Genomic DNA, 62,709 nt, shown 5'->3' with positions numbered 1-62,709 from the left:
GATCCCCTCTGGATTTTGCCTTGGGTGTTGCAACTTTGGGAACAAGTCTATGGCTCCTCGATGAGTGAGAATCATCCAGGACTTCTTAAGGCTTCTCCTAAGACTTGGAAGGTTTAACAGCACTTCCAATCTGGGTCAGTCTCCAGCTGGCAAAAGTTAATGCTGATATCTTCTACAATCTTCCCATGGAGGCTTCCCTGACTTCTCTTCAAAGTGTCAATAACTGCTTGATGGAAAAATACACTTTGCTGCTAAAACCACCAAAAAAATATTATCTACATTGAATAAAATGAAATGCATCAGATTGGGGCGCTTCTGCTGTATGTAACCCAAGATAATTGTACAAGAAAACAATCAATTACTCTGTGCATGTTGTCACTGAGACTGTCCCTGAAAATCGGACTGTTCTGTAACACCGTGTGCAGCTTTAAGGCGTCCCCCAAGCCTGGAGTCTAAAGGATTTGTGTATATTCAATGTTGTCCTCAAAGCCACATGAGAAGGACCCCGGACCTACTAGACGTGTGTAAGCCGTTTTGTTCCCAATCAAAATTCAGACTAAATTTTCATTACTGGGAGATTCAGATGTATCAGAATTTCCAAATGACAATAGTAACAAATTTAGGTTGAAGATATATTTAATTGGGGAAAAAAAAAATCGGGGGTTCAGGCCACAGAAAGAAAAATTAGGGAGTGAAAAAGTGGGGGATAAAAGATAAAGAGAAATTCTTTACAACAACTGCAACAAATCTATTGTTTTGTGTAGGTATGGAGGGCAGCTATAGCAATCCAGCACCAAGATCACAGTTCTCACAAGTAACTTCTGCCTATCAGACAAAGCAACTGTCCCCTACTCTCGAGGAGAGGGTAGACAATACAACCGGAAGTGTCAAAGTAGATACTCGTAAGAGAAAGGGATAGAATAGATAGAGAGAAGAAGAAAGATGAATGAGGAAGGAAGAAGAAAGAAGAGAGAAGAAGAAAGAAGAGAGAAGAAGAAAGAAGAGAGAAGAAGAAAGAAGAGAGAAGAAGAAAGAAGAGAGAAGAAGGAAGGAAGAAGAAGAAGAAGAAGAAGAAGAAAGAAGAAGAAAGAAGAGAGAAGAAGAAAGAAGAGAGAAGAAGAAAGAAGAGAGAAGAAGAAAGAAGAGAGAAGAAGAAAGAAGAGAGAAGAAGGAAGAAGAGAGAAGAAGAAAGAAGAGAGAAGAAGAGAGAAGAAGAAAGAAGAGAGAAGAAGGAAGAAAGAAGAGAGAAGAAGGAAGGAAGAAGAGAGAAGAAGGAAGGAAGAAGAGAGAAGAAGGAAGGAAGAAGAGAGAAGAAGGAAGGAAGAAGAGAGAAGAAGGAAGGAAGAAGAGAGAAGTAGAAGTAAGAAAAAAGAAGAGAGAAGAAAGAAGGAAGCAGAAGAAGAGAGAGAGAGAGAGAAAAAATGGGGTGGATTGACAGTATTAGACCCGAGGACTCCCAAATGCAAATGAACGGGCCAGTAAAACCAGTAATGAAATGTCTCAGTAACTAAAGGAGGTATGGAGCAAACCTAAATGGAGAGATAAGGATGGAGCAAAGCACCTCCTGGAGGACCAGTATTCAGCTCAGTCCCCATCAACGAGGAATTGGGGTGCGGAGTTTTTCGGATGAGGAGTCATGTAACCGGACAGACTATCATTTATTATGTTTTTCCCAGTTGTCTGTTTCCTTAGCCTAGCCTAAATCTCCATCTATCATTGTAATCAGGATGTCAAGGTTTTCCTGCGGTTTCCTGTTTGTGAAATTCTTTTACAAAGAATTTTATTATAGAATAGATAGGAACAGAGAATCAGCCAAAAAACAGATGGATTGACCAACAGGAAAAAGACATACAAGGTATTCGATAAATATTACAGAATATGCACTGATGGAGAGACATAGAAATAAACTGCTTATTTAAGTGCCATGTACAGAAAAAGAGAAAAAAAAGGGAGAAAACAATAAGTTGCAAAAATGGTAAACATTTAGAGGCCAATGACAATATAAACTCTAAGGACAAATTGTCACTATATCAGCATACAGAAAGTGGAGAAGATATGAGATGGAGCCTCTCTGAATGCAGATAGGTATTCCACACGCAGGGCTCTCGATGGAGTCCAGCATAAGGATATAGTATTGCTGGTGCGGCACTCAAAACAATAATCACAATCAGTACAAATAGCATAAAAACAGACTATACAAAAGGAAAGAAAGGAACGAAGAGTAAGGAGATGAAAACAAAAACAAAAAGGGCTCCAGGGGCATTGCAACAGAAAAAAAAAAAAAACTAAATTGTAAATTTTATATCAACAAAAGGGACTGGTCGAATCTCGATGGTTGGGCTATATTCAGACAGGGATGCCATGTCTGCAGGAATTTTGTGTGGGTGTCTAACAGTATAGCCGTCAGTTTTTTGTTAACCATTATGAAGTTCATCTGGTTTTTGACAGCCTCGAAGCTGAGGAGGGGAGTCTTCCAAGCCCTCGCGATCGTCAGCTTGGTAGTCATGAATAGGTGCGATGCCAGCTGCCGTTCGGGACGAAGTAGGCCCACTAATGGTTTAAATAAAAGCGCTTCATACGGGTTGCGCTTAATGTCTGTGTGAAACATAGTGCGGAGGAGGGCATAAACTCTGATCCACGATCTGCAAACCTTGAGGCAAGTCCACCAAATATGACCATAGTACTTATCTGTTGACAGCCCCGAAAGCAAGTCGGGAAATATGTAGGGATAAAATGAGCCAGACGATCAGGCATGTAATACCATCTATAAAGAACCTTATAGGCATTTTCTAGAATAACATTCCTAGAGCATTTAGATAATGCTTGGGTCATGGTCCGCCAATCCTGTTGATCCAGAATGCCCCGGAGTTCCGACTGCCAATGCTGATAAGAACAGACTGGAGGAGTTCTATAAGAAATAATGGAAGAGTAAACCAGAGAGATTAAGCCCGGAGCATGGGGTCTATGTCTACATTGACTTTCAAAGGGGGACAACCTGTAGGGTCCCGAGTGCATCCGCATTAAGGTATTGATAAAGTGGTGGAGTTGAAGGTAGCCAAAATGTTCCCGCAATGGGATATCATAAGAGGAGCGCAGAGTTTCAAAGGTGAGTATTCGAGTGGGAGATAGCATCGAATGTACATCATGGAAGCCATTTGCTTGCCACCAAGCAAACTGTCCAGGATTATCATGACCTGGAGGGAATAATGGGTTATGTAGCAAACATAGCAACGGTAGGTGGGCAGAGATGAGGCCAGCAGAATATTTAATAGAATCCCAAAGACAAAGTGTTTAGCATCAGCGTCGGACTAAGGGATGAAGGTTGATAAGTAGAAGGAAGCCACTGCAAAGAAGAGAGTGGTATTGGGTGGGAGTCCATCAAGTCTATAGTAGCCCACAAGGGAAAATGGTGAGATGCATGGAGATGGGCTAAGGGGGCAATATTGGCCGCCAGATAGTAAAACTGAAGATTTGGGACAGATAACCCACCCACGCTCTTATGAGCAAATAAAATTTGTTTACTAATTCTGGGTCGAGAAGAACCCCAAATGAAAGACAGGAGTTTTCGCTTATGAATACGCAATATATGCAAGGGAACCGAAGAAGAGACAGAACCCAAGTTTAGCTGAAAATATGCTTGGGATTTGCGCTGTAGTTCCACCTGAATCTCCTTTAGCAAAAGTAGGGAGTCATTCATAATCCAAGAGGAGTAGGCTGGCTTACAGAGGAGAGATCGACAAACCACCAAAATGGGGTCATGATCAGACCATGAAACTGTGAGAATAGAGACGGAGCGAACCAAAGGGAGATGTTTGCGCAACACAAAAGTGTGGTCAATTCTAGAATGAGAATGATGAGGGTGAGAGTAGTAAGTATAGTCTTTCCCCCGGGGGTGGAATTCACGCCATAGATCTACCAGGTCATGGGTACCTAACGTACAGGAGAAGGATTTTGCCAACGTGGAATAATTAGAATTCTCTGCAGGGTATTTATCTAGAGAGGGATTTAATTCTAAGTTGGAATCTCCTGCCATCAAAAGGGTACCCCGTTGATGTATAGCAGATGAGGGAGCAGATATGTGATAGAAAGGGTCCAGGTTTGACATTGGGAGCGTAGTAGGACATTATTGTGACATCTATACCCTGAATCGTGCCCTGTAATAAAAGATACCTGCCACTGGGGTCAGCAATACGCTTCACACAAACAAATGGGGTTTTGCTGTGAAAAGCAACAAGAACTCTCCTTTGTTTAGTAGGGCTAGTAGCCTGAAATACCTGAGGGTAGCGTGCATCAAAATATTTTGGGGCGGAGGTAGTTGAGAAATGAGTTCCCTGCAGACAAGCAATATCTACATGGCGAGCCCGGGGAAACTTAAATATCTTTACCCGTTTTTGCGGAGAGTTCGTTCCCTGAACATTCAAAGATAACCAGTTCAACGACATGGCGATCGGAAGGGAAAAAGATCAGATCCGCTATGATCCCCGAGAGCCCTGAAAAAAACATTATAAAAACACAAAACAAACAAGACAAGGGACAAAGAAAAGAAGGAAGAAAACAAGAAACCATCTGGTACATGAGTAATATTCATGTGAAACAGTAAGATTAGTACAAACATCATAATAATCAACTGTGGGTGATATACCCACAAAGAGGCTGGGTAGCTGGCAGGACACCAATCCAGACCACTAGCCAGTTCGGAGGGGGACACAATAGTCCACCGGAACAACTCGACTTAGTGAAGACAAGAAAATACTAAGCAAACAACTTAGGCTAATATACCCACGAATAAGTGGTCTATAAGTGACTCATAAGGCAACAGGAATCTCAGTCGGCTAGAACCTCAAAAATGAGGAAACTCCAAAATAACTGGAGGAGTGAGACCGCTCACGGGCCTGCCCAGTGAACAGAGTCACACCCGCGGCCTGAGATCCACCGCTAGTTCTGCCTATCAACAATAACATATATAGAAGCATCTATACAGAACTAACATGGTTATTTAGGCATTGGCTGCAGCTAAAAAAGTGCTACATGGCATAGCTGCATAGGAACACCTGCGGGCAGTGTCGCCCGCATCTCAAGAAGTAAAAAAAAAAACAAATGTGAATACCCAACCGGACACAGAATGTCATCTCGCAGAAACTTCCTGGAAACGCTGGGCCTGTAAAGATCGAAGAGCCTGAGAGATACTCTGGCTTGGAGGAGATGATTTACTTGAAGACTGGGAGCCCCGCGGGCCCGTGGAAACTGTAGCCTCCTCAGTCTGGGAGCGTGGTAATTCCAGTTTCAGTTTCTGAAAGTGGCGGCGAAGATCCGCAGGTGAAGAAGCTTGGAACTGATGACTTTGAAAGGAGAAAGAGAGCTTGAAAGGAAAGCCCCATCTGTATTTGATATCAGCAGATTGTAGAATCTGAAGGTAGGGTCACAGGGTACGACGTTTTGCAATCGTGACTGGAGACAAATCCGCAAACAGCTGAATGGAGTTACCCTGAAATTCCAGAGCTGGATGATTCTGAGCCGCCTGTAGTAGACGCTCTTTGGTGCGGTAAAAGTGGAATTTAATGATTATGTCCCTGGGAGGGCCCTCTGAGGGTTTAGGAGCTAAAGCTCTATGGATACGGTCAAATTCCAGTCGCTCCAAGGGGATCTCAGGAGTCAGTTCCTGGAAGAAAACGATAGCTGTACCCTGTAGATCAGTGATTACCTCAGGAACCCCGCGGATCCAGAGGGTGTCTCTGCGGACCCTATTCTCAGCATCTTCCAATTTATCTTTTAAAGTGTCCAGCTCAGCATGCAGATCATCCACCTCCTGTTCATGACCCTCCAAGACTGTAGTCGCCAGATCCATACGTTGTTCTAATTGATGGGCACGGTGTCCCAATTCTTTTAGCCCTCTTACCAGATCAGAAGATAATTTATGAGAGGCAACTGTGATCCCTTCCCGCACTATGGTGCGGAATTTGTGTAGCAAGGCTTCAGGGTTTTGTTCAAGGGGGCCGGGCAGTCCCGAGGGGAATTGCTGCTGACTATCGCCATCCGACTCTGGATCCCCAGTAAGCTGCGTGACATCATCAGGCTCTGGGGGGCTGGGCATTATCTTGGCAGTGTGGCTATACAGAGGAGATTGCTGCTGGGCCTGGTGTTTGGGTTTGGTGTGTGGGGTACGATGCATTTTTAGGCGAAGCCCAGGTATTTCACAAGCACCTACAACTGGTTGAAATTATACGCAGGGGTGTAGAAGCCCTATTGCCGAGGTAGATGTTCCGGTGGTGCGGCGCAGGGAGATCAAATGGTCATCTTCCCTGGCTAAGCGTGCGTGTCCCCCAGCGGGGTTGTGTTTACATAAGAACTATTGCTGCGGAGCACCTCATGCAACCCGCCATAGACTTTAAATTGTAGAACAGATTGTCACAATGGAGGGGGAGGGGTAGGTATAGGCTGAAATCGTAACTGTAACAATACCTTCCTTAGGGTGATGAAGTCCCAGGCATAGAGAGCGTAGGCCCCAGGATCACAGCATCTGGTGGGGAGTGTGGATCTGCGACAGCCAGGCCAGGTGGACGGCAGCAATGAAGGCCCACCAGAGGGCCAGTTCACCCCCTAAAGAAAGGGGGCAGATGGGATAGGCCTCCAGGCCTGTCGGGGGCCGCTCATCCACAACGGTGGGCCTCCAGGCCCTATTACAGAATGCACAGTCCTGGCATGATCCCCGGAGCCAATGTAGAGGCTAGGGGGCCCCACACAGACTGCCCCAGGAGCAGGCCCGATAGCAGGGGGCCGGGGGGTGGGGATGTGGCGTCTCGCTCCTGCCGCAACAGCGGGAAAGACCGCGGCCTGTCGCAAACAATCGGAGTTCCGCGGGAGGGACAAAAGCACCCAGCACCCCTCCTCGAGTGTCAGGCAGGGGCCGCAGGACCTCTGGTGGCCTTTTAGAGCCCGCTACCGCCCAGATGGCGGCGGATTATACTGTAGGGCGCCAGAGCTCTCGATCAACCAGCCGCCCCAGTCGCCATCTTGGACACTCCCCCCCCATTTGTGAAATTCTATCATCCTTACAACAGTAGTTCTGCTATCAGAAAAAAACAAAACAGGGTGCGCTCTCCTCGTGCATTAACACAATAACCAAAAATTAATTAAAAAGATGCAAAAACATACTCACAAGCCATAAAAGGTCATAAAAATAGAGACAAGAAGTCAAAGGTGCCAATCGTGGACAGCATGCGTCCTTGGGTAAAGTGCTAACGTGTTTCGGGAGTCAAACTCCCTTCCCGAGGACGAATGCTGTCCACGATTGGCACCTTTGACTTCTTGTCTCTATTTTTATGACCGTTTATGGCTTGCGAGTATGTTTTTGAATCTTTTTAATACATTTTTGGTTTTTGCGTTAATGCACAAGGAGAATGCGCCCTGTTTTGTTTTTTTCTGCTAGTATCAAGATTCCCCAATCTATCAAGGGCGGCACCTCTGCAATTGTACGATTCCATGCAGCAAGAGAGATTTGAGCACTGGATTCTGGTTACTGTTAGTGGTTCTGCTAGACCTGTGATTCCATTCACATGTGCTGCTGGCTTCTGTGTTCTCCAATGGGCGTCATCCGCTCTGCTGTAGATTTCTATCCATTTCCCTTCCATCACTTCCTGGCCCGCTTCCCAGTCTGCTTCCCTGTGTAGAGGACATGCTCATTGCAGCCCACATTGCCTGAGTAAGTTCCTAGTTTCTCCGTGCTCCTGCTTTCCTAGGTATTACCTGTATCCCATGTCCGACTTCCTGTGTACACACCCCGGTTTCATCTACCGCAGTGGTCTCCAAACTACAGCCCGGGGACTGATGCGGCCCTTTGCTTGCTCTTATCCTTGGGGCACTTTTTCTCCCACTGATACAAGACCCTATTCCTCTCACTGACACCAACAAGGGGGCATAATTCCTGCTACTGATATCAACAACAGACACTATTCCTCCCATTGACACCTACGATGGCGCAGTATTCCTCCTATTGACACCTACGATGGCGCAGTATTCCTCCTATTGACACCTACGATGGCGCAGTATTCCTCCTATTGACACCTACGATGGTGCAGTATTCCTCCCATTGACACCTACGATGGCGCAGTATTCCTCCTATTGACACCAATGATGGGGCACTATTCCTCTAATTGAAACAAACTATGAGGCACTATTCCTCCCACTGACACCAACAATGGGGCTCTATTCTTCCCACTGACCCCAACGATGAGGAAACTATTTCTCCAACTTACACCAAGAATAGGGCACTATTACTCCCATTGACACCTACGATGGGGTACTATTCCTCCCATTGACACCAATGATGGAGCACTACTCCTCCTATTGACACCAATGATGGAGCACTACTCCTCCCATTGACACCTACGATGGGGCATTATTCCTCCCATTGACACTTATGATGGGGCACTTATCCTTCCACTGACTCCTATGATGGGGCACTATTCCTCCCACTGACATCTATGATGGGGCACTATTCCTCCCACTGATACCAATGATGGGGCACTATTTCTCCCACTGATACCAATGATGGGGCACTATTCCTCCCACTGACACCAATGATGGGGCACTATTCCTCCCACTGATACCAATGATGGGGCACTATTTCTCCCACTGATACCAATGATGGAGCACTATTCCTCCCACTGACACCATTGATGGGGCACTAACCCTCCCATTGACACCTATGATGGGGCACTATTCCTCCCATTTACAACAACAATTGGGCACTATTCCTCTCACTGAAACAAACCATGAGGTACTATTCCTTCGACTGACACTAACAATGGGGCTCAATTCTTCCCACTGACACCAACGATGAGGACACTATTTCTCCAACTTACACCAAGAATAGGGCACTATTCCTCCCTCTAATGCCAAAGATGCATTGTTTACTCCCAATAGCGCAGGATAATTTCTACTCCCAATGGCTACAGTCCAGCCCCCCTTAAGTCTGAAAGCCAGTAAACCGGCCCTTTTTTATAAAGTTTGGAGACCCCTGGTCTACTGGTTTTACTTGCCTGTTGTGTGCCCATACCTCGGCTCGTTTCCTGCCATCTGTACTCTGCACATATGAGTGGTCTCTGCATCTGGGCATGCCTGGGAACCATGGCTGGATCTAGGGGGGTTCAAGGGTGTGCTATGCCCCCCAGATTTCAGTCACGCCCCCCCCCAAAGCCAACATTCGCCCTCCTCCACACTGGAGATTGTGCCTTGCTGCTGAACCATTGCTTCAGACAGGTGGATTTCCCCTGTCTGTGCCGCTTTGTATATACAACGAGGTGGGGAGGTGACCTATAACACTCCCCAGTCATCTAATCTTCTTAGGTTGTCCCACGAGGATCTACAATGACTCCCAAGGCAGCCAGAGTTGGTGGGCGGAGCTGGAGGTGTGGCTGCCTCCACTCCCCCTCGCAGACCCCTTTACTGAGGTTAATCTAGCAGCTGAAGAAGAGCAAAGTGGAGGAGAAAACAGCAGCCTGCAAGTCTTTGATTGCAAATCATGAGGTAACACCATGACAACACATACTGCCCTAGCCTAATACTCTACTACCCTAACCTGCCACTATACTGACCCCTATCCTCTGCCCTGCAGATCCCTGTACACTGCCTTACAAGCTAATGGTCTCTGTGCATTGCCCTATAATCTTATGGCTCTATCTCTGCCCTGGTTACCCTCTGTACACTGCCTTGCTGACCTAATATCCTCTTCCCCCCTGACATTTTTTACTGCACCCCCACATCAGACAGGCTAGATGCAGCCCTGCTGGGAACTATGACCTGGTTCCAGTCTTCTGCAAGTTCCACTAACCTGCCACTATACTGCGCTAACCTGCCTCTGTACTACCCTAACCTTCCACTATACTGCCACTTTATCACCCACTCTGACCTGCCACTACACTGCCATAACCTGCCACTACGCTTCCCTAACCCGCCACTACACTGCACTAACCTGCCACAACACTGCTGTCAAGGCCTGGACTTGAACCTGGGACTTCTACTGTGTCAGGCAGTAACTCTTCTCACTGAGCTACCTGAGATGCTGGACAACACTCTGCCTGATCTATTGGACAATCCTGCCTTGTTCCTTGTTTTCTGTTGAACCTTGAACTTCTTGATCCTCCCATGAACTTCCTGATAAAAGCCATGTCTCTGCACTTCCTGGTTGCCAGATTATTGTGCTTTCCAGCCAATATCCCGCTTGTCTCTCCTGCTGCCGTCTACACCTTCGCTACCGACCTTTGGCTTGTTCCTGGACTACGATTTTGCCTCATCCTCATCTACTACCGTTTGTGACCGACCCTTGGCTTGTTGACTGACTCCGCTTCTGCTTGATCCTTAACTTGTTCGATCTGCTACTGGTTTCCGGTTTGTTCATTCCCTGATGGGGTGATCCTGAGATCTGCGACCTGGTACCAACATGCAGCCAAATCCATCTCCACCATTAGGAGCACTGGTGAAAACCGGTTAGTGCTTAGACCTCTTACCTCAGGTGAGCCTGCGTCATTCCCAGGGTGACCTGCCTGTGTACCTATCCTGCTGGTTTCAGGTAAGCCTTAGCACTGCTACAGCAACTGGTCTCTGAACCTGACCCAGACCGTGACAACTGTACTAACCTGCCACTATACTGCCCTAACCTTCCACTATACTGCCCTAACCTGTCACTGTACTGCCCTAACCTGCCACTGTACTGCCCTAACCTGCCACTGTACTGCCCTAACGTGCCACTGTACTCCCCTAACCTGTCACTGTACTGCCCTAACCTGCCACTGTACTGCCCTAACCTGCCACTGTACTGCCCTAACGTGCCACTGTACTGCCCTAACCTGTCACTGTACTACCCTAACCTGTCACTGTACTGCCCTAACCTGCCACTGTAATGCCCTAACGTGCCACTGTACTGCCCTAACCTGTCACTGTACTACCCTAACCTGTCACTGTACTGCCCTAACCTGCCACTGTACTACCCTAACCTGTCACTGTACTACCCTAACCTGCCACTATACTGCCCTAACCTGCCACTATACTGCCCTAACCTGCCACTGTGCTACCCTAACCTGCCACTATACTACCCTAACCTGCCACTATACTGCCCTAACCTGCCACTGTACTGCCCTAACCTGCCACTATACTGTCCTAACCTGCCACTGTACTGCCCTAACCTGCCACTGTACTGCCCTAACCTGCCACTATACTGCCCTAACCTGCCACTATACTGCCCTAACCTGCCACTATACTGCCCTAACCTGCCACTGTAATGCCCTAACCTGCCACTGTACTGCCCTAACCTGCCACTATACTGCCCTAACCTGCCACTGTAATACCCTAACCTGCCACTGTAATACCCTAACCTGCCACTGTACTGCCCTAACCTTCCACTGTACTGCCCTAACCTGCCACTGTAATACCCTAACCTTCCACTGTAATACCCTAACCTGCCACTGTACTGCCCTAACCTGCCACTATACTGCCCTAACCTGCCACTATACTGCCCTAACCTGCCACTGTAATACCCTAACCTGCCACTGTAATACCCTAACCTGCCACTGTAATACCCTAACCTTCCACTGTACTGCCCTAGCCTTCCACTGTACTGCCCTAACCTGCCACTGTACTGCCCTAACCTGCCACTGTACTGCCCTAACCTGCCACTGTACTGCCTTAACCGTCCTCTATACTGTCTTAACCGTCCTCTATACTGCACTAACCTGCCACTATGCTGCACTAACCTGCCACTGTACTGCCTTAACCGTCCTCTATACTGTCTTAACCGTCCTCTATACTGCACTAACCTGCCACTATACTGCCCTAACCTGCAGTATAGGTTGGTTAGGTTAAATTGCAGCAAAGAAAACTGGGAAAATAAGGAGAAACACTCAGTCTATATCATCTTCAAAACAAATAAAATTATATTTCAATGATAGTCTGACACCTGATGGAAATATAAATAAAATGTTCACTTCAATAACCTACATGTCACAGCAGGGGGCAGGTCATGGCACCCCACAATATCGGGACTCCTCCATAATCTGCTCTATACTGATGGCTTCCTGATGGATTGTCTAGTAATTGTCTTCATAGAATACTGCAGACAGATCCCAGGAACCTCCCATAATGAGGAGGTCAGACCATGGTCTATAGGCCACTGAAAAGTCCCATCAAAGGATCCATCCCATCACACACAATCACTTTACTCCTCACACTGTATATCATGTACAATGATATGGTTTTATCTTGTTTTATAGGTTACTGTAGAAAGCCAACCATTGGAAATATGTCCAGTTTCTATGTAAACAAGAAGAATTATGTTAAGGGAGAATCGATAGTAGTACATTGTAAATCTGGATATCATCCAACATCTGAAACAATGAAATGTGAAAACCCCCACACCTCCCAGGAGTGGACTCCACCCACTATTACCTGTATAGGTGAGTACAACAACACAGGACACTGCCATTATATATGCGGTATGAGAACTGAACTATGAACAATATATTCAGAACAAATTGACTTCCTTAAAGTCATATAAAGCCTAACTTTTTTTTATTTAATTTAAGAAAAATGTGTACTTATCCTGCTGGTCGGTGAGAGGCTCTCTACTGCTATAAAAATGGTCTTTCTATAGTTTGACTCCTCCTCCAACACACCCATTAGCCTTTCTCCAGTGAGATCCCACTTTAAAATATGCATTTGTCATCTTCCAATGGGATCCCATCCCCAAAATATACATTAGTCTTCCTCCAGTGAGATCCCACCTACAGCACAAACACTGGCCTTTCTCCAGTGAGATCCCACTTCCAGAACACACATTGGTCTTTCCCCAGAGAAATCCTACCTCTAGTATACACATTGGTCTTTTCCCAGTAAGAGCCAATCCCAGCACACACAGTTAGGTCTTTTCCCAGTGAGATACCACCTGCAGCATACACATAGGTCTTTCCCCCATGATATCCCACCTCCAGCACACACGTGTGTTTGTCTAGTGAGATCCTAACACCAGAGTACATGTTGGTCTTTCCACAGTGAGATCACATCTACAGCACACACATTGGTTATTCTCAATTAGTGAGATCCTACCTCCAGTGCACACATAGGCCATTCTCCAGTGAGATCCCACCTCCAGCATACACATGGGTCTTTCCCAATTGAGATCCTACCTCCAGTACACACATTGGTCTTCCCCCAGTGAGAGCCCACCTCCACCACACACACTGGTCTTTCCCCACTGAGATCCTACCTCCAGTACACACACTGGTCTTCCCCCAGTGAGAGCCCACCTCCACCACACACACTGGTCTTTCCCCACTGAGATCCTACCTCCAGTACACACACTGGTCTTCCCCCACTGAGATCCCACCTCCAGAACTCACAAATATGTCTTTCCTCAGAGAGATACCACCTCCAGTACACACATTGGTTTTTCTCCAGTGAGGTCCCTAACTTCATAGCAGAATTTGCCCTCCATAGACTTTACAGAGTTCACAGAAAAGTTTGGGTTTATCAGGTTTTCAGCATGGGTCACAACACAGCCCCTGAATCAAACCCGGGCCTCTATGATCATCAATACTCTTCATACCATACCCCAGAGTGACGTCACTGAAAATACAGTTACACTCTGACAATGAACACTGAGAAACTAAGGTAAAATGCTCAGTCTGAATAATCTCTAATGGAAATAAAATTGTATTTCAAGGATTTTCTAAGATACCTGATGGATATATAAATAAAATGTTCACTTCAATAACCCACATGTCATAGGAGGGGGCAGGTGATGGGTTCCCGCAGTATCAGGATTCCTCCATAATCTTCTCCATACTGATGGCTTCCTGATGAATGTTCTAGTAATTGTCTTCATAAAATACTGCAGACAGATCCCAGGAACATCCTATAATGATGAGGTCAGACCATGGTCCATACACCACTGAAAGGTCACATCAATGGATCCGTCCCATCACACACAATCACTTTACTCCTCACACTGTATATAATGTATAATCATCTGCTTTTATCTCCTTCTTCCACAGCTCAGTGTAAGAAGCCCACCATAGACCATGTGGACAGTCTCTTTATGAACTTGGAGTATATTGAGAAGGGAGACAGGATAACAATACGGTGTAAATCTGGATATTATCCAACATTTAGCTCAATGAGTTGTAACAACCCCCATGCCTCCCCGGAATGGACTCCTCCCACTGCTGCCTGTATAGGTGAGTACAAGAACACATAACACGTCCATCATATACACAGTGTGAAAAGTGAACTCTGTACTGTAAATTGAGAACAAATGTACATATCCTTCCATAAAGTCCTACTAAATCCTACCTTTCTTGTAAATGTAATTCAAGAAAATCCATTATGTATAGTCTGCTTCCTTGAATTTTTGTATTTTTCCTTAGGTGGCTGGTCCCACAGCCACTGCACCCTGCTCGTGTTTGCAGGTGTCTCCCTTAAGTAGCTACTGCTAAAGAGACACCTGTGCATACGGTCTCCAAGCTGGGGCTGTGTGTTTCCATTGAACACACAACACCTGACAAGCCAAGCCCCTGCTCCTCCACCCAGGTCTTGACAGTCAGCTGCAAGAGCCAATCACCTCTCTTCCATCTGCATCCAAGACTTTTGGGGAGCAGCGAGTCTCTTGGAGGACCCAACAGGTATAAGAGAGACACCAGGTATGTATATGGGGAAGACTGGTATCACTAGTACTGGGACTTTTTACACCAATTCTAATAATTCAGGAAAGGTAGAAATGTTTAGCATTTAGTACTACTTTACTTTTTTTTACCGTATATAAAATGTATGTTCTATTACTTTGTGTGTCCCTGGTGGATTCTGCCCCAGTCTTGAATTTAGCTAAACAGAACATGCTGCAGAAGTGAGATCCCACCTCCAGCCCACACAATGGTCTTTCCCCAGTGAGATCCCACCTCCAGCCCACACAATGGTCTTTCCCCAGTGAGATCCTACCTCCAGCACACACATTGGTCTTTCCCCAGTGAGATCCCACCTCCAGCACACACAATGGTCTTTCCCCAGTGAGATCCCACCTCCAGCACACACAATGGTCTTTCCCCAGTGAGATCCCACCTCCAGCACACATAATGGTCTTTCCCCAGTGAAATCCCACCTCCAGCACACATAATGGTCTTTCCCCAGTGAGCTCCCAACCCCAGCACACACATTGATCTTTCCCCGGAGAAATCCCACTCCCAGCACATGCATTAGTCTTTCCACAGTGAAATCCCACCTCTAGAAAACACATGGCTTTTCAGCAGTGAAATCCCACTTCCAGTACACATGGATCTTTTCCCAGTGAGATTCCAACCCCAAACACAGATAGGTCTTTCCCCAGTGAGATTCCGTCTCCATCAAACATATAAGTCTTTCCCCAGTTATATCCCACCTCCAGCACACAGAAACTGACTTTTTCCCAGTGAGATCCCACCCCCAGCAAAGAGATAGGTCTTTCCACATTGAGATCCCACCTCCAGCACACACATTGGCTTTTCCCTAGTGGGATCTCAGCTGCAGCACACACATTGGTCTTTCCTCATTGAGATCTCACTTCCAGCACACAGAAAAGTTTTTCCCAGTGAGACCCCATCCCCAGAAAAGAGATAGTTCTTTCTCCATTGATGTCCCACTTCCAGCACACATATTGGCTTTTACCCATTGATATTCCACCTTCAGCACACTGCTGATGCATTGGTTTTTCTCACGTGAGACCTCACAACCAGCACGCAGATAGGGATTTTCCCTGTGAGATCCCACCTCCAGTACACAAATTGGCTTTTTCAAAGTGGGACCCAACTCCAATACACACATTGACTTTTTCCTAGTGGTATCCCACCCCCTCAAACAGATAAGTCTTTCCCCAGTTAGATCCCACCCCCTAGAACACATATTGATCTTTCCCCAGTGAGATTCCACCACCAGCACACACATTGGTCTTTTCCCAGTGAAATCCCACACCTAGCAAACACATTGGTCTTTCCCCAATGAAATCCCACCTCCAGCAAACTCGTTGGCTTTTCACCAGTGAGATCCACCCCCAGGACATACACTGGTCTTTCCCCAGTGAAATCCCACTTCCAGCACACATTGATCTTTTCCCAGTGAGATTTCCACCCCTCCCCAAACACAGATAGTTCTTTCCCCAGTGACATTCCATCTCCCGCAAACAGATAAGTCTTTCCCCAGTTATATCCCACCCCCAGCACACAAATAAGTCTTTCCCAGTAAGATCCCACCTCCTTCAAACACATTGACTTTTCACCAGTGAAATCCCACCTCCAGTACAGAAACTGGCTTTTTCCAGGTGAGATCCTGCCTCCAGTACACAGATTGGCTTTTTCCCAGTGAGATCCCACCTCCAGCACACAGAAAGGTCTTTCTCCAGTAAGATCCCACATCTAGCAGATGCATTTTTTTTCTCCCATGAGATCTCACAACCAGTACACAGATAGGGCTTTTCCAAGTGAGATCCTACCTCCAGTACACAAATTGGCTTTTTCCAAGTGAGATCCCACCCCCAGAAAATAGATAGGTTTTTCCCTATTGAGATCCCACCTCCAGCACACACATTGCTGGATGTAGAATCTCACTGGGGAAAGGCCAAACAGTTAAGTCATTCCCCAGTGATATCCCACCTCCAGTACACACACTGGTATTTCCCAGTGAGATCCCACTTCCAACAAACACATTGGCTTTTCACCAGTCAGATCCCACCTCCAGCACACAGAAAGTATTTCCCCAGTGAAATCCCACCTCTGGCAGATGCATTGGTTTTTCTCCAGTGAGATCTCACAACCAGTACACAGATAGGGCTTTTCACCAGTGAGATCACACTCCAGCACACAAATAAGTCTTTCCTCAGTTAAATCCCACTTCCAGCACACACATTAGCTTTTCACCAGGGAGATCCCGCCTCCAGTACACAAACTGGCTTTTCCAAGTGAGATCATACCTTTAGTTCACAAATTGGCTTTTTCCAAGTGCGACCCCACCTCCAGTGCACAAATTGGCTTTTTTCCAAGTGGGGGCCCACCTCCAGTACACAAATTGGCTTTTTCCAAGTGAAATCCCACCTCCAGTAAACACATTGGATTTTTCCCAGTGAGATCCCACCCCCAGCACACACATTGGCTTTTTCCCTGTGAGATCCCACCCCCAGAAAACTGATGTCTTTCCTAGGTGAGAACCCACCTCCAGCAAACACATTAGCTTTTCACCAGGGAGATCCCACCTCCAGTACACAAATTGGCTTTTCCAAGTGAGATCCTACCTCTAGTTCTCAAACTGACTTTTTCCCAGAGAGATCCCACCTCCAGTACACAAATTTCCTTTTTCCAAGTGAGATACCACCCCCAACAAAGAGATAGGGCTTTCCCAATTGAGATCTTCCCTCCAGGATACACATTGGCTTTTCTCCAGTGAGATCCCACCTCCAGAAAACAGATACGTCTTTCCCCAGTGAGATCCCACCTCCAGCACACACATTGGTCTTTCTCCAGGGAGATCTCAGCTCCAGCAGACAAATCTTTGCTCATTGAGATCCAATATCTAGCACACACATTGGCTTTTCCCCAGTGAGATCTCACCCCCAGCACACATAAAAGTCTTTCCCCATGAGATCCCACTTCCGGCAGACACATTGGCTTTTCTCTAGTGAGAAATCACCACCAACACAGAAAGGTCTTTCCCCAATGACTCCTCACTGTGTAGTACCCACAATGCACTATGCAAATAACGTATTGAACAGTGTTCATGTCTTTCCATAGAAATTGCTATATACAGTACCATAGCCTTTGCTATATACAGTAATATATCCTGTGCTATATATACAGTATCGGTGCCATATACAGTATCACTATGTCTTGTATTGTATATGATACTGATGCTTTACAGTGAATCACAGTTTGTGTGTCTATGGAGAGTGAAGTGGAAGCTCACCTGAATTCATTATGATTTGCTGGGACCGTGTGTGTGTGTGCGTGCGTGTATGTGTGTGTGTGTCAGCAGGTTCTGTTGCTGCATTGTTTCTATCCCCCTTTTTTTTATTTGAGTTTTTCTTTTATATATTAGCAGTTTTCTTTTATTTTATTAAAAAAGGGTGTTGTTTTGCCTGTAGTGTTTTTGGGAGGATGTTTGGGGGGTTTTTTTCTTCATGTATTTTGCGTTTCTTTGTGTTCTTTGTGTATGTGCACAGGTTGGTTCTGCTTACAAAAGTTTATATCCTGTGCTCAGGATTAATGAAAATTATGTTATAAATACCTGTGATAAAGTGTTCAAAAAATGTATTAAAATAAGATAAATACCAAATACATATGCAGTAAATAAATATTGGCTGCTGCTTCTACATTGGGTGCTGTCCCTCAAGGTTACAGTATATCTACACAGGTAGATAAGCACTGCCTTATATATGCACAATACAATCCCAATCTCAATATTTCAATATGGTGACACCATCAATAGTCCATAGAATTGGTGCACTGGCGGGGAGCACAGTTTACAAATTGGCACTTTAATAAGAATAAGCACAGGCACTGTTAAGGGTCTGCACAATTTGCACTAATTCTATGGACTACTGATGGTGTCACCATATTGATTTATTGAGATTATGATTGTATTCTGGATATATAAAGCAGCACTTATCTATTTATGGTTCTCCTTACAGCCACACTCCTCTACTTCCTCCTTTCAGCTCTTCCCTTTCCCCCTCTGTCCCCATTATACACGATTTTTTCTCAGCAGTCTCTACCAAGATGGATGACAGTATATCAATGGGTTTTAGAGATCTACCATATGGCTCATCTGGTCAGGAAAAAGCATCAGCATTGGACCAGGGCTGCAATCTGTTCCCCAGCTGAAACATGCAGCCCCAGCTGCTGGAGTGCAAAAAAAAATACATCCCTCATGCCCAGCGCCTAAATACCACTTTAGCCAGTTGTTGCTTTACAAGTCTTTCTAGCTGGGGGATTCTGCCCCCTTTCAGGAATCTGTGGCCTGTGCTGCACTGTAGAGGCAGGTTCCCAGCTGCCATCACTTTCTCCTTCACCTGCACATGGAGGGCAAGGTTTCCATGTCACTAGATCACATGGTCAGTAGTAAAGTTCACATGACCACAGACACATGGTCCAGTAAATTGGGCTTGAGAGGTGTATATATAGTTCCCAGCCCACTGGGTGACTGATGGCAGCCGGGAAGGATACAGGACAGGGCACACTGATGGAACTGTTCAGATGTTCTTTTTTTTACATGTACTCTGCCTGCTCACTCCCTTTGGAGTAATGGAACAGCAAAAAGGCTTCAAGGCATCTGTATCAAATTGTTATATTTGCTTAGGTATACAGCATGAGAAAAAAAGACATAGTGATTTGCTTATCCCAAATCAGGTCTGGCAGATATCCCTCTGTATATATATATATATATATATATCAAGTGCATACTGTCCAATTGCTAACCAAAAAAGTTTTTCTGGTTTCTTACTCTAACAAAGCCCACTCTACATGATGTGCTGTGTGTCTGTGTAAAATTTCTGGTGTGCTACTGAATAGAAGATCACAACAAGCCATGCTCTGGGGCTTGTTTTGCCCATGTTTGGCAATTTATATGATGTTGTTAGTTTTAGAATTCTAGCTTTAGCAACTGGGCTGCAGTTTGGAGACCACTGGTTTAAACTATCAAACAATAATTGAGATTATACATCCGAAAATGAAATTTTACCAATCATAATCTGAAATAATCAAATATAAGTGAAAATAAAACTGTGTACTGTATATCTTAAAAAAGAATCCCCTCTAAAACAATTCCTAATCTTCCAAGACCCATATGGAATGTGCTTGGTAAAAAATATGTTTAGACAAGTTTCCAATGACTCCTCTGTGTCTTCCACCAATTTTGTGAATAGCTCAGCATTGTGTACATCCTAAGGAATAAGCACTCAGCAGATGGTAATGACTCCATTCAACATGTTTCATCAAAACTAACTTCCTCAGGAGAGGACCTTGAATGGTGTGAATGACAGCACTGAAAATGCATATATATATACATTCAGAAATGTCCTCTAAATACATATAAAGGCAGGTTCGACAATGTCAATGTGAATGAGGCCTGAGGATCTGTGTTGATCAGCTTTTGTTCATGTCAGAAACCGCTTCTCCCCCCATACAAGTCTATGGGAATGCAAAGATCAGGCGGAAGTCAACTGCCACTCAAATTCATTAAATGTATCTGACAGCATTTTCCCATCTAGCACTCACCCCCATAAGGCCTGCTGATTTTCCTTAGGTTCTTTGCCCAGTGTAGTGCAATGACAGCCAGGCACACACAGCAATAGTCACTCTTTCTGGCTCAATGAACAGTTCAAGGCAGTGGTCTCCAAACTCTGGCTCAAGGGCCGGATGTGGCCCTTTGCTTGCCTTCATCCGTCCCTTGGGGCACTATTTCTCCCACTGACACCAACGATGGGGCACTCTTGATCCCACTGACACACCAACTATGAAGCACTATTCCTTCTACTGATACAAGTCCCTATTACTCCCCCTGAAAGCAAAAACGGGTCATTATTGCCTCCACTGACATCAATGATGGTGCACTATTGCTCCCACTGATACCAATGATGGGGCACTATCCCTACCAATGATGGGGCCCTATTCCTCCCACTGACACTAATGATGGGGCACTATCCTTCCCACTGATACCAATGATGGGGCACTATTCCTCCCACTGATACCAATGATGGGGCACTATTCCTCCCACTGATACCAATGATGGGGCTCTATTCCTCCCACTGAAACCAATGATGGGGCACTATTCTTCCCCCTGACACCAATGATGGGGCACTATTCCTCCCACTGACACCAATGATGTGGCACTATTCCTCCCACTGACACCAATGATGGGACACTATTACTCCCACTGACATCAATGATGGGACACTATTCCTTCCACTGACACCAATGATGGGGCACTATTCCTCCCATTGACACCAATGATGGGGCACTATTCCTCCCACTGACACCAATGATGGGACACTATTCCTCCCACTGACACTAATGATGGGGCACTATCCTTCCCACTGATGCCAATGTTTGGGCACTATTCCTCCCACTGATACCAATGAAGAGGAACTTTTCCTCTCACTGATACCAATGATGGGACACTATTCCTCCCACTGACACTAATGATGGGGCACTATCCTTCCCACTGATGCCAATGTTTGGGCACTATTCCTCCCAATGATAACAATAAAGAGGAACTTTTCCTGTCAATGATACCAATGGTAGGGCATTGGTTATATCCACTACTACCAAAACATTTTCTACTTCCATCGAGCAAAGTCTGCCCCCCATAATCAAGACAGCAAATTGGCCCTTTGTTTGTAAAGATTAGAGACCCCTGGTCTAGGGGTTACCTTTTTTTATTTATTGCTAAATAAATTTGAATAGGACATTGGAAGCCGTGTAATACTCCAGTAAAATGGAACAGTAATAAGAGAATTCTCTTCACTTTGGCACAACTCCTTAGAACAGTTGCTTTAGTATTTGCCCAGAAATTGGACAGCACTGAGACACCATCAGAAATATCCCAGGCAAGGCAAACTCTTCCACTGATGTACAGGGGATAGCATCCCAGATACTTGGATGCCTCCTTCCAATATCAGTCAGACATTTCCCCAATGAATTCTTCAGACCAAAGCCTCAGTAAGATTCCTAGATTAGTTCCAGAGATCTGTCAGCAAATAGGATCCTTAGCATAGCTGGGACCTTGATGAGCACAGATAGAATTTCAGCTGGGCTGCCTGGAAGGGCAGCAGCCTTTCAGGTTGGGAACTTCTCCTCCTAGACAAGAACTGGACTGCCCCAGACTTCCACCTATTTATGCACTCCCCAGCCACCCACTGGGCATCCTTCCCCAGGGATTGGCCGAGACAACATAAATATTCAGGTTGTTGATTTTCCACCTCCCAGCCCACTATGTTCTGGAATCCTCCAGAAGACAGGGGAAAGCAATCAAACTCTCAGCCCGTGAAACCCAGAACAGCCCAAAACATTCACAAACTGCTCCACTGATTACAGGGGAGCTCCAAAAAAGCTAAATTTACCTAACCTATCCATCAACATGTCCGGTACGGTGTTACATATACAAAGCCTTGGAAAGTGCTCCATTGAACAGCAGGCAATCTCCCTGTGTGTCCTCACACTTTCCTACAAATTGCCCATACACAGACAAATCTCCATAGGGCACGTATGTGTTCAGCAAGCACACGAGCAGGATAAGGGCATTTGACAGACTGTTTGCCTGGCACGCCCCACACGCCCACACACCTCTCTATCCTTCTCCTCATTTGAGGCCCACTGCATCCGACTCTTCTCTCCCACCCCTCTGAGGATTGCAGTAATCTATCGGCCTCCTGGACCCGTATCCCGCTTCCTTGACGACTTTTCCGCCTGGCTGCCCTTCTTCCTCTCCTCTGAGCCACCCACCATCATCCTTGGAGACTTCAATATCCCTATCAATGTCAACAACCCGGCCACATCCCAACTCCTCCACTTAACCTCTGCTTTTGCACTCACACAGTCCTCCACCCACACCGACGGGAACACTCTGGACCTTGTTTTCTCCCATCTCTGCACCCCCCACAACCTCACAAACTCCCCTTTCCCTCTCTCTGACCACAACCTCATTATGTTCTCCATCTCCCCGTCCTCTAACATCTCCCCCCCAAACGTCAAACCATCACCAGCCGTAACCTCCGCAACCTGTACCCGGCCCCTCTCCACTCTGCAGCTGACCGTCTGTACGACAGTATCCTTCCACTGTCATGCCCTGACCTGGCCACTACTGCGTATAACGACTCGCTGTCAGCTGCCTTAGACTCCTTAGCACCCTTAACCACACGTAGCATTAGACCCCGACCGCTTCAACCCTGGCAGAACGACCACAATAAAAATCTTAAACGACGCAGTCGCACACTGGAACGATTATGGCGCAAAGCCAGATTCCCTCGAGCGTTCTCCCTCTACAAATCCACCTTCCTCACCTACACCTCCTCCCTCCATGCCACCAAACAAGCCTACTTCGTAACCCTCATCAACACCCTCTCCTCTAATCCCCGCCAGCTCTTCTCCACTTTCAACTCCCTACTCTCTTCCCTCCCACCCCCACCCAGTACCTCACTCACCGCCCATGAGATTGCCAATCACTTCCAAAATAAGATCGACGCAATCCGTAAGGACATCGCCAATGCTCAACCTACCTTCCCACCTAGCCTCCCTCCCACCATTACCCCATCAACTCTCCCCTCCTCTGACCTTGCAACCACCCTGCCCCCCACCACACCTAACATTCCGCACATTATAACTTCCCCAACACTCTGCTTCTTCAGCACTGTTACCACTGAGGAGGTCACTAAGGTCTTCTCAGAAGCCCACCTCACCACTTGCCCCCTTGACCCTGTCCCCACACAACTCCTCCGGTCACCCTCCTACTCCATCCTACGCTCCCTCACCCACATCTTCAATCTCTCCCTCTCCACTGGCACATTCCCGTCCCCCCTAAAGAACGCGCACATCACCCCCATACTCAAAAAACCCTCCCTGGACCCCACCGACCTGAACAACCTTAGACTCATCTCCCTGCTGCCATTTACTTCCAAGCTCCTTGAGCGCTTAGTCTACAATCGCCTAAGTGCCCACCTCACTGACAACAACCTCCTTGATCCACTACAGTCTGGCTTCCATCCCCTACACTCCACCGAAACCTCCCTACTCAAAATCACTAATGACCTGCTAACCGCCAAAGCTAATGGCCACTACTCAGTCCTCTTACTCCTTGACCTTTCCGCGGCCTTCGACACAGTTGACCACCCCCTCCTCCTTAATAAACTACACTCCCTTGGCATCGGAGACTCCGCTCTCTCCTGGCTCTCCTCCTATCTATCCCAACGCTCCTACAGCGTTACCTATAACGCTACCACCTCCCCCTCTCTCCCCTTCTCTGTTGGGGTCCCCCAAGGCTCTGTCCTTGGACCCCTTCTCTTTCTCCATCTACACCTCCTCCCTTGGCAAACTGATACACTCCCATGGCTTCAACTATTACCTCTACACCGATGACACGCAAATTTACCTCTCCACCCCTCAACTCACCCCTTCAGTCTCCACCCGTATCACCCACCTACTGAACGACATATCAGACTGGATGTCGCTCCATTTCCTCAAATTAAACCTTTCCGAGCTCCTAATTTTCCCGCCATCCTCTCCATCACAACCAACAACGCCACCATCAGTCCCACCCCGCAAGCCAAAGTCCTAGGTGTCACTCTAGACTCAAACCTGTCCTTCCAACCCCATGTCCAATCGTTGGCAAACTCATGTAGGCTCCACCTCCGCAACCTCTCCAAAATACGTACGTTCCTAACTCCAGACAATACTAAACAACTCGTACACTCCCTTATTATCTCACGCCTGGACTACTGCAACTCTCTCCTCACCGGCCTACCTCATCACAGACTATCCCCGCTTCAGTCTATCCTGAACTCAGCAGCCAGACTCATCCACCTTACCAACTGCTCTGTTTCTGCCACCCCCCTCTGTCATTCCCTCCACTGGCCTCCACCCCCTCTGTCATTCCCTCCACTGACTCCACCCCCCTCTGTCATTCCCCCCACTGGCTCCCGATTGCCCAACGCAATAAATTAAAACTACTAACACTGACATACAAAGCCATTCATAATGCTGCCCCAAACTACATCACCGACCTGATACCCAAATACCACCCATTCCATGCTCTTTGCTCCTTGCAAGACCTCCTACTTTCTAGCTCCCTGGTCTCCTCCTCCCACACCCAACTGCAGGACTTCTCCAGGACTTCCCCCATCCTCTGGAACTCACTAACCCAATCCATCAGACTGTCACCTACCCTCCTCACCTTTAGGCGCACCCTGAAAACCCATCTCTTCAGGGAAGCCTACCCCACCCTTACCTAACAGCCGATCTTCTCCACTCCTCCTACCACTCCATCCCCCACAGCCACTTCCTCCTGTACCACTATCCCCTCCCTCCTAGATTGTAAGCTTGAAAGAGCAGGGCCCTTGAACCCCTCGTGTTCTGTTTTGTTACTGTATTGTCTCATGTTCTGTCCCCCACTATAATATACAGCGCTGAGCAAACCTTTTAGCACTATATAAATACTGTATAATTAGAATAATAATTGCACTGTGCTCTGACAGTGCATTGTGGTTGACCAAAGCAATGCACTTGACCATAGGTCAGGTGCAATTTTTTTGGCCAATCATAGCACAATTGAGTGGAGCTAGCAGTGATGTCACCGTTAGCTCCACCCAATTGTTTAAATCTGACCTGCAAATATCAGATAGCGGCAAGTGCTCAGCGGGTGCGGATGGGTCAGTGGGCGTCGTTTTTATTTTTTATTTTAGTAAGTTGGAGTTGTTGTGAAAACGCTGGACGCTGTGATTTACATGCTGTGGATTACAACCATGGAACAATTTTTGGGCTTTTTTTTTTTTTTTTAATAAAAGGACTTCAGAAGTCAGAAACTGTTGTGTTTTTATTCATATTTTACACTTTTTTGGTGAATGGGTAGGGGTGCTATGTACACTATACTCATTAATAAAGGGGGGGTGGGATCTGGGGGCCCCCTTGTTAAAGGCGACTTCCAGATTCCAATAAGTCACACCCCGCAGACCCCTACAACCACAGCCCAGGGTTGTGGGGAAGAAGCCCTTGCCCCTAATAAAAAGCAACCCCCATGTAGAGGGCATGTGGCCTGGCACGGTTGAAGAGGGGGAGGCGCTCGCTTTCCCCCCCTTTTCCTGGCCTGCCAGGCCTATGCTCAGATCAAGGGTCTGCTATGCTTTTTACACCCAGTTTTTGGGGGTGGGGTTCCCCATAAAAGTCCTACCAGGCCTAAACAGCCTGGTATGGCTTTAAGGGGCTACCCCACACACTAAAAAAAAAAAAACTACTGTGGGGTCCCTCCTAACCTTCCTACCAGTCTGGTGTACAGATTGGGGGGCCCTACCACTGTTTTGTTTTTTGTTTTGTAATAAAAATGTAATTTAAAAAAAAAATATATCAGTCCTGCAGCAGGTTCTATACATTGTACAGATGTGCAACTTTGCAGGTAGTTTAATTGGACCCCCCAGGCATGATATTTAAAGGAATTTTAATTTTATTTTTTTTTTACTTTACACAATGAAAAATGACTGTCCATATAAATCAATACTTTTTGAAAAAATATTTCACTGATTCATATCCCTCAGGGCAGAACCCAAGTCCCCATATCACTTTATTGGCCAATACCTTGCATATAAGCCTTCAAAATGGGCACTTTTACAAGTTCGAGTCCCATAGACTTGCATTAAGTTTGAAGTTCGTGGTCAAACTTTCATTAAGTTTGAATGTTCGATCGTGAACCCAACAGGCCATCACTAATGACAAGACACCGAGGTCCATTTAGAAGCCGGTGTGGTTGTATTACAGCCATGATGGGTTTTTTTTAAGAGTTCCGTACATTTATGAAGAACAGCAGTGTGGTTTATAAATGTGCATAGCCGGAGCCTTTGGTAAATCTAAAAAGGAATGGGATTGTAAAAAAAAATGCCATGATGAGAATCCCGTGATTTGACTTTAGTGGGCTCTCCTCCAATCACATAGCTCTCTACTGTGTTAATCGGGGAAAACTCCTTTAACTTCCACAGATTCAGTTTTATGAACGGACTGCAAAATCCAGATCCCGGTATTGAGAAATCCTGCTGATATAATGGAGATCGGATATCTTCTCTGTATTATATTTTATCTCTGAGAGTTTAATGTCTCCATGTTGTCTTTGTCAGGAGTCACAATGATGGATGGGAGGGTCACCTCAACCAGTATCAGCTACCGGATCTCCTGCACTCCTCAATGTCCTCAGACCTGGAGATTTACTGTGGAATGCTGTCGTAGTTCAGAATTTAATTATCATCGATTATGTCAATATTTATATGATAAAGGTGGGACATTCACCAATCTACAGCCATCCACTTGGTATAAGATATTCATCAAACTTTATACAAAGCAGGAAGAATACCATCTGGTGGACAAAGTTTTCTGGACAGAGGAGTCAGGTGAGAGAATGGTCTGTTCCTACACAAGTACTGTCTGTTTGGGTATCATCAAACACTGGACATAATACGTAGCCTGTCATTTATCTGTAGCACCCCTCTGACACCCCCAAAAAGCAGGATGGCACCTTCAGAGGTGGGGTAGCATTTCACCCAATGGTTGGGTCCGTGGCTAAAATGGGGGAACCGAGAAAGGATATTGGGTCCAGTCACTTTTGTCTTTTTAAAGTTTTATTTAGGAGTGGAGGGTTAGGAGTCCACATACTATAGCAGATCACGTACAGACTGTCCAGATTTAGAGCAATGTCCAGCTTCAGTGTCAGAACCTTTAAACCAAACTGATAAGACTGTATGCACGTTCCCAAATTTCAGTGTGTCCTCCAAAGGAGTCACCAGGCCCTTCTGAGAAACCTGCCTTTTTCCTGGTTCTCTCCTGCAAGGGGCCTACTGTCAAGGTCCTACCTTTTCCCAGAGGTTATGCTGCTCCATGTGCTGGCATCCATCTTGGGTTTCTGCAAAGAGCATGGTGGGAGTCTTTTATGCCTTCAGGCCTCTGAGGTCCATCCCCCAGAGGGGTGTGGTTGATTACATATAAGTCTGTTGTCCGCACATGCCCTTTGCATTTGTGTCTTGTGTGTTAGTGTTGCAACAGCTCTGTGTATACTCTCGTGACTCTCCTGGAATCTGACTCGGCTTGTGACTAGACCATTCTCTGTGTTTTCCTTTGATCTGACCTCCCGTTGCTGAACCCGGCCTGTGATTCTTGTCTACTGTTCTGTACCGTTTGTCCCGTTGTTGTCAACCCGGCCTGCCCGACTACACTATTGTCTGATCTGATTCCTACAGCTACACGCCATTGGCGGCAGCCATTACCACAGCTGGGGTGTTTTGGGGGCCGCGACCTGGTTCCTGGCTGCGTCAAGTCCATCCCCACCATCAGGGGCCCTGGTGAAAGGTGGCCTGGGACTTAGACTCCGCGCCCTGAGGGACTCCGGTCTGTGGGTGGTGGTCCTGCCCTGACACCTACCCTGGGTCTCTTCTTTGGAATAATTTCCTCCAGACCAGGCAGGACAGCTTCAGGACTATTTCAGCACATGTTGGGCCCCAGTCTAGGCTATTGGCTATTGAGCCCAACAGCAGAGTTTCATTCAGCAGCACCTCCCTGGGCCTCAGTCCAGGGAAAGAGAGTGAGCACATGGTCTGTCCTAAATATTTATATCCACCCCCAGCATGCACCGGTGCTAACAACATCCTACCAGATCGGCTAAAGGAAATATATATATTCATAACTTAGTTTTGTTTGCAAAATCTCATACTATGACCAGTGATACTAGTGACAGCTATCGGCGACAGTGAGAAATCACAAGCCAACTTAAGCTTAGGGAAAAACCAGGTGAAAAACTATACAATCAGTCTGAGCTAACTACAGCCCAGCCAAAAACTATCTTGACCTTGTAGACCCTGCTTAGGACAAGGGGGCTACATATCATGTGTCTTAAGGGAAACATGTACTAAGGGAAATAAAGAAGCTGCAATTTCTGTCTGAAAATACTAATTGCCTCGGCTGTCTCTGGATTTATTTTCTAAAATCGCTGGGTAGGAACAAGCATTCATGTAAGATGTTCTGATATTGGTTAAATACTCAATGTGAGTCCACTGAAGCCAACCTGACAACCAAGTAACTGGTATTTCATAAGGAGAGGTCAGGAATGGCAGCCCTCGCATTTGTCTAATGACAGGTCTGTGTTTCTCCCTCAACCAACAATTACATTCAGACCTCCATTATACTGTATATACAAACTAATGAAAATTGGTATTAAAAAATGCTGTCACGTCCTCATACCCACCAATCCGATTCTCTTAGAAAATGATAGCCTGGCTCTGGTTGGTGACTTTGGGGAACTACAGACTCTTTATAGATGAGCTCTATAACATGGAGCATGACATCTTTAGATTCTGGGTTGGTATACATGACAGTGGTAGAAGGAATAGGAGTGGGGCCTGGGGGAATAGAAGGAATAGGAGTGGGGTCTGGTGGAATAGAAGGAATAGGAGTGGGGTCTGGTGGAGTAGAAGGAATAGGAGCGGGGTCTGGTGGAATAGAAGGAATAGGAGTGGGGTCTGGTGTAATAGAAGGAATAGGAGCGGGATCTGGTGGAATAAAAGAAATAGGAGCGGGGTCTGGTGGAATAAAAGCATTAGGAGCGGGGTCTGGTGGAATAACAGAAATAGGTGTGGGGTCTGGTGGGATAGAAGGAATAGGAGTGGGGTCTGGAGGAGCAGAAGGAATAGGAGCACAATCTAGTGAAATAGGAGTGGGGTTTGGTGGAATAGAAGGAATATGTGCAGGTCTGGTGGAATAGGAGCAGAGTCTGGTGGAAAAGAAAGAATAGGAGCGGGGTCTGGTGGAATAAAAGGTACAGAAGTGGGCTCTTGTGGAACAGAAGGAATAGGAGTGGGGTCTGGTGGAATATTAGGAATGGGAATGGGGTGTGGTGGAATAGAGGGAACAGGTGTGGGGTCTAATGGAACAGAAGGAATAAGAGTGGGGTCTGGTGGAATAGAAGGAATAGGAGTGGAGTCTGGTGGAATAGAAGGAATAGGAGTGGGGTCTGGTGGAATAGAAGGAATAGGAGCGGGGTCTGGTGGAATAGAAGGAATAGACGTGGGGTCTGGTGGAGTAGGAGTAGGAGTGGGGTCTAGTTGAATAGAAGGAATAGGAGTGGGGTCTGGTGGAATAGAAGGAATAGGAGTGGGGTCTGGTGGAATAGAAGGAATAGGAGCCGGGTCTGGTGGAATAGAAGGAATAGGAGAGGGGTCTGGTGGAATAGAAGGAATAGGAGCGCAGTCTGGTGGAATAGAAGGAATAGGAGCGGGGTCTGGTGGAATAGAAGGAATAGGAGCGGGGTCTGGTGGAATAGAAGGAATAGGAGTGGCGTCTGGTGAAATAGAAGGAATAGGAGTGGGATCTGGTGGAACAGAAGGAATAGGAGTGGCGTCTGGTGGAATAGAAGGAATAGGAGTGGCGTCTGGTGAAATAGAAGGAATAAGAGCGGGATCTGGTGGAACAGAAGGAATAGGAGTGGTGTCTGGTGGAATAGAAGGAATAGGAGCGCAGTCTGGTGGAATAGAAGGAATAGGAGCGGGGTCTCTTGGAATAGAAGGAATAGGAGTGGGGTGTGGTGGAATAGAAGGAATAGGAGTGGGGTCTAGTTGAATAGAAGGAATAGGAGCGGGGTCTGGTGGAATAGAAGGAATAGGAGCGGGGTCTGGTGGAATAGAAGGAATAGGAGTGGGGTCTGGTGGAATAGAAGGAATAGGAGTGGGGTCTGGTGGAATAGAAGGAATAGGAGCGGGATCTGGTGGAACAGAAGGAATAGGAGCGCAGTCTGGTGGAATAGAAGGAATAGGATTGGGGTGTGGTGGAATAGAAGGAATAGGAGTGGGGTCTGGTGGAATAGAAGGAATAGGAGTGGGGTGTGGTGGAATAGAAGGAATAGGAGTGGGGTCTGGTGGAATAGAAGGAATAGGAGTGGAGTCTGGTGGTGAGCAATGTGCTTCAGTTTGGCTTTGTAGGTTTCTGCAAGTTACAATAAAGCTTTTTGGATACAAAGCATAAACCACAAGCAGATGTGTATCTTTCTCTGTTTAATATCTGTATATTCTAGTTTTGCAGCTCATTTCAGGGGGATTGGACGCTCTGACCTCTGTGTGTGTATGGACAGATTTCCTTGATTAGATTCTGTAACATTGTATTTTCCATCCAGTTCCTGGTCAGCCTGATATAGTGAATGTTCCATCGATGGAAGATAACACAATTAGATGGAGACTCTCTGAGGAATGGGGGGAGATTACCGGATTCCAGGTAAAATAATTCTACATGATTTATTTTTAATTCCATATTGGTCAGTTATTGCTTACATGTTGCAGACTAATTTCCTTATATAAAGGGAAGGGTTGCGAGTCAATTTTATTTGACATTTTAAAGGGAATGCATTTTAGAAAATATGTTTAAGGTTTTTTTTTTTCTCGTGGTAATATAATTTTTCATGGTAATTTACAAAAAGAAATGTCATACAGGGTGTATCTATGACACAAGATTCCCAGAGCACTGTGAGTTAACTAACAAGAGAACACAGAACTGGTTGTTTCCTTTAAGACACAATGAGGTTACTTTACTAAAGGGGAATAGATTGTTCACTTTGTAAGGGAATTTTCCCTTAGCGTAGTGAATGAGGTGAAGCTCAGCTAGCTTCCATCAAATTATAGAGTTAGGACTGCAGTACATTGCGGTGCCATGACGTGGCCTCTGCAGCTTATGCCTGTATTTACAAATATGTGGAAACTAACCCCCTTGTTTTTAATGTGAACTGCTAGATAGGACAATTTGGTTTACTGTAGGCTGGCTGGTAAGTGAGCTGGGAATTTTTGTTTGTTTTTTCCTTCCATTTACTCTTTTCTGTAAAGGTCAGTTATAGGTTGGGGTGGTTGCCATTTGTCTGTATAGTTGGTGAATGTGGCACATTGGACACCTTTGCTGCCATTGTTCTGTTTGCTGGGTTTCCAGTGCGTTTCTGTAACTTTAAGGAAGGGTGGGCTCCCTCCATGCTCACCTGGCCTTAATCCATCCATTATTATATATGTGCTCCTACTATGGAGGCTCTCAAGTCATAGAGGTAGGAAGGCAGTACACTGGGGTGCCGTGACGTGGCCTCTGCAGCTCACGCATACATTTGCAAATGTAAACCGTTAGACAAGGACAATTCCATTTGAGGTGGGCTGGCTGCTAAGTGAGCTGGGAATTTTTGTTTGTTTTTTGACTTGAAAAATCCTGTTTTTTATCTTTCTTGCACATGATTGGGTGTTCTTTTGAAAAGTGAATTTTCTCTACATTACCTGCAAGGTGAACTGCCAATTAGCCTTCAGTAAAGCAACCCATCTGCCCCAGAATGAAACCTCTGGTGGAGTTGTTTAGATAGAGGGGGAGGAGTCACTGCTCTGACATACTATTATTAATATTATTATGTAGGATTTTTTGGCACCAAAATGTTGGCAGTGCTTTCCAAGATAAATGGAGACAGTACAGTTACATTACAATCTGATAGAAGAGGATCTGGAGGGTCCTGCTCATGGGAACTTACAGTTTTAAAGGGAAGGGCAAGTGGTACAAAAGGTAATAACTGTGAGGGATTCGTTGATGGTGGAGGCAGGATAGGCCTGTAAGATGGCTGGTGCCTGGCACAGTTCCATGTGGCCTTCACAGACCACCAGGCCTTAACATACAGGTTGCAGGGTGTCACAAGTTGATCAGTCTAAACCAATGCTGTCCCGTGCACAGATGACATCTGGAGGTCCAGTCTTTCCATCATCCTGGTACTTACATAGTAACCCCCACTTCCTCAGGAATAATCACACACCTGGTCTACATGCAAGCTTCCAGGACCCGGATGGCCAGGTTTTCACCACATCTCTCACTTCATATCTCAGGCATTGGCTGATATATTATCACACAGAGGCTTCTTGTTGACACAAATTCTTTTACTGAAATAACTTTTCACCCGTGCAACCAAAAATTGGCATTAGCAAAGGCCAAACATTGGCTTGAGAATAATGAACAATAACTTAGCTTTCAGTTTGGAGGGGCATATCTATCCTCTCCATCCCTGGCTGTAATCTCTCCCATAGACCAGGGGTCTCCAGACTTTATAAACAAAGGGCCAGTTTGCTGTCCTTCAGACATTAGCAGGGCCAGACTTTGCCCAATGGAAGTATTAAATATCCTGGTGTCAGTGGACGTAACCAATGCCCCATCGTACCATGGGAGGAATAGTGCCCTGTCATTGGGTCAGCCCAAAGGGCTGCATAAAGGCCACATCCAGTCCTTCGGCTACAATTTGGGGACCACTGCCATAGACTATGCAGATCTTTCAGAGGGGAGAACAAGGGGACAGAGTCTATGTATTAACCTCCCTCTTGTGAGCTCCAAAGAATAGGCAGAAAGCCCCTTATTTTTAACTCCACCTACCTTATATAGGGACCCCAGAATCCTTTATCCAATTAGGAGGATCAACCCTTAAAGTGTTTGTTACTCCAACAAAATAATAATAGTAATAATAATAACATTTCATATTCCATATATCTGTCTGTTGTAACATGTACTTGTGTTAAGAAGTATCCTGTTCTCATTGTATTGCTCCCTTTCTGTGAAATTCCCGGTGATCCTGCCATTTCCCTTGCTTCCCTATTTCAAACTGAGAGAGCATTTCCATCCCTGCTTGGTCAGTTTTCTGTCTGTGCTGGGAGCTCAGCCTGCCTGTCCTTCAATGGACAAGACTTGTGCTGACATGCCCCCCTGCACAGCCTGCCAGCCCTCCAATGGCCAAGAACTGCACTGACACACCTCTCTGCACAGCTGTTCACTGGGAAGATCAGTTTCTCTGCCTGTTGTGACACACCCCCTTCCAGTCTCCACCCCACCTCTGTAAGCCCCTTATGCAGCTGAGAACAGAGGTCATGTGATCACTTAATAAAAAAATTATAAAGACTTTTTTTATTATCTATACACAAATGATGTGTCTTGTATTTCCATTTTAAACTGAATGGGTTGTTTTAACAGGTAAGGGTTCACATGTACTTTAAGGGGAATGCCACCTGCCTACAGGCTTCCCTGAAGAAATTAGTTTTCATTAATTTCAAAAAGGTGGGAAAAATTAGTAGATAGCAGGGCAGATTGGGATGGGGAGTTCCAGAGGACAGGAGAGGCACTGGGGAAGTTCTGGAGGTGAGCATGGGGGAGAAGGTGATGAGGGAACTGGAGAGCAGGAGGTCTGGGTTGAAAGCAGGGTTAACCATTGTGTAATGTTCTGTACCATGGTTCAGCCTATGATATTATTGGTCTACTTTTGTTGATTTTAGCCTCTTCACGCTGGCCGCACGCAATTGTGTGGCCTCCCGGCATCTGGGCCTTGACGTAGAGCAGCCACACTTTTGTGTGCAATTAAGAAAAACATATGTGCTGAGAGCACTTTGCCCTGCGTGCTCCCAGCACACATATCCGGTAGTCACGGAAAGGTCCCAATCTCCTCTTTCGATCGGGACATTTCCCGATTATGTGACCGCCATGACATGACCTTAAAACCACGCCCTGCCTCCTGGCTTCTGAAACCCTTAAAGGGCCGGGAGGCACCAGCACAAAGGGGTTAATCTAATGATGTAAAATAAAGGCAAATTTAAGTTTTTATCATATTATACAATTTTTGTTCCTCTAAAGTTCCCATTGGAGGAACGCAAAAGTAAGGAGAGCAGAAGGTCATGGGGGGTTTTGGGTGACATTCACTTGCGTGTTGACTTCAGCTTGAACTACTGAGCTCTGTAAGGAACAGATTTCTAAAAAAGCATTAAGGGATTTGTAAAACAGAATGACCTTTCATTAAGTGGTATTTACGTCAAAATTGACTTAAAATGCATAAAAATGTTTGAAAATGGACGTGTGTTGCCTTCCATTGACGTGCATTGATCCGCATTTTTATACATGTTAAGTTGCTACGCTTTTGTAGATTATTTCCTCTGACATCACATTCCTTTTCCTGTTCGGCATTGCAATAAACTGTACACATGTAACATTCTAATGCACCGCACTTCACGTGACACCAGCGCTGTTTGGTATGTGTCCATGCGGGGACCCGTGCTCTTCCAGCAGTAAAAGGCAGGTCAGTGCGGTATATATGAAGAGGGTCCTACCTGTCAGGTGCCTTGTAAATGGCCAGAAGTGGCAGCGTTCAGTAGATGACAACATCAGCTCAAGCCGATGAAGCACATGGGCAGTACTCTGCATTCACAGAAGAGCGTGCCATGAACGCGGAGTGTGCCATGCTGTGATGGTGACTCCATGTGTGGGATTGATTCCATTGTGACCGGGCCATTCAAATGGCCAAAAAACATGAACCTGGAAGGAAGTCCAAGTGAAGATGGAAGCACTGGGAGTGGTGACAGTATAGCACTGGAGGGTTCCGTTTGATAGGCAAGTCTGTCATAATGTGGAGAAATGAATCTGGTGACTGGACATCCGATAACATCACCTCTATGGAATTTTCATCCAAATACACTCCACATACATAATAAAAGGGGGAAACAGCAGACCGTCCGACGCGTTTCATGCTGACATCAACGCCTAATCATAGGTTATGCATTAACCACTTGCCTACCGGGCATTTTTACCCCCTTCCAGTCCAGGCCAATTTTCAGCTTTCAGTGCTGTCACACTTTGAATGACTATTGCGCGGTCATGCAACATTGTACCCAAACATAATTTTTATAATTTTTTTAAAACAGACCGAACTTTCTTTTGGTGGTATTTACATTAATCGCCACTGTGTTTCTTTATTTTTTGCTAAACAAACTAAAAATGAATGAAAATTAAAAAAAAAAAAAGTTTCTTGGTTTCTGTTATAAAATTTTGTAAATAAGTAATTTTTCTCCTTCGCTGATGTGTGCTAATGAGGCTGCAGTGATGGGCACTGATAGGTGGCACTAATGAGGAGTCACTGGTAGGTGGCTCTGATGTGCATTGACAGGCATCACTGATGGGCATTGACAGGCATCACTGATGGGCATTGACAGGCATCACTGATGGGCATTGACAGGCATCACTGATGGACATTGACAGGCATTACTGATGGGCATTGACAGGCATCACTGATGGGCATTGACAGGCATCACTGATGGGCACTGACAGGCATTACTGATGCGCACTGACAGGCATTACTGATGGGCACTGACAGGCAGCACTCATATATGGCAATGATAGGTGGCCCTGACTGGCACTGATTGGACCTGTTAGGCGGCACTGATAGGTGGCATTGATGGGCACTCCCCCCCCCTTCCTAGCCAGGCCATTTTTTGCGATAATGCGCTGCGTTACTTTAACTGACAATTGTGCGGTCATGCAACGCTGCACCCACATGAAATTTACGTCCTTTTCCCCCACAAATAGAGATTTCTTTTAGCGGTGCGTTTTTAATCTTTTGCGCTATAAACAAAAAAAGACCGACAATTTTGAAAAAGAAAAATATTTTTTACTTTTTGCTATAAAACATCCAGTAAAAAAATTAAAAATATCTAATGTTGTCATAATTTAGGCCAAGATATATTCTGCTACATGTCTTTGCTAAAAAAAAATCCCAACACATGTAAATTAATTTACGTGAAAATTATAGCGTCTACAAGTGACAGTGTATATATTCTGGAATTTTTATTTATTTATTTATTTTTTTATACTAGCGATCAGCGACTTTTAGCAGGACTGCGGCGGGTATTCTGACACTGGAGGGAACTGACTAACTGCCACTGGCATCCCAAGGACACAGGGCTAATAAAAAGCACTGACACTGTACTAATAGCACTGGGCAGGAAGGGGTTAACATCTGTGGCCATCAAAGGGTTAACTGTGTGCTCTTTTACTGTGTGTGTTTTACTAGGGAAACAGGCTGCTGTGTATTTTTCTGCTGCACATGTTACTGCTGCTGTTTACACACAGGTCTCACCCGTCACTTTTTCTCAGTGATCACTGGGTGCCGGCGGGGAATCTCCAGCCGGGACCTGGTGATCAACATCTGTAGCCGCCAATGGTACAACAGGTAGGGCGGCAGCACGTGGCCCCTACCTGTAAATGCAGAGAGAGAGAGAGAGAGAGAGTGTGTGAGTGTGTGAGTGTGTGAGTGTGAGTGTGAGTGTGTGTGTGTGTGTGTGTGTGTGTGTGTGTGTGTGTGTGTGTGATTTTGCACAGTCCTGCCGCCCTGTAGCAGTACTTCTGCTATAGGGCAGCTGGGAAGCCATTAAATGTTATTAACATAAAATAATTTTAAAAGTAGATACATTTAAAAATTGGCATTAAATAATTTCAGATTTCTTTTCACCTTACTAAAGAACCATTTAGTTATTTATTCTCTTTGTTACTTGGTCATAAAATGAGTGACATAAGATATAACCCATGAAATGATTCCTTGTAGATGAATATCTCAGCCTGGAGGGATTACAATGTGTCCTTTGCTGTGGATGAATCTCTCCAGTTTCCACCCAATGTGACTGAATATAAAATCCCCCTCCAGTATGGAGCCAACTACACCATCACCCTCCGAGGATTCACAACATCTGCAGCTGGGGTTGCAACTGAGAGTATTGAGACTGATATTGGAGGTGAGTACACCGGCAGACATGGCAATTGGAAACTATTGGGTAGAACAGTCATCACTCATAAGTTTGAAGCAGCGAGATTATTATTATTATTATTATACAGTATTTATAAAGCGCCAATAGTTCGCTCAGCGCTGTACATTACAAAGGGAGACAGAACATGTGACAGAACAATACCAATACAATGCAAAACATGAGGGGATCAAGGGCCCTGCTCTTTCGAGCTTACAATCTAGGAGGGAGGGGGTGGTGGCACAGGAGGAGATAGCTGTGGGGGATGGAGTGGTAGGAAGAGTGGAGGAGGGAGGCAAGTTAGCAGGGGGTGGGGTAGGCTTCCCTGAAGAGATGGGTTTTCAGGGTGCGCCTAAAGGAGAGGAGAGTAGGTGATAATCTGATGGGTTGGGGCAGGGAGTTCCAGAGGATGGGTGACACCCTGGAGAAGTCCTGGAGGCGGGCATGGGAGGAGGAGACCAGGGAACTAGAGAGAAGGAGGTCCTGTGAGGAGCGGAGTGTGCGTGCTGGGCGGTACTTGGATATTAGGTCAGTGATGTAGTTCGGGGCAGTATGGTGGACAGCTTTGTACGTCAGCGTTAGGATTTTGAATTTGATCCGTTGCGCAATCGGAAGCCAGTGGAGGGATTGGCAGAGGGGGGTGGCGGAGACAGAGCGGTTGGGAAGGTGAATGAGTCTGGCAGCCGTGTTCAGGATGGACTGAAGAGGGGATAGCCAGCGGCGAGGCAGGCCAGTGAGGAGGGAGTTGCAGTAGTCGAGTCGTGATATGATGAGGGAGTGGATGAGCTGTTTAGTGGTTTCTGGGGTTAGGAACGTGCGGATTTTGGCGATGTTGCGGAGGTGGAGTCTGCACGAGTTTGTTAAAGATTGGACTTGGGGCTGGAAGGATAGGTTGGAGTCCAGAATGACACCCAGTACTCTGGCCTGCAGGGCGGGTTTGATGGTAGCGTTGTTGGATGTGACGGAGAAATCAATGGGGGGTGGTGTCCGGGCTGGGGGGAAGACAAGAAACTCGGTTTTGGAGAGGTTCAATTTAAGGAAGTGGAGCGACATCCAGTCTGATATGTCGCTCAGTAGGTGTGTGATTCGGGCTGAGACCAAGGGGGTGAGGTGGGGGGTTGAGAGATAGATTTGTGTGTCGTCGGCATAGAGGTGGTAGTTGAAGCCGTGAGAGTGTATGAGTTGGCCAAGGGAGGAGGTATAGATGGAGAAGAGAAGGGGCCCGAGGACAGAGCCTTGAGGGACCCCAACAGAGAGGGGGAGTGAGGGGGAGGTGGTAGCATTATAGGTAACGCTGAAAGAGCGTTCTGACAGGTAGGATGAGATCCAGGAGAGAGCAGAATCTCTGAGGCCGAGGGAGTGTAGTTTTTGAGGAGGAGGGGGTGGTCGACTGTGTCGAAGGCCGCAGAGAGGTCAAGGAGTAGGAGCACTGAATAGTGTCCATTAGCTTTGGCGGTTAGCAGGTCGTTGGAGAGTTTGAGTAAGGCAGTTTCGGTGGAGTGTAGGGGACGGAAGCCGGACTGTAGGGGATCGAGGAGGTTGTTGTCGTTGAGGTGAGAGCATAGGCGGGTGTAGACTAGGCGCTCGAGGAGTTTAGATGTAAATGGGAGCAGGGAGATGGGTCTGAGGTTGTTCGGGTCATTGGGGTCCAGGGAGGGCTTTTTAAGTATGGGGGTGATGTGTGCATGTTTCAGAGGGGAGGGGAAGTGCCTGAGGAGAGGGAGAGATTGAAGATGTGGGTGAGGGAGCGTAGGATGGAGGAGGAGGAAGGTCGTAGGAGTTGTGAGGGGATAGGGTCGAGGGGGCAGGTAGTGAGGCGGGCATCAGAGAGGGTCTTGGAGACTTCCTCGATGGTAGTAAGGTCAAAGGTGTGGAGTGTTGGGGGAACTTCAGTATGAGGAATGTAGGGTGGGGTGGAAGAGGAGGTCAGAGCAGTGGTGGGGCCGTGGGAGAGGGGTGATGAGGGGGTAGCTGAGTGAGGGTGAAGGGGGTTGGAGAGAGTTTGAGCAGCGACGAAGTCCCTGCGGGTTATGTCGAGGGGGAGGGGGGATAAGGGGGTAGCTGTGTGAGAGGGGACAGGTTGAGAGGGCGTGTGAGTTGCGGCAATGTCCTTGCGAATTGTGTCAATTTTGTTTTTGAAGTGATTGGCAATCTCAAGGGCAGTGAGTGAGGTGCTGGGTGGAGGTGGGGGTGGAGAGAGTAGAGAGTTGAAGGCAGAGAAGAGTCGGCGAGGATTGGAGGAGAGGGCCTTGATGAGGGTCAAGAAGTAGGCCTGTTTGGCAGCATGGAGGGAGGAGGTGTAGGTGCGGAAGGCAGATTTGTAGCGGGTGAAGGCTTGTTTGGATTTGGTTTTGCGCCATAGTCGCTCTAGGGCACGACTTTGTCGTTTGAGGGTTTTGGTGTGATCAGTCTGCCAGGGCTGGAGCGGTCGGGGTCTGGTGTTGCGTGTGGTTAAAGGCGCTAGTGAGTCAAGGGCTGTTGAGAGCGCATTGTTGTAGGCGGTCAAAGCCAAGTCGGGGCAGGACAGGGGGAGGATGCGGTCGTGGAGTTGATCAGCTGCAGAGTGGAGGGAGGCAGGGTTAAGGTTGCGGAGGTTACGGCTGGTAGTAGTGTGACATTTGGAGGGGTAGGCGTTGGAGGACGAGGAGATAGAGAAGGTGATCAGGTTGTGGTCAGAGAGAGGGAAGGGGGTGTTAGTGAGGTTGTGGGGAGCGCATCGGTTGGAGAAGACAAGATCAAGGATATTTCCGTCGGAGTGGGTGGTGGATTGTATGCACTGTGCAAGTGCAAAGGAGGAGGTTAGGTGGAGGAGACGGGCTGTGTCCGGGTTGTCGAGGTTGACAGGGATGTTAAAATCCCCAAGAATTATGGTGGGTAGCTCAGAGGAGAGGAAGAAGGGTAGCCAGGAGGAGAAGTCATCCAGGAAGCGGGGTATGGATCCAGGAGGCCGGTATATCACAGCAATCTTCAGGGGGGTTGGGGAGAATAGTCGGACGCAGTGGGCCTCGAAGGAGGAGAAGGATAGGGAGGGGGGGTTTGGGAGGACTCGGAAGGTGCTCTGCGGTGACAGGAGCAGACCAACCCCACCACCTTTACGACCGTTAGGCCTGGGTGAGTGGGTCCAGGTGAGACCTCCATAGGAGAGTGCAGCAGGGGAGGTAGAGTCAGTGGGCTGGATCCAGGTTTCCGTGATCGCCAGGAGGTTGAGGGAGCGGGAAACAAAGAGGTCGTGGATGGCGGTTGTTGAATTTCATGTCACAATGCAAGTTTGTGCACCAAACTGCTATAGAGACTTGATGATCAGCTACAGCAGCCATTATCTACCAGGGTTTTCTGGAAATGTGGGATTTCTCCAGAGGTTGTTAGGGGTTCCATGAGCTTTGCCTAGGTGACCTGAAAAATGATGGTGCCTGGATAGTTCCAGCTCCAACACCCCTTGGCAGATCTTTTTAGCTTTCTGTACTGGTGGCATTGTGACCACTAATGTAAGGAGCATTCTTCTCCATAAACAAAAATATAAAGACAATCCTTCCCATTGACCACAAATTGAAGAGACATTCTTTCCACTGGTCACCAATGTAAGGGGGATTCTTCCCACTGACCCCCAATATAAGGGACATTCTTCCCACTGACCCCCCCAATGTAAGGGACATTCTTCCCACTGACCCCCAACGTAAGGGACATTCTTCCCACTGACCACCAACGTAAGGGGACATTCTTCCCACTGATCACCAATGTAAGGGACATTCTTCCCACTGACCACTAATGTAAGAGACATTCTTCCCACTGACCACCAATGTAAGGGACATTCTTCCCACTGACCACCAATGTAAGGGACATTCTTCCCACTGACCCCCAATGTAAGGGACATTCTTCCCACTGACCCCCAATGTAAGGGACATTCTTCCCACTGATCACCAATGTGAGAGACATTCTTCCCACTGACCCCCAATGTAAGGGACATTCTTCCCACTGACCCCCAATGTAAGGGACATTCTTCCCACTGATCACCAATGTGAGAGACATTCTTCCCACTGACCCCCAATGTAAGGGACATTCTTCCCACTGATCACCAATGTGAGGGACATTCTTCCCACTGACCCCCAATGTGATGGACATTCTTCCCACTGACCCCCAATGTAAGGGAAATTCTTCCCACTGATCACCAATGTAAGGGTTATTCTTCCCACTGACCCCCAATGTAAGGGACATTCTTCCCACTGACCCCCAATGTAAGGGACATTCTTCCCACTGACCACCAATGTAAGGAGCATTCTTCCCACTGACCCCCAATGTAAGGGACATTCTTCCCACTGATCACCAATGTGAGGGACATTCTTCCCACTGACCCCCAATGTAAGGGACATTCTTCCCACTGACCCCCAATGTAAGGGACATTCTTCCCACTGATCACCAATGTGAGGGACATTCTTCCCACTGACCCCCAATGTGATGGACATTCTTCCCACTGACCCCCAATGTAAGGGAAATTCTTCCCACTGATCACCAATGTAAGGGTTATTCTTCCCACTGACCCCCAATGTAAGGGTTATTCTTCCCACTGACCCCCAATGTAAGGGACATTCTTCCCACTGACCCCCAATGTAAGGGACAATCTTCCCACTGACCCCCAATGTAAGGGACATTCTGCCCACTGACCCCCAATGTAAGGGACATTATTCCCACTGACCACCAATGTAAGGAGCATTCTTCCCACTGACCACCAATGTAAGGACATTATTCCCACTGACCTCCAATGTAAGGGACATTCTTCCCACTGATCACCAATGTAAGGGGCATTCTTCCCACTGACCCCCAATGTAAGGAACATTCTTCCCACTGACCTCCAATGTAAGGGACATTCTTCCCACTAACTCCCAATGTAAGGGACATTCTTCCCAATTTTTCTTTATTAAAAGTCTCGCAATCAATAAACATAAAATATTATACAGAATATAAAAAAATTATATATATTTACAGCAAAATGAAAATAAACATAGCAAAATCTGCTGTAAGACAAAAGCAAACGTCTCAGAAATGAACATGACATAATTGGGGAAATAAATCGTACTACCACTCACATCACTACACCAGACATCAAACCTGTGAGGTCAAGAAACCACCCCGCCCCCCTTATGCATGCAGCCCTTCTTCAAAAAAGATCTTAATCAACAAAAACTACGGGAGTGAAAAGAACAGTATAAAGGAAAGAGCCCCTCACCCAGAGATGGACAGTTCACCAAAGGCAGGTCTGATATTCCTCCACGCCCTTATCCAGACCGCCCGAGGCTCCCTGCCCTTCTCAAGACCCCGAATCTTCCCAACCTCACCCAGAATATCGTGCACCACCACCTCTACAGGGAGGACTTTCTTCCGGATGGTAATCTGACACCGTGCGTTCCATGTGAAGTAACGGACAACTATACTAACTAGAAAAAGTGTATCCAAATCAAAGTCCCAGTGAGCTGGGAATGCCCCGTACACCCACTCTGCATAACTCATGCGATAGAGAAAGGGGATGCCCAGAACCCTCCCCACCCTTTTATACACCTCTATGTTAAAGGGACACAGGAGCAGAAAGTGGTCCATAGACTCCACCTTACCAACACACTCTGCTCTAGGACAATCTCGATCATCCACAGGGCGGTGCTTCAGGTTCCCTCTCACATAGAGCCTTCCATGGAAGGCGAGCCAGGCTTGATCCCTAAACTTCAAACGGATTCTCTCCAAGTTAATTAAACGCAATCCCTCCCTCATTACGGAGCCTGGGCAATCCTTTAAGGCCAGTAACACACTGAAAGCAGAAGCCAAAATCCTCTCCCCCAGAAGCTTCCTGGGAAGGGACCTGATATCCTCCACTGTCACCTGCCACTGCCGAAGTATTTTCAGACACGGGGCAACATAAGCCGGAAGCTTGCCATGTCGGACTCTCAGACTTTTCACTGGGCCGCCATCTTCCCAGCAATGCAGAAAAGGCCTAAACCAAGACTGAAAAATACCCACCCATCCCGGCGGGGTCTCTGCTAACATATTACTAAGATTGTACTTTAAAAAGAGCAAAGAAAAGAAAACTATCGGGTTGACCATTCCTAGGCCACCCGCCCGCCTGGACAGGTAAGTTACATTGCGTTTGATCAGGTTCAGCCTATTTCTCCATAACAGTTGGAAAAAACAGCTGTAGACCCTTGCATAGAGAGATACCGGCAAGATACAGACGAAGCTGACATATAAAAAGATCGGATCAGGTAAGTTTTGATCAAGTCAACCCTCTCTCTCAAGGAAAGCCTCCATCTCTTCCAGCTTGCTACTTTGGCATTGGCAACTACCAACCTGCTTTCCCAGTTTTGATGACCATAGTCACCAGGACCAAATTTGATGCCCAAAATTTTAATTTCCTGCTGGGGCTCTGGGAAGGCATCCGGAAGTTCGAAGCTTTCACCCTCCTCACCCATCCAGAAAACTTCACTCTTTTCATGGTTGACTTTAGAGCCAGAAGCCTCCGTGTACTGCTCTATCACAGAGACCACCTCCTGCGCCTCCTCAGTCCCAGAGATAATAACAGACACATCATCAGCATAGGCAATGACCTTCAAAGGCGGCACACCAGCAATGCCCAGAGGCACCCCGCACAACGATGCGCCCTCTAGCCTTCTTACAAAGGGGTCGATTGCGAAAGCATATAGCAGGGGGCTCAAAGGACATCCCTGGCGCACACCAGAGCCGACCTCAAAAGGCCGCCCAACCCAACCATTAACAAGTGGGAAGCTCTCAGCCCCTTTATATAATGTCTTCAGCCAATCTATAAACCTCCCCTGCAGGCCGTATCTACCAAGCAGCAACCACAGATATTCATGATTCACTCGATCAAAAGCTTTCGCCTGATCCAATGCCAGCAAGTACTTTCTCCATCCAGCAGCCCTGCATCGTTCCAAAGCCTCCCGGATAGCCAAAACCGCTGAAAAGGTACTTCTACCTTGGACCGAACAGTGCTGATGGCTGGACAACAAATCGCCTGCTACTGACGACAAGCGCCAAAATAGAATCTTTGCCAAGATCTTTCTATCAACATTGAGAAGACTGATGGGGCGCCAGTTCTCAATCATTGAGGGGTCTTTACCTTTTGACAGAAGAATCACAGCGGATTGCCTCATGGAGGGAGGGAGCGAACCCTCTTCTAGACAGCTGTTAAAAACCTCCGCTAAAAAGGGAGCCAGAATGGACTTAAAACACTTGTAAAATTCAGCTGTTAATCCATCTGGCCCAGGCGATTTTTTGGTAGCCAGCTTGTCTATAGCATGAACTACCTCATCCGCTGAAATTGGTTCTGTCAAATTCATCAAAAGCAATGCACCATTTCCCAATCCTGGAGTAGAATCCAGAAAGCTTTCCATCCTGTCCCGGCTAAGGTCCTTTCTTCCCAGGAGGTCTGCATAATACGACCCAAAGATCTCCAAGATCCCTGATCTGGACTTTATCAGGGAACCCGTACTGTCTTTCAGGCCAATGACCGTCTTAACTGCTATGCCTTGCTTACAGTTCTGGTAAGGATCAGGTGAGTGATATTTCCCATAATCCCTCTCCAGAACCAAGGAGGCATGCCGGTCGTAATGACACTTCCTAAGAAGAAGCTTCACTTCAGAGATCTCCCCTAGATCCCCTCCATACGAGACAAGACGATCAAGCTTCCTCCGCAAATGCTGGTAGGCAATATACATACCAAGCTGCTTCTTCTTACTTATGGCCTTGAAAAGTCCAATCGCCCTTTGTTTCACAAGCTCCCACCACTCTGACTTACTGCTGCAAAAGTCCAGAATAGAAACCTGTGCCTGAAAAAAATCCTCAAAGGATTGTCTTACCTCTACATCTTCCAGGAGAGCCGAATTCAGTTTCCAGACACCCCTTCCCCTGGGTGGAGTGTCCGAGGCATTCAGAGACACAGACAGCATACAGTGGTCAGAGAACTCAACCGCCTTCAACTCAGGAGCCGAGAAAGCAGAGTTCTCCTTTAAAAAAAACCTGTCTATCCTGCTCTGACTATTCCCTCTCTGAAATGTGAACCCCGTGCTGCCAGGGCAGTGCTTAATGTGCACATCTACCAGGCCTGCCTGTCTAACCAAATCTCTGAGAAAAACGCTATCATAACCCAGCCTGTCTATGGAGCCTCTCCTGTCTTCAGGCCTAATTATGGTGTTAAAGTCACCTCCAAAGACAACCTGCTAGGACGTAAAAAGGAAGGGCTTGATCTTTGTGAGGAGGCATTTCCTGCCCCATTTTGACTGCGGTCCATAGATATTGATCAGGCGCAGGTCCTGCCCCCTAACAGAGACGTCTAAGACAATGCATCTCCCCATTTCTACCTCAATTACCCGCCGGCACGTTACCATATCGGTTTTAAAAAGGACCGCAACTCCGCTGCAAGGTTCAGCCGCAAGAGACCAAAAGGAGGGACCACATCTCCACTCCCTTTTTGCTAGATAGACATCGGCCAAAGTATTGAGCCAGGTCTCTTGCAAAAATAAAATCTCAGCATCAAACTCGCTGAGCAAAAATAAGGCCGTATCACGAGCTCTTGCAGATTTAATGCTGGTGACATTAATGGTCGCCACCTTTAACAGAGTGGGAACTGCCATCAGGATGATTGGGGTAGTCGTTTCTTAACCTCTACCACACTCTCATCACCCGAAACAGCTCTCTTCAGAGTACGTGACTCCCCCTCATCCATAGATGATAGAGAAATGGATATATCCGATACCATCTCATCACCTGACAAAACTGAAAAAGTATTGCCAAGAGGGACCCCTCCTGGATCTGATTCTGAGGAAGAGAGGACAGCTCTTCTCATCCTCCTCTTCTTCTTCTTCCTCTTCTCCTTCACCCTCTTCCACCCTTCATCAGCCGAATCCCCCCCAGCAGGAGGTGAGACATGGGACATGGATACCCCTCCCTGAGCCTCATCAGCTCCACCCCTATCCGGCACCCCCACAACCTCCTGACCACGTTTGCGCTGATGGGGGACAGGTACCGGAGGTGGAGTAGGCCGAGAGGGAAGATCCGCTAAACCCGCCCCCCCAGCAGCTTCCGCCAGTCTGGAGGATCTACGTACTGTAGGATTAGGGACAGGAGGGACAGACTCAGGGGTGACATTACTGGGGGAAACACAATCTGACACAACAGACACAGGAGGTACAACTACAGTTTCCTCCCTAGCATCAGCTGCCTCATCCTCTTTATCCAGCCTCTGCAGCTCAGCCTCCAGTCCAGGCAGGTTGTGTAGTGCCTCTGGGCACAGACTGTATGGATGACCCAGCTGCTGGCACAAATTACACCGAATCTCGGTGCATTCTTTGGCCAAATGGCCAAAATCCTGGCACAGTGAGCACTTCTTTATGGTGCAGGATGATGCAAAATGGCCTTTCTCTCCGCATTTGTTACAAACTTTAGGCTGACCTTGATAGAAAATGGTCAGCCTATCCCTCCCCAGAAAGGCTGAGCAGGGAAGATGCTGAACCACATTGCCCAGCACCCTCAATTGCACTGACACCGTCCAGGCCCCTGTCCATATCCTATGCTCATCCAGGACCTTCCGCAGTGGGGTGAGGACCTCACCATGTCGGCGTAGCCAAACTACCAAATCAGCCTCTGGTATGGATTCATTCCGGACCAGGATTGTCACCGATTTTATCAAAGGCTGTCTGGAAACAACCTTTGCCACCAAACCTTTCCACTGCTGAAGGCTCCTGCACCTCCAATATCTCTCCCAAAACAGGTCCAGGCCTTCAGGTTTTACAAATGACAAATCGTATTCATAGCTGCCTACTGGGCACATCAACGCAAACACATCACAGGCTTTAAACCCCATCTCTAGAATCAACTCCGCCACCCTCCCCCTTACTGGTGGGTTCCCTTCCCCCTCCCACTTCAACTGTACCACATTCCTTCTCCTGACCCCACCAACCATCCCACCACCAAACCTCCCAAAATTGTGACCATTAGCATTCCCAACACTACCCCCACCCCCCTTGGTGCGACTCCCCAAAACAGAGGCATAGCTCCCCCCAATCCTCCCAGCAGCAGAAACATTTGTGTGTCTGGGAGCATCTGGTGCAACTCTAGCAGATACCGATTGCACAGATCCAGGATTGGATGGTGTATCCTCTTTCTGCTCAGCAGGGGGAGAAATGTCATTTTTACCTCTGTCAGCAATGTTAACCCCTTCACCTCCACCCACCACCAACACATCCATTGCTTTACCAGTATCAATAGTCATAGACTTCACAGCAATGTCCGCATTCACTGCTGCAACCATAGAAGCTCCATCAGTCATCTCTTCATCCAAGAAAGAAGACTCAGCCCAGGACTGGATTGGATTCTCAGACACAGCAACAAGTGAGACATCCATGTGTGCTGTTTGCTCTCCATGTTGTGCAGTGTGCTGCTCCCCTCCCCCACCAGCATCAATCAGCTCTGGAGCACCTGGGAGCTCAGGTGAAACAGTCTCTCTGCAGGTGGCAGCCATCTTGCATGTAGAGGGACTACTGGTCTCAGCAGAAACAGCAATTTCCATCTGTGGGGTGCTTGGTGCAGGTTCATCCACATTCCCCTGATGGTCTGGAGATCTCTCTGCCAGGAATTTTTCCTCCAGGTTGGATGAGGATTCCTCCACAGCAGGCTGCTTGCAGAGCTCCTCATCCACAGTACTGACCACAGCAGGTGGGGCAGACATGCTGGGAGCAGCCATGTTGGTATACTGGGATCTCTCCACCAGTCTTGGCTTTGCTGCTCTGTACCTCCTCTGTCCATCCTCAGGGACTTCTGCAGGGTCATCAGTGAAGGCAAACTTGTCTGCTCTCAGGGGAGACTCCATGTGCTGAATGAACTTCAGGGTTCCATACTCACCCTCAACCCCCTGGCTGGTTGCCACTGGTGATTCCACAGCCTGACATGGGGGGAGAGATGCTGATGTAGATGGAACTGGGTCATCCATTACCTGAGGCTGCTGATCCACAGAGCTCACTGATGTCTGGCTGGCAAATCTCCTCTCATGTTCAAATTTTTCTTTAAATGCACCACTTCTGGCTTTCAACTTTTCTAATAATAAAGATTGTTTCTTTACTTTATCCTCCATGTGCTGGAGCGCTGGCTTCATGCCCAATCTGTTCTTGCTCCAGGCCTGGCAGTATTTGGCTCTGAAGGTTTTGTGTTCAGATTTCAAAACATTGAGTTTCTCCTCAGCTCTTCCAATAGTCACAAATCTATCAACAATCTTCTGTCTGAAGACATCGACATCCTCACCAGGGCCGGGACCCACAGTCAGGTCCTCCACCTCCTCCTCTTCACTAGGCCCGGTCTCATCAGGGGAATCCCTCCCAGGGCCTCCCCCTGGATCAGGCATGGTTCCTGGGCCAAGCTAGCAGGCAAGGCCCAGGCTTGAAAATGCTGGTTCTCAGGGAGAGCTCCTTCAGTGTGTCCTTCTCCTTCTCCCACTGACCTCCAATGTAAGGGACATTCTTCCCAATTTTTCTTTATTAAAAGTCTTGCAATCAATAAACATAAAATATTATACAGAATATAAAAATTATATATATTTACAGCAAAACGAAAATATACATAGCAAAATCTGCTGTAAGACAAAAGCAAACGTCTCAGAAATGAACATGACATAATTGGGGAAATAAATCGTACTACCACTCACATCACTACACCAGACATCAAACCTGAGAGGTGAAGAAACAACCCCGCCCCCATTATGCATGCAGCCCTTCTCCAGAAAGAAGATCTTAACCAACAAAAACTAAGGGAGTGAAGAGAACAGTATAAGAAAAGAGCCCCTCCCCCAGAGATGGACAGTTCACCAAAGGCAGGTTTGATATTCCTCCACGCCCTTATACAGACCGCCCGAGGCTCTCTGCCCTTCTCAAGACCCCGAATCTTCCCAACCTCACCCAGAATATCGTGCACCTCCACCTCAACTGGGAGGACTTTCTTCCGCAGGGTAATCTGACACCGTGCGTTCCATGTGAAGTAACAAACAACTATACTAACTAGAAAAAGTGTATCCAGATCAAAGTCCCAGCGAGCTGGGAATGCCCCGTACACCCACTCTGCATAACTCATGTGATAGAGAAAGGGGATGCCCAGAACCCTCCCCACCCTTTTATACACCTCTATGTTAAAGGGACGGTGGAGCAGAAAGTGGTCCATAGACTCCACTTTACCAACACACTCTGCTCTAGGACAATCCCACTCATCCACAGGGCGGTGCTTCAGGTTCCCTCTCACATAGAGCCTTCCATGGAAAGCGAGTCAGGCTTAATCTCTAAACTTCAAAGTGGTTCTCTCCAAATTAATTAAACGCAATCCCTCTCTCATTACGGAGCCTGGGCAATCCTTTAATGCCAGAGACACACAGAAAGCAGAAGCCAAAATCCTCTTTTCCAGAAGCTTCCTAGGAAGGGACCTGATATCCTCCACTGCCTCTTCCACTGCTGATTTATTTTCAGAAATGGGGTAACATACGCCGGGGGCTTGCCATGTCGGACTCTCAGACTTTTCACTGGCCCGCCATCTTCCCAGAATCACAGAAAAGGCTTAAACCAAGATTGAAAAATACCCACCCATCCCCGCGGGGTCTCTGCTAACATATTACCAAGACTGTACTTTAAAAAAAGAGCAAATAAAAGAAAACCATTGAGTTGACCATTCCTAGGCCACCCTCTGGCCTGAACAGGTAGGGTCAGGTGTGGCACCTTCCTCAACTCAGAAGCTGAGAAAGCAGAGTTCTCTTTTAGAAAAACTTATCTATGCTACTGTGACTATTCCCTCTCTGAAATGTGAAACCTGTGCTGCCAGGGCAGTGCTTACGATGCACATCAACCAGGTCTGCTTGTCTAACCATATCTCTAAGAAAAACGCTATCGTAACCCAGCCTGTCTATAGAGACTTTCCTGTCTTTAAACCTAATTATGGTGTTAAAGTCAACTCTGAAGGCAACCTACTGGAATGTAAAAAGGAAGGGCTTGACCTTTCTGAGGAGGCATTTTCTGTCCCATTTTGCCTGTGGTCCATAGATATTGATGGGGCCCAGGTCCTGCCCCCTAATGGAGATGTACAGGACCATGCATCTCCCCATTTCTACCTCAATTACTAGCCAGTACATTACCATATTAGTTTTAGAAAGCTCTGCAACTCTGCTGCAGGGCTCATCTGCAAGAGAACAAAAGGAGGGACTACTCCTTTTTTGCTAGATGAACATTGGCCAAAAGTATTAAGCCAGATCTCTTGCAAAAATAAAATCTCAGCATAAAAATTGCTGAGCAAAAATAAGGCAATATCATGAGCTCTTGCATATTTAATGCTGGTGATATTAATGGTTGCCACCTTTAATGAAGCTGGATATGCCATCAGGATAATTGGGGTAGTCGTTTGTTAACCTCTACCACACCCTCATCACCCAAAACAACTTGTGAGCAAGGTGCAGTGTGGTGTGATGGGCAGAGGAAACACCAAGTCCAAGTTAGGCAATAAAGTTACCATATATTGAAGTAAGGTTCAAAACAACTTATTCAGACCCAGCGGGTAGGCACACCCTTCTAGAGCCACTTACGAACTGTGACAGCGGTCTAAAGACTTGAAGATACCAACAATGTCTGCAACGAGGAGTGGAGTGGGGCCTTTCCAGCCCTCACCCAAAGGGGAGGCTTCCTAGAAAGAGGACATAGTCCCTTCACTGACCCTACTCCTCAGGAACATTTTCCTACATCTAAGTAATGTCCCTGCCAGACAGGGAACCTGTCCCTGCACTAGCCACTGGCATAAAGTGAATCAAACCAGAGGGCCAAAGTCTTAAATATACTTTGCCTGACTCACGATGGCCACTGGAGTCACATGGGGAAACAGCATGCAATCGGACAGCGGTCTCCTCTTGACTGCAGGAAGTAATAGAGGAACCAAGTTTAACTTCCTTCCCCTTTGGCATTGCTACTTCGATCAAGCACCACCTGCAGTGAGGAGACTGCACCTGTCTAAAAGCTCTCTTCAGAATTTGTGGCTCTCCTTCATCTATAGATGATAAAGAGACAAATAAGACACCATCTCATCACCTGATAAAACAGAAAATGTATTGTCAATAGGACCTCCCCTGGGTCTGTTTCTGAAGAAGAAAGGACCACTCTACTCATCCTCCTGTTATTCGTTTTCTTCCTCCTAATTCTCTCCCACCCCTCATCAGCTGAAACCCCTTCAACAGAGGGTGAGACATGGGATATGGACACCCCACCTTCAAACCCATTGACCCTATCTCTATCCAGCACCTCTACACTCTCCTGGCCATGTTTGCGCTGTTGAAGGGGAACACAGGAGGGACAGACTCAGGGATCACATTACTAGAGGAAGCATGATCTGACACAACAGGAGGGGCAACAACAGTTTTGTCCCTAACTTCAGCTGTCTCACCCTCTTTATCAAGCCTTTACAGCTCGGTCTCCAATCATGGTAGGTTATGTAGTGCCTCTAGGCACTGACTATATGGATGACCCAGCTGGTGGCACAAATTGGACCAAATCTAGGTGCATTCTTTGGGCAAATGGCCAAAATCCTGGCACAGTAAGCATTTTTTTTAACAGAGCAGGATGATGCAAAGTGTCCTTTAACTGCAGACTTATTACAAAACTTAGGCTGACCCACATACAAAAATGGTCAGCCTTTCCCTCTCCGGAAAGGCTGAAGAGGGCCGGTTTGGAACCATATTGACCAGTACCCACATTTTCAGCAACACTGACCGCACCCTTGTCCATATGCCATGTTATCAAGGACCTTCTGCAGTGGGGTGAGGACCTCACCATATCGATGTAGCCATACTACCAAATTAGTCTCTGGAATTGATTCATTATGAACCAGGATTGTCACCAATTTTATCAAGGCTGCCATGAATACCGTTGGCACCAAACTACCAAGACCCTTGCACCTCCTATATCTCACCCCAAAAAAATGAGACCTTAAGGTTGCACAAATGATAAATCGTACTCAAAACTGCCAACTGAGCAAATGACAGAAAAAATATCAGAGGCTTTAAAACCCCCAAAATAGAAGCATAGCTTTCAACATTCCGCCCTTCTGAAGAGCCATCTGTGCGTTTTGAACCATCTGATACAATTTTTACAGATAACCCTTGTACAGATTGGAGATTGGTTTGTATTACTGATTAATCCTTTTTCTCCTGAGTAGGGAGAGAATTATCACATTTGGTAATGTCAGCATCATTAATGCCACTCATCACCCCCCCACCATCAACAAATCCAGTGCTTATCAGTATTGTCATTCTCATTACTTGCTGGCACACTCTTAGTTCCTGCTGTCTTCACAAAAGTGTCCATACTCACTGCTGCACTGATAGGAGTTTCAGTTCCAACTGGTATTTTTTCCCCCACCAGTACATAGCTCTAAGCTAAGGAAAGTGAATTCTCTTCTGACACAGCAACTGCAAAAGGCGAATTGGTACTGACACAAGAAACTTCCATGGCTGCTTCCACTCCGCATGCTGCTCTCTATCAATCCCCTTCTCCACAAGAATCAATCACCTCTGGAACATAGGTGAGCTAGGTGTAGCAGGGTCTTTGCAGCTGGTGGCCATCTTGTCTGTCTGGGGCACTGCTGGTAACAGCAGAAGCAGGAGCAAGAAAAAACATGTCTGGGGTGCTTAGAACAGGTCCACCCCCATTCCATTGATGGTCCAGAGACACCTTTGTCAAGGGTTTTCCTTGTATGTCCACGTAAGGGTCCTCCATAACAGAAAGTCCAACAGGTGGTCATTTGCACAACTTCTCCTCCTGCTCATCAGTAACATCCACCAAAGCTGGTGGGGCAGACATGTTGGAAGAAAGCAGTTTGGTGTAACAGGATTTCTCCACCAGTACTGGCTTTGCTGGTCTTTACCTCCTCTGCCCATCCTCAGGAACCTCTGAAGGATCATCAGAAAAAGCGAATCTGTAACTCACATGGTCTACACTATGCACCCATACTGTTCATACCATACGTACACACTGTCTACCCACATGGTCCACACTTTCCACACTATATAACCACACTGTCCTCCCATATGGTCCACACTGTGCACCCAAATTGTCGACACCGTACACCCACACTGTCTATGCCATGTACCCATATAGTCTACACTGTGCACCCACACGGTCTATGCCATACACCTATATAGTCTACACTGTGCACCCACACTGTCCACACCATACACCCACACTGTCCTCCAATATGGTCGACACTGTATACCCAAATTGTTGACACTGTGCACCCACACTGTCTATGCTATGTACCCATATAGTCTACACTGCACCCACACGGTCTATGCCATACACCCATATAGTCTACACTGTGCACCCACACTGTCCTCCAATATGGTCGACACTGTGCACCCAAATTGTTGACACTGTGCACCCACACTGTCTATGCTATGTACCCATATAGTCTACACTGCACCCACACTGTCTATGCCATATACCTATATAGTCTACACTGTGCACCCACACTGTCCTCCCATATGGTCGACATTGTGCACCCAAATTGTGGCCTCTGTGCACCCACACTGTCTATGCCAGATACCCATATAGTCTACACTGTGCACCCACCCGGTCCACGCCATATGTCCACACTATGCACCCACACTGTCCACATTATACACCCAAACAGACACTCACAGACTCGTGTATAATAAAGGGGGTTGAGGGGAGTGCTCTTCACTCTGGGCACTGGCTGATCTTGTCCCAGGGATGTAAAAGGAGATATCTCATATTTAGTGAATCAAATTGTTTATATCATTTACAATTAAATTTAGTAAAAGTATGTGAAATAAGCCATTACTCAAAGTTTGATACAAGTCTAAATTAATTCTACAGTTTGCAGTATCCATATCATCCCTGGTCAGACCACCTTTACTGGCACACAGCAATCAGTTCTGTTTCCTGATCAGATCTCTGAATCTTCCATTCCAGATCCTCCTCTTCACATGGAGAAGACAATACGTGATGTCACTTTACAGCTCCACCCGGTTCTCAGTTTGAATGGGCCAATCAGGTAAGAAACTACTTACAATTGCTCAGCATGTAAAAGAAAATTGAATCCCAAAGACCGGCTACATACTGATTCCAGCATTTTCATAGAACTTTACTGTTCTAGATGTGAACACTGGAAGTTCAGCTTGGGACCTCCATCACTGATGTGTTTCACGATAGAGACAAGGGCTACCACAAGTGTGAATGAGCCTATAAAGAATCTTCAGGTTACCAGCGCCTCTTATTTACCTTTCCAAACACTTTAAGAACTCCTGTCTGGGAAAGACACTTCATTTGTACAGTGATGGGTTTCCTAGCCTCCCCTTGACCTAGTAAAACAGCTGAGCCCAGTTCTAGAAGTGTCCTTTCTTCAGTTAACCCTTTTGGAAAAGGAAGAAATCCTTCTATCCCTTCACCGCACCCTTAGAGTAGAGGTGGTTCTAAAGAGCAGCCTGAGTGCCTATCAGGGACAAGGGGTGGGTAAATGGACAACCTCCCTGGCATAACTGTATAGGGAGGTTCCCCCTCACCGGATGCTCACTCCAAATCTGTGGCTAGTAACCAGCCAGCTGTGGCTTCATGGCTGCTCTGACAGCTACGGCACATCCACTATGTACCCACAGCTAACATGAAAAAACCATCATGCAAGTGCAACTACCTTCTAGCTGCTAGAAAGCAAGCAATTGGCCACACTTGTGCAGTGCACACACCATGCCAACCATGGGCAGTGGGAGCAATGTGGCAGGGAATGTTGTTGGGCAGTACACCCATTTTATGGTATGCATTAGGAGCAGGGAGGGGGTACAGTTCCCTATCCTTCAGCACTGGATGCATCTGTCCCAGTACTGGTGCCTGCTGTAATAGATGGAGGGCTGGAGATTCACAAACTCATAAAAGGGCATGTCATGGACAGTGTTCCATTAGAGTTTTGTGCTGAATTGTATGTTTTTATCTATTGGGTTGTGATTTGAATAAAAGACATTACTGCACTAATAGGGCATGTTTTTCTTTTATTATTTCAATTTGAGGAATATCTGTCATTATTGATCATTTGACCCACTTCACATAGTACCTTATCCAGTTGGAGTTCAAGTGTATATTGACTTCTTTCAGTGCAGTGAGGTCGTACATTTTGGTGAGAGTTTCTTTAAATTTCATGTGAGGTCTCCACAAATTCCGTACCAGACCATTATCTGAGCATGCAGCCTGGTAGACCAGGAAAGTAGGGGGGGCAAGTGTGCAGCTCTCCTCTTGAACTATACTAGGCCACACTCCCTCAACATTTTGCCACCAGGGACTGTCACGACCGCGGTCGCCGCCACCAACAGGGCGACAATCGCACGACCGCTACTAACAGTAATACGTCACGGCCACGGCGTCAGACCCCAGACCTTCTCACCAAACTCGTGACCGAAGGGACGGCCGATCTAAAACCGCGGTGTGACGTGCGTAACAAGGCCACACTCAGCCGCACCCAACACAGCGATTGCCCAGCTAATGGACTACAATCAGTGCCTGCAGCCTGAATGCGCTTGTTACTGGGTCGGGTTAATTACGCAACTAACCCTCTACTGCCACCACCACTTTTGTCGGAGACTGGGAAAGTCCCGTTATCAAATATACACTATAATGATTGAAATATTGATCTATATAGCACGGCCCGCGGACCTGCTATACAGAGATATAACAAACCGTAGCGTCTCTTCAAAGGCAGGGATTCGTGAATTGCAAGTAAGCGCTTAGAAACAGTTTAACACTTTCAGAAAGAAAGATTTATTACTAAAAGCGTCAGACAGATGCAAATAAATATTTACAAAGAGATGTCACAAAAATATATCTATATGTATATAAAGACACAGCAAAGAGGTAATTAGGAAGAAGATTACAGGGTTAAGTTACTTGCCCATATGCCTGGGTTTGCAGTCCAAGATGCAGAGCAGAAAGGTTCTTTGATCTCCTCTGTTACGATGTTACCTCGGAGATCTCCTCGTGTTAAAAAAAAAACAACTTTCACTCACTCTCTAGGCTTGTCAGCCTGTCTTTTTTAAAAGTCCCTCACAAAGGGAGGGGGGCTCTGACTACACCTTTTGGGAGTGGTCATTGGGAGATTTTAAACTGAAACTGCCAGCTCATGTCCCATGATATGAAACATACGGTTGACCTGAGGAATGTTCAGTTCTTGGGTCAGGTTGATAAGGTGTGGGGCTTACATAGCTTTGGGTGACCAAAGTGACACCTCTGCAGAAGGGCTGGCTCCACTTCTCATGTCTTAGCCTGGTTGTTCCACATCATCTGCCAGGAGATAAAGTCTGCCTCACAGGAATGCAAGGCGGGGGGGGGGGGATGTGAGGAATGATTCGAGGAATACCTCAAATACAACAAGCTAAAGGAGAACTCTGCTTCCAGCTGGATGAGCTAGTTTGCTACAGGGACCTCCCTGGCAAAGCACCTTGTCCCCATGTTGATGTGGGCAAGTAACTCTTCCCATAATCCTGGCCCAGTGGTTGTGGGGTTGCAGGGGAAGACTTATAGGATACCTGCCACACTATGTGAATGAGTATGGGGTACACAGAACCCCTACTCATTCACCTAAAAAAAGCAACAGTAAAAAAAAAAAAACAACACAGCTTGACCTTTATTGAAAAAGTCCCCCAATGTATATAAACCATCAATCACGTCATCCAGCAATATACTGTAGGTCTACATCAATCACGATAAACGATGGCCCCCGACCCCAACAAAACCTGCCACCCACTGAGCTCCTGTCACTTGCCAGCTCTGAACGACCGCTCCACTTCCCCCTGTTGCTGAAGTAAAAGGAAACCAAAGGAGGACAACAAAGATAAAGGAGAAGGGCAAGAGATAACAAGAGGATGAAAACCACCTCATCTGCTCTTTGTTATGTTACATATAGGAGTCTCAGGTCTTTAACCACTTCCAGACCGGACACTTTTACCCCCTTCCTGACCAGGGCAATTTTCAGCTTTTAGCGCTATCACACTTTGAATGACAATTGCGCGGTCATGCAACACTGTACCCAAATTAATTTTTTACCATTTTTTTGAGATAGATAAAGCTTTATTTTGGTGGTATTTATTCACCACTGGGATTTGTATTTTTTTTGCTATGTAAATGAAATGTCCAAAAATTTTGAAAAAAAGTTTTTTTTTTATAAAATTTTGCAAATCAATAATATTTCATCATAAATCTTAGCCAAAATTTATTCCGTTATCTTTTTAGTAAAAAAAAAAAAATCCAAATTAGTTTATAAGCAAAAATTATAATTTTTAAACATTTTTTTTTACATTTTTATTTTATTTTTTTATATTATTATTTTTTATTTTTATTTTTATTTTTTACATACTGTCACCCTAGCAGTACAGTGTCACCATGGTGACACTGTACTACTTGTGAGGGGTGATGAAGATTTTTTTTTTTTTTTTTTACACTGATTGCTTTTACACCCATATAGGATGTAAAAGCAATCATTTCTCTTTCTCTCTGTGTGCATTCATGCACTCATTGAGAAGAACTGAGTGAGCTGTGATTGGTCACATCCTGTCACATGGTACAAGGCTTTTGTGAATAGCCTTGTACCATGTGACCTCTGTGATCATTCACAGATTTCACACGTAGTAAGCAATGATGTCACAAGTGACATCTTGCTTACTACTTTGCATGTGATCACTGATTGGCCAATCAGTGATCACATGATCGGGACCTCGTACAGAGGTCCCGTCCGACGATCGGTGTTTTCACTGTGTCCGGAGGACACGGCGGGCACCGGATCGCGGTGCTGCGCGCTCCCAGGAAGCGCGCACAGGCAGGGTGCGGGGAGGCCGTTTATTGACGGCCACCCGACCCTGCAGTGCCACCGTCCGGCCGTTTATATACAACGGCCGGTCGGGAAGTGGTTAAGGATCCTAACAACCCCCTTGCCCTGAACAAACATGGAGGACCTGTCTATTTACACGTTTGCTCCTTAATTTCTGGAATGTTTGAAAGCATTCCTTAAATATGATGTATTAAGAGTTCAGCAGATCATCTTTATGTGTGTAGATATAATAATTAAAACTGGAAATGTTTAATTAAACATGGCAGAGATAAGCACATGTGTTCTATTGCATAGTTGTGATTATTCCGGTATTTTCTGCCTGCAGCTCCTATGAAATAATTGTCTTTGGTGGTCAGGAAGGCAATTCAACAAAGGAGTGTCTGAAGTTCAAGAACACACCGTACAACTCCAGCTGGTCTCCGAGCCGTTATACTGCAGCTCTCTTTCCTGCAGAGACCCTCACCGAACCCAGAACCTTCACCTTGGGGGATGACCACCATTATAATGGGTTCCACAATGCTCCTCTTATCCCCAACCACAAATACACCGTCTACATTCGGGTCACCAGCCGCTGGAAACACGTATGTCTATACTGATGTCTTCCTGGTGTGTGAGTGCCATGAATGAGGGCCGATAGTCTCTGTTAGTGTTGGGCTTTATGTTTGAGTTGAACTGTTCGCCCACCGCGCCCCACAATGCACTGCACCCTGACAGTGCATTGTGATTGGCCAAAGAAATGCACCTGACCACAGATCAGGTGCACTGCTTTGTTCAATCACAGCGCATGATGACGTCACAGAATTTAAAAATTGTCAGACGATGGGAGCCAGTGTCAAGAGCAGAGCATTTTTTTTCTTTCTTTTTTTTCAGGTTGGCGGTGGCGGCAGAGGGCATTGTGATTGACATTGGATCTACTTTAGGGAACATTTTTTTATTTTTGTTTTTATTAACCAGTTGACCTCCAGAGGATTTACCCCCCTTAATGACCACGCCTCTTTTTGCTACTCGGCGCTGCACTAATTGAACTGATAATTTCACGGTCATGCAATGCTGCACCCAAACAAAATTTACGTCCTTTTTTTCACACAAATAGAGCTTTCTTTCGGTGGTATTTGATCACCTGTGCGCTTTTTATTTTTCAAGCTATAAACAAAAAAAGAAAAACAATATTTTTTACTTTCAGCTATAAAAAATATATAGTAAACTCAAAGTTGGTTATAAATTTAGGCCAAAATGTATTCTGCTCCATGTTTTTGGTAAAAAAAAATCCCAATAAGTGTATATTGATTGCTTTGTGTGACAGTTATAGCGTCTACAAACTATGGTACAGATACTGCAATTTACACCATTTTTCTGTTATACAGCGCTGCACTAGTTTAACGGACAATTGCACGGTCATGCAATACGGTACATAAATGAAATTTACCTCCCTTTTTTCCACACAAATTGAGCTTTCTTTTGGTGGGATTTGATCGCCTGTGCGGTTTTTATTTTTTGCGCTATAAAAAAAAAGGCTGACAATTTTGAGGAAAAAAAAACAATATTTTGGACTTTTTGCTATAAAACATGACCAGTAAAAAAAAATGCAAAAATCAAATTTAGTCATAAATTTCTGCCAAAATGCATTCTGCGACATGTCTTTGCTAAAAAAAAAAAACAATACGTGTAAATTAATTGGTTTACGTGAAAGTTATAGCGTTTACAAATGGCGGGAAAGATACTGGGATTTTTAGGGGTTTTTTATACTAATAATGGCGGCGATCAGTGAATTATGGCGGCGATCAGCGACTTATGGCAGCGACCAGCGACTTATGGCGGGACTGCGGAGGACATTCTGACATTGGGGGGTACTGACTTGGGGTCACTGACATCCCCAAAAACATTAACACAGTGATCAGTGCAAAAAGAAAAACACTGACACTGTACTAATGGCACCGGGGAGGAAGGGGTTAACTTTATTTTGCAGGGAAGGGTTATCTGTGTGAGGGGAGTGTTTTACTAGGGGGCGGGCCGGGGTGTGTACTGGGCGGGACAAGGCTGATCGAGAGAGAGAAACTCTTCTGTCTCGATCAGCTCGTCCTCGAGCTGACAAGGAAGTGATAGACAGCACAGCTACTGCAGCTGTGCTCTCTGTCACTGTTTACTGCCGATCGCCGGGAAACAGCGGCTAAGGACCGGCTGTGACCCGGCTACTGACATCCGCGACAGTGATCGGCGGGACAGATAGGGCGTTGGCGCGCCTCGCGCGTGCCCCCTATCTGTTTACAAAACACACATTTTAAAACGTGGTTTTGCCTGCCCGTGCCGCCCTGCCGCCGTATTTCTACAGTGGCTGGGCGGCAAGTGGTTAAAGGACTTGTCAAAGACTGCCTCCTGTCATTTTTACACTACACTTTTTTTTTTTTGGTGAATTGATAGCGGTACCATGCACCCCATACTCATTCACATGGGGGGGCCGGGATCTGAGGACCCCCTTGTTAAAGGGGGCTTCCAGATTCCGATAAGAACCCTGCACGCGGACCCCCACAACCACTGGCCAAGTTTGTGGGGAAGAGACCCTTGCCCCTAGCAACATGAGGACAAGCAGCTTTGGGGGGGTGAGCCCCCCTGCCCCAAATCCCCCCCCATGTTGAGGGCATGTGGCTTGGTATGGTTCAGGAGGGGGGCGCTTGCTCATCCCCCGCCTTCCCTGACGTGCCGGGCGGCATGCGTGAATACGGGTTTGGTAGGCATTTTGGGGGGTCCCCCATGTCATTTTTTTTTAATGTTTTAATTATCGGGCAATGTCGGCAGTTTTTTTGACATTCACGCCAATCAGTGACCACATGCAGAGTAGTCAGCAAGATGTCACTTCTGACATCATTGCTTACTACGTGTGAAATCTGTGAATGATCACAGAGGTCACATGGTACAGGGCTATTCACAACAGCCTTGTACCATGTGACAAGCTGTGACCAATCACAGCTCACACAGTAGTTCTCAATGGCTGCAAGAATGCAGCCAGAGAGAAGGAGAAATATTTGCTTTTACAGACTTTATGGGTGCAATCAGTGTAAAAAAAAAAAAAAATCTGCATCTCCCCCCACAAGTAGTACAGTGTCACTATGGTAACATTGTACTGCTAGGGTGACAGTATGTAAAAAAATAATTAAATAAATAAATAATAATATAAACAGATTAAAAAAAATGTAAAACAAAATGTTTAAAAATTATAATTTTTGGTTATAAACTAATTTTGATTATTTGTTTTTTACTAAAAAGGTAACTGAATAATTTTTGGCCAAGATTTATGATGAAATATTATTTATTTGCAACATTTTCTAAGAAAAACACTGCTTTTCAAAATTTTTGGACTTTTTCATTTACATAGCAAAAAAAAATCTGTCTCAAAAAAATGCTAAAAAAATTCATATGGGTACAGTGTTGCATGACCGCACAATAGTCATTCAAAGTGTGACAGCGCTGAAGGCTGAAAATTGGCCGGGACTGGAAGGGGGTGAAAGTGTCCGGACAGGAAGGGGGGGAAAGTGTCCGGACTGGAAGGGGGTGAAAGTGTCCGGACTGGAGGGGGGTGAAAGTGTCCGGACTGGAAGGGGGTGAAAGTGTACGGACAGGAAGGGGGGGAAAGTGTCCGGACTGCAAGGGGGTGAAAGTGTCCGGACTGCAAGGGGGAAAGTGTCCGGACTGGAAGGGGGGGAAAGTGTCCGGACTGGAAGGGGGGGAAGTGTCCGGATTGGAAGGGGGAAAGTGTCCGGACTGGAAGGGGGTGAAATTGTCCGGACTGGAAGGGGGGGGGGGGGAGTGTCCGGACTGGAAGGGGGGGGAAGTGTCCGGACAGGAAGAGGGTGAAAGTGTCCGGACAGGAAGAGGGTGAAAGTGTCCGGACAGGAAGGGGGTGAAAGTGTCCAGACTGGAAGGAGGGGAAAGTGTCCGGACTGGAAGGGGGTGAAATTGTCCGGACTGGACGGGGGTGAAATTGTCCGGACAGGAAGGGGGGGGGGGGAAGTGTCTGGACAGGAAGAGGGTGAAAGTGTCCGGACTGGAAGGGGGGGAAAGTGTCCGGACTGGAAGTGGGGGAAAGTGTCCGGACTGGAAGGGGGTGAAGTGTCCAAACTGGAAGGGGGGGAAAGTGTCCAGACTGGAAGGGGGGAAAGTGTCCGGACTGGAAGGGGGTGAAAGTGTCCGGACTGGAAGGGGGTGAAAGTGTCCGGACTTGAAGTGGTTAATAGAAAAAAGTATAGTAAAGACAAGAGAAAGCACTATATATCAGCTAGATCTAATAATATTGTTGTTTGTTAAAGATGATATACAGAGAATGGTAAATAGCCTATCCCATCTCTCCTGCAGGTGGAGACGTCATCATGTGCTTTTTGCTGGAGTCACTGAAGGTGAGTTGGGTTATAGAGTCTCTACTGCAACATTCCTCTTTATATGGGGGGGGGGGGGGGGAGGGCATCTCTTGTGCTACAGGTGGG

General features: G+C 46.6%; 1 protein-coding gene across 1 annotated transcript; it reads left to right on the top strand.

The window, feature by feature from the left end:
• The first annotated feature begins 12,267 nt into the window (after positions 1-12,267).
• Positions 12,268-58,830, top strand: LOC149427500 (receptor-type tyrosine-protein phosphatase mu-like). Its single transcript, XM_089667962.1, has 7 exons — positions 12,268-12,446; positions 14,043-14,225; positions 26,873-27,142; positions 30,907-31,004; positions 37,147-37,333; positions 54,340-54,421; positions 58,560-58,830. The coding sequence occupies exons 1-7, from the start codon at positions 12,293-12,295 to the stop codon at positions 58,828-58,830; spliced, it is 1,245 nt and encodes a 414-aa protein (XP_089524088.1). The 5' UTR covers positions 12,268-12,292.
• The last annotated feature ends 3,879 nt before the right edge of the window (positions 58,831-62,709 follow it).

Source organism: Staurois parvus, unplaced genomic scaffold, assembly GCF_062004578.1.
Source record: "Staurois parvus isolate SC_StPar_1 unplaced genomic scaffold, SC_StPar_1.0 ptg003711l, whole genome shotgun sequence".
Taxonomy (NCBI): Eukaryota; Metazoa; Chordata; class Amphibia; order Anura; family Ranidae; genus Staurois; species Staurois parvus.
The sequence above is the reverse complement of the archived record's forward strand: the minus strand, read 5'-3'. Positions and strand labels throughout refer to the sequence as shown.

Coding starts and splice junctions, on each gene's coding strand:
- LOC149427500 (XM_089667962.1), top strand. CDS start 12,293: ATGTCCAGTTTCTATGTAAACAAGAAGAATTATGTTAAGGGAGAATCG. Junction 31,005..37,146: donor GGGAGATTACCGGATTCCAG/GTAAAATAATTC, acceptor GATTCCTTGTAG/ATGAATATCTCAGCCTGGAG. Junction 54,422..58,559: donor AGTTTGAATGGGCCAATCAG/GTAAGAAACTAC, acceptor TTCTGCCTGCAG/CTCCTATGAAATAATTGTCT.